At 36.0% G+C, this 72089-nt stretch overlaps 2 protein-coding genes and 2 pseudogenes across 2 annotated transcripts in view; 3 read left to right on the top strand and 1 right to left on the bottom strand.

The window, feature by feature from the left end:
* Positions 1–26102: 26102 nt before the first annotated feature.
* Positions 26103–28179, top strand: LOC149218316 (chaperone protein ClpB1-like; annotated as a pseudogene).
* A 159-nt stretch (positions 28180–28338) lies between these two features.
* LOC149218315 (chaperone protein ClpB1-like) lies at positions 28339–29960 on the top strand. Its single transcript, XM_089386530.1, has 5 exons — positions 28339–28355; positions 28525–28683; positions 28839–28993; positions 29244–29395; positions 29937–29960. The coding sequence occupies exons 1-5, from the start codon at positions 28339–28341 to the stop codon at positions 29958–29960; spliced, it is 507 nt and encodes a 168-aa protein (XP_089242656.1).
* A 2129-nt stretch (positions 29961–32089) lies between these two features.
* On the top strand, positions 32090–33762 carry LOC149218314 (chaperone protein ClpB1 pseudogene; annotated as a pseudogene).
* Positions 33763–72001: 38239 nt separating this feature from the next.
* The window catches only part of LOC149218313 (ethylene-responsive transcription factor 4-like), a 408-nt gene continuing 320 nt past the window's right edge, over positions 72002–72089 (bottom strand). The window contains exon 1 of the mRNA XM_089386529.1: positions 72002–72089. This exon is cut by the window's right edge and continues 320 nt beyond it. Within this exon, the coding sequence (XP_089242655.1) occupies positions 72002–72089 (88 nt within the window).

Genomic DNA, 72089 nt, shown 5'->3' with positions numbered 1-72089 from the left:
TGTGCGTGGTTCCAATCCTTCCCATTGATGATCGACCTTTAAACCTGTGATTCAATGACGTACATAAATAGTGAGGGAGGTTACACTGTGATGCTAGAAAATGAGGGGGGCTCCACCCCGAAACGCTTCTATCTTTGCTCCTTTGTTAACACTCCACCACCTCATGGCCCACCTTTGCGACTTGTCCCCTCGACGTTTTGGATTTAAACTCTGTACCCTGCAATCAATCCACCAACATTTGTGGGATAGACCCTCTAGCAAAGAAGCTATCTTAATGTCCTATAAACATATCTGGTGGTTCAATGTTATGTTCCACTAGAAATTCACATGGAACCACTCCTAACTTGAAATTTATCCTTGGCCCATAAATGATTTCCTCCTTGAATGACCCTGCAGAATTATGTAATGACACTCGACAGGGCATGCAATGGTTCCACCCTTGGAGTCCCACCCCATTTTTAATATATTTTTATTAGATAAAGAAAAAATACACACATGCACACATATAATAAAAGCCAAAATATAAATAAAAATAGAGATACACAAATAGTGTACTACACAGTTTTGCCTCTCTGAGGCTAAAATTAACGATTTTTACTTGGAATGTCTACTTTGTTCACAAGAATTTCATCTTTTGGGTCTTGTTATAATGCCTATGTTCTTTACGGAGGAAACTGTAACCACTTTCACCACTTCAACTTTAATCAAATAATTGGTGAACAACTTGTGATTTTCACATTTTTCCCCCATATCATGCCCAATCAAGCCATGTGTTGTAAATTGTGCTTTCATGCCACTTTGTAACATCCCCAACCCTTTGTTGGGCAATGCTACCATAACCATGCCACTTCAAAATACATGATTTATTTGTGGAAGTGAAAAATCGTAACCCTACCATGATTGTTTCTATGTGTGGATGTATCTGCTTACGACATGTATGAATCATAATTTCAAAATTTTAAAATGTAAATAAAAATTAATTAACCACATGTGTATGCATAAAATAACATAGGAAGCCATTTAACATCACATTAACCAAAAATTACAAATATATGTACACCAAATCAGCATGCACAATGGAATACAATAGTTATAATGATTATAACACAAAATCTTGAAACCACAGTTTCCACCATAAATTCATAAACCAACACAACATTAAACATGAACACTTATTTGATTGAAAAGAGAAATGTGTTGCAGTCTCTCCATGTTCCACCCAACCATAGGCTACATGGTTCATAAATCTCAACCACGGGTCAAACTCGAGCTGGGGCTACAACTCCACAAGTAACAATATAAAACCAAATGATATATACATAATAATGGACAACGTACCCTTCCAACAAGCATTTCCCCAACCACATGCTCCTACTCTCCCTGAACCTGCACCAGTGGCGCACCCTTTCTCTGCACCCTGTCATCCCTTTATGGTGCCCATGTTTCAAGGCACCTAACAACCAACCAGAAACAATCTTAGCCTAGGTTTGCAAGGTCTCATGCTCCCCTCTAGGCACCTCTCAAGTCATGAACTGAAATAACTTCTAGTCGATCCAGAACCCAAACATAGGGTTCACCAACCAGCTTCACAAAACTGAAGTCGCCAAAATAGTATAAGTCAATGAATGAGTGAATCCATAATGTCCACCATATCAAGAAGACATACACCTTTTAAATATGCATGACCTTCCTCTGCCAGTTGCACCCTCTAAAACCATATGGTCCCCATGTTTCCTTTTCCATTAACACCTAACAAAACACTATGTTGTTTATCATTCTGGAGTTGTACTACCCCCATACTCTTTACGGTGGAGTGGGCTTTGCAAACAACCCATTTTATTAATATAATATGTATAATAATTTACATCATATTTACAATTTTGACCGTGTGGCCACTTAACCAAAAATGACATATATTTGTATCTCGAAATGTTAGCTCGGAAACCTATAAACATAACTACATAGGCACAAAAGCCAATCAAAATAACTCCAACTCACCAAATTAAATAATAATATGTATCCAACTCACTAACCTAAATATCATTACAAATATTTACATGATGAATAAAAATATTACACCATGAAAAAAAATTTACATTCCAAACATATAACTTGAAAATAAAATAGGATAGAGTTTCCAAACATATAACTTGAACTGAATACCATTCCCCTACTTAAAATAAAGTAACTTGAACAGAATACTATTCCCATATTTACAATAAAGTATTTGAGATAATGTATGTGGATATATTCATTTGTGACACATTTTGGAAGGATTGTAGATTAAATTTTTAAAAATGTGTCTGTTACCACGATGTCCAATTGCTAGCATGATATCTAATTTGCAAATATAATGCTTATGATTAAATTCATAAACCTTAATAATGAAAGTAGTTCATCACAAAAAATTTAAATTATTTTTCAAGTCACATACTCAACTATTTTTCCTTAAAAATATCATGCTTGCCATGAAAATATCACGTTGAAAGGTATAAACTAAAAATAATAATATTTTTACATAGAGATGTAAAATTTATATGAATATGAATAATATTATTAGAAATTTAATCCCTTCAAATAATTAGTAGTTAGTAAATTTTATACTAATGGATAATTAAAGTAAAATTTCAGAAATCCTATTTCAAAATAAATATATTCATATATATTATTTTTTAATTAATTACGCAGTAAGGCGTTTTTACGCAATAAGGTGTTTCCCTCTGAAATCAACTATCCTAACGGCTTTCGTGTCATAGCATGTGCCATTAGATATGTTGTTAGACGATTAGGTTAAGAGGATCCGTTGATTTGAATTGGAGGACGGTTAGCTTTCCCAACCGCGCAAACTAACAGCACAAACCACTGTGGCTTTGTTGTGGGGAAAAATGCCTATGGAGGACGATACTATCCACCAAAGGTGTGACAGTGCCTTAGCAACAAATAGAGACAGCTATTCTAGTATTCTTCCTTTATGAATTAAGAATGAAGAGAGATGGGTGGACTAACCGAAGTCTTCTGTTTGTCCCTCGATCCGGTTTCTCTTCTCTTGGAGAGTTCGCAGCTACTTGCCTTCTCACTCGCCCAGCTTCAAGAGGTTTCTGCAAGATCACAAGAAGAGAACACTACACAAGACATGGATTCATATTCATAACTAGTTCAGGATTAGAAATAAACTAAACATACTAATGCAATCATACATCAAAGATACATCAGTATATAGGAGAAAACAAGATAGCTTTATTGATGAATAACAAGGTTCAGGAAGAGATACAACCTAGAGGGCTCCAATCCAGCATCTCCTTCCCAGCAAATGGAATTCCTATCTTCACCCCCTTCAAAGCATTAAGCACCCAATGATTCCAATCTCAAACCAACAACAATTCTTTGCAATCACAAAATTCCAGCCTCTAAATCTCATGGAGGCGAGATCCATATATAGATGTTTGGAGAGAGGATGAGTCAGCTTGAGATCTGACTAGTGTCCTCTCCCTCTGTCAGTTCTTGATTCCACTTGGAGGTTCTTGCTTCCACTTGGAGATTTGGAACCTCTTACTCATCATAGTCGAATTCCCTGAGGCAAGTGTCATTTTGGAAGCTTCCTGGGTTTTGACACCTTGAGAAATGAACTTGCCACATGTCCACTCTCGCTCAGCGCAGGTAGCTAGTGTTGCCTTTGACATTCAGCGCAGGTAGCCAGTGTTGACTTTGACATTCAGCGCAAACAACTAGTGGAGCCACTGAATTGATCCTGAATTGACTTGTTTTTGAGCAGTTTCTGGTGGAGAACTTCTGTGAATTGCTGTGGTTTGTTAGCCTTGTTCCTCTAGGGGTAGGAACAACATGTTTAGGGACTTTGGATCCCTTAGATTATGGACATTTTATGCTCAATGTTGTAAGGCACAAAAAAGTCTATAACAGTTACCCCCTAAAGTATGAGGTTGTTTATCGGGTGAAATGCTTTATCAGGGGGATCCGAAGTTCATCCAATGCTGGGAGGAGACCTGTAATAAGATACAATACAATACATTATTTTTCATACTGCTTTCATGATCTAGCTGAGGTGGGCATTCCCATGCTCAGCTTTATAAATTCATTTTTCTGTACATAGAACAGACAATCGTCTGATGGTAGACTGATAATTTTGATGAAATTATCATCCTTTGATTAGGATGATTATCTGCTGCAATGATGTACATGTCAATGTCTTTATCTTTCCTGAATATATATCGCAGCCCGGATGGATGAAACTAGATCTGGGGTCTTCAAACTCGTTCGATCTTCACTCTAAGTACAAGTCGATCCATGTGAGAAATGTTCTGAAGTCGAACATGGAAAGACATCGCTTGATTACCGGTCAATGAGGTAAACCGTTAACAAGCGCGAGAGGAATCACCAATAATGATAATGACCCTCAAGGTACTGCAGTACAATTCAGGTGGTGTGAATAAAGGACATGGCGTCGAACACCATGCAAAATCTTTCGGTTGAAGGTCATTGATGTATACCTGTCGTCGGAAGTGAGAAACTTGCCATTGAGGCATGCAAGCTTCAAAGTACTGAAGGGGTTGTTCCTAGATCAACTTCTTGGATAATGAGCTGATGTCGACAAGAAGCGATTCGTCAAAGGAGGGCCTTAATGAATCCCACATCAGTGACACGGAATAGAGCTAATGATTTTGATGGAGGTGAAAACGATCTGTGACATATGATTCAGGGTGGCGGTCATGAAAGGATGAAGGATAATGTACGGCAGTGGATGGGACACGGTTGACTTTTCTGAACGACTTCTCTTGAACATATGGCGACACTGATGCGATGGATCGGTAGCATTACCCCAAATATGGATGGTATGGCGAGACCGTGGTGATGTGACCGGTGAATGAAACAACCCAACCTGATTGTGGTACGGAGGAAAAGTGTCATGTTCAAGAGCGACTTGCTACCATCAAAGTTTTCTTGAGTTTCTCCCAATTTTTCCCCAGTCATTGCTGACCAGTACCTCTTTATTTTTTTCAAGCTTGAGGAGGATAACATATGCTTGTTCTATAACCTGCCCTTCGGGCAAGCCCATCGCTATGTTTTAACGAGCCTAGCGATAATGAAACTCGTTCTCGTCTAAAGACAAGTTTGTCGCTATTTAATGATTTTAACCAGTCTAACGACAAGGATAACTCGGTCCTTTTCATTTTTAGAGAGTCTAAAAAGGTACATAAACTTAACTCCAAAAGTCCTTTTTCGTCATCTAATCCCTTAAGTCCGAAAAAGTATAAAACAATACAGAAGGGATGAGTTTTCGATAGTTTTAACGAGCCGAACAAAACAAGCGCTCGATCTTTTTGTGCAATAATCCCTCAGGTCCAAAAAGATTAAAATCTAGAGGAGGGATAACACTTCTGGTCTCTTTAACGAGCTGGAAGGCCAAAACTTGGCAATCTTTTCATATTTTACAAGTCAGATGAAAAGAGCTTAAAGAAGACTCGTCTTTTGAGGAACGAGTGATAAACAGGGTTAGCAGCTGATTCCAGGTACAGGTTGGAATTTTCCAATCACGGCAGTGTCACCAGGATGGCTAGGTGAAATCACTCTTCGCAGTTGTTCCTCAAAATGGGTAAACAATCATATGGAGGTGAACGATCGGCCAATGGAAAAGTGGAGGTGACGGTGCAAACATGACCAAGGCTTTAATGGTTGATAAGGTTACATTCACAGTGGTTATTTACCGGGTAGTGGTTCATTTTTTATTTTAAAATGAGCTTAAACGCTGGTGGAAACACTTGCTCATTGCTTATGTTTATTTTTTAACGAGCATGAAGTCCGCGTTAAAACTGCTCGGATCTTGCGTTTATTTTTTAACGAGCATGAACTGTGTGCTAAAACTGCTCGATTATACCAGTCATATGATAAGAGTGTCTCATTGAGATTCTATTATTTATGGAGCTTCATCTCACGAAGCTTTGCCCCAGATCCTTTCGTTATGCAAGTTCGGAAATGACTAATCCTACGAGTTTAAAGGGTTAGACCTACAGGTTTAAAGGGAGGACCTAAAAATTTTAAAAATAAATAGCCGCCCCTTGCTTCCACTCCAAAAGGTTTGCATGCCCCCAGGTATAAAGTACAATTTCAAGGTTACCTCTACTTCATTTCCCTCAAAACATTCGTTTCACCGAGAGAGGCCTACCTCTTTCAGGTTACCCAAAGATTGTCTCGTTAATCTTTCAAACAAAACACTTCCTCGGCAATGTCTACTGAAGTAGACAAAGGTGAGCGACGTAGCCCGCCAATTCACATAACTTTGACAAAAGAATCTTATTCTAGAATAACCCTCTTCCTAGACGGACGGGGTATAGACTAGTCATATTCTCCCGCGGAAACCTACTCTATACCCAAAGTTTCCCTGCCAAAGCAGACCAGGACGCATGCCCCCTGGGTTCCAGTCATATCCTCCCAGATTACTCGCGCTCATCAGGAGGACGGACCGTGGGTTGAGACACTTCTTGCGTGAAGAGACCATTTAGTGATGGTACATGACTATTTGCGATGCGTGATCCAGGAAATGAAAGTTGGTCCACGAGCTTGACCACTCTTCCTTCATGCGGAAAACACATTACTCTAAAGAGTGAGGAGACGATGGCCCCCATGCAATATATATAGTCTCGTCCAAGGAGTAGGTTATAATCCAAGGGTCCTTGAACGACCATCACGTTCATTTGAACGGTCTTCCCTTTCAATGTTATGGGCACATTGGGGAGGATCCCTAAAGGTCGACTGGTTCCTTTATCAAAGCCTGATAGATTTATCATTTCAGGCAAAAGCGCTGGTGAACCAAGCGCTTTCCAAGCAATAGAGGAAAGGATACTCACAGATGCCCCCTCATCAATGATAGTGCCAGCCATTACCATTCTGTATATTTGAACGATAATTCTGAATGGTACGCTTGCTGGCAACCGGGGTCTGCCTAGTTGGTTCCAGTCGAACGAGACAATTAGGTTGCTTGGTGGTGGGACCAAATAGACGGCCGGGTATGACTCTGACGAAGTTCCTTCCTGCGATAAAGGAATGGGCAAATTACCACACTGTTCGTCGGAGTCTCTGTTGATGAAGAGAATTTGGACGGTGTCGTCTTTATTCTCCTTTGTGATGGTATCATTCGAAGATAGAGCCTCTGAAGGCCAAGCCGGGTCAACTGCCGCCTCAACCTTTTGACTTTCGTCAGGCATGGATCCAGACGGTTCATCTTCAATGATAGGTGCTTCGGCTGACCACCTGGGCGGGCCAGTCGGGTTCTCAACTAGTGAAGGACTTGGCAGGAGTTTTTGATATCCAGGAGGAAGTTGCACTGGTAAAACCGGGCGATCTTCCAAAACTCTTTTAGCCTCGTCTAAGAAGGGACAACGGTGGATGGCATGGTCGCCTTCACACAGTTTGCAGGGAAATCTAGCTTTCCCTCTCCGTCCTGTGACTTCACTTTCACTAGTTGACGGTGAGCAGTCAACATGGCTACCAGAGGTTGACGCTACCGAATTGTGCAAACGGGGAGACCAGTCCCTTAGTATCCGAGGGATGCAGGGACAATCTCTGTGGAAGTGGTCTCCCTTGCATATGACACATGGCGATTTAGGCCTAGTCAGTGCTGTGTGTGGATTCTTGTCAGACGACACTTGTTTGCCCCCAGTCGCTTTTGGTTCCTTCTTCTTCTTCTCTTTCTTCTTCTTTTCCTTCTTCTCCTTAGGAACTTGGTTTTTTGTTTTACCAGTTCCGTCAAGTGAAGAGGAAGGAAGAGAGGAAGAATTAGATGAAGTAGAAGGCTGGTGGGCAACTCTGGTCTGGTCTAACTGTTGACTCGACTGTTCAGGAATATTGGTGTTCTGAACGACATTGGTTGAAAAGAGCCACACCGGTAGGCCAATTGTCATTCCTGGAAGCGACAATGTGGCCATATGCGGCGCACCAACATCTCCTCAAGAGGAGAAGGGACTAGGATTTCCACCAAGGGGAATTCCTTGGTTGGTGTGCTCCATTTTTTCAACCTAAATATCAATGCAGGAATAAAGGGTGATTGTTTCATTTAAAATAAATTTTAACGACGCTTTAGACACAACTTGCTTTTTCACTTTTAAATAGTCGAGAAAAAGCTAAAGATGACTCTAGTCTCCTTCGATGTTTTAACGAGCCCGAAGTGACAAATGCTCGAATGGACTTTTTCCGTTATAGAGTCTGAAAAAGGCCAAAAGGAACTGCTCTGGAGTTCTAGGCAGAGGGTGTGCCAAACTTTTCGCAAAACCGCACAATACTTTTTAGGGTACGGGCGGTCGATCTTCCTGAATGTTGTGTTCAGTGCATTGCGATCAGTAGGGCGGCCGTCACGGCTTCCTAAGGATAAAGGTTTTATGCCTATAGGGGTCTCCCAATATATACGCGACGGTACATGGGAGCACAATCCGTACTGGCGCTATCGTCCCTCAAGAGGAATCACCCACCATCCACGAGATCGACAGTCACCAGGCTTTACGACGCCGGAACACGTCTCTAGCCTAGACCTCTATGTTGTGCGTTATGTTGCAAAGCATTGTTAAGTTCATTCAACTTATTTTAGGTTGATCTTTTTAGACGTTTACCTTTCAAGGTTCACCACGAGATGTATGATACAATTCCTAAATGCAGTCTAAAGATGATAAGCAAGCTTTATATCTTTTCAACTTTGAAAATCCTAGCTACTAAGGGAAAAGAAAGACACCATCTTTTCTCAAAGAGCAATCAGCACACTCTAATGCACTTTTCCTAAATCAAACATGCAAACTATCAAGATGCAAATGCACAATGCAGGTGTTTGTTTTCTGCTTTCTTAGTATTGATGCCTACAAAGAAAGCTTTTTGTACAACTTTGAATTTGCTTTTAAATGACGAATACAAACAAGTTTGCTTTTTCGAAATCAGAGAGGGTAGAAGAGATTACAACACTTAACGATTTTCGAAATGAATACTTGTTTCGACACTTAAAAGAGACAAACTCAAACCAAATGCAAAAGTAAATGTATAATCAACTGCAAACAGCCAATGATCTCTCTCCTAAGATCACAATCAATAGATCTGAATCAAGGGCTACAGGATGACTATTTCACTCTTGCAAAGGAAAACTGTAAGTGACGCCACAAACACATAAAAACACTCACAGTCTTTTTGTACAAAAGGAGGCAGAATTTAAGCAGAGAAAAGGAGTTATCAGACTGGTACCTATGCTGGTTACAGGCTGCAAAAATCAGAGATCAAAACAAGGCAAAACAGAGCAGAGAACCCCAGCTGCACAAGGCCAAACTGGTTCAGCGCAACCTCAACACAGAGGTTTTGACATTCAGCGCAGGTAGCCTTCACGGGACCTACGTTGAAATGCAAAATCCCTTCATAGGGTCTGCGCTGAAGAAGAAACTCTCGTTTCTCACTGGGTTCTGGGTCACAGATTGCTATTTAATATACTGTTTCAGGCCAAATAAAAGCAACAAGCAAGGTGTAATCAAAGGGATGCTTTGAGGGAGTACTAAGATCTATCACAAAGGATCATCAAATCATTTGTGAGTCCATTGTTCAGATCATAGACAAGTCCAGTCATTGGATCAAAGCAGCAACTGTCTACTTTGCATCCGGGAATAGCAGATGCAGTTCGATTGTTGTTGTCGAGTCTATGAAACAAACAATGATAGAAACAAAAATAAAATGACTAAACAGATCTCCCCAGTGGAGTCGCCAATTTGTTGTGGGGAAAAATGCCTATGCAGGACGATCCTATCCACCTAAGGTGTGACAGTGCCTTAGCAACAAACAGAGACAGCTATTCTAGTATTCTTCCTTTATGAATTAAGAATGAAGATAGATGGGTGGACTAACTGATGTCTTCCGTTTGTCCCTCGATCCGGTTTCTCTTCTCTTGGAGATTTCGCAGCTACTTGCCTTCTCGCTCACCCAGCTTCAAGAGGCTTCTGCAAGATCACAAGAAGAGAACACTACACAAGACATGGATTCATATTCATAACTAGTTCAGGATTAGAAATAAACTAAACATACTAATGCAATCATACATCAAAGATACATCAGTATATAGGAGAAAACAAGATAGCTTTATTGATGAATAACAAGGTTCAGGAAGAGATACAACCCAGAGGGCTCCAATCCAGCATCTCCTTCCCAGCAAATGGAATTCCTATCTTCACCCCCTTCAAAGCATTAAGCACCCAATGATTCCAATCTCAAACCAACAGCAATTCTTTGCAATAACAAAATTCCAGCCTCTAGATCTCATGGAGGAGAGATCCATATATAGATGTTTGGAGAGAGGATGAGTCAGCTTGAGATCTGACTAGTGTCCTCTCCCTCTGTCAGTTCTTGATTCCACTTGGAGGTTCTTGCTTCCACTTGGAGATTTGGAACCTCTTACTCATCATAGTCGAATTCCCTGAGGCAAGTGTCATTTTGGAAGCTTCCTGGGTTTTGACACCTTGAGAAATGAACTTGCCACATGTCCACTCTTGCTCAGCGCAGGTAGCTAGTGTTGCCTTTGACATTCAGCGCAGGTAGCCAGCGTTGACTTTGACATTCAGCGCAAACAGCTAGTGGAGCCACTGAATTGATCCTGAATTGACTTGTTTTTTAGCAGTTTCTGGTGGAGAACTTCTGTGAATTGCTGTGGTTTGTTAGCCTTGTTCCTCTAGGGGTAGGAACAATATGTTTAGGGACTTTGGATCCCTTAGATTATGGACATTTTATGCTCAATGCTGCAAGGCACAAAAATGTCTATAACAGGCTTGTGAGTCAAACGTGTTTATTTTTCCTAGCGTTTTGTTGGGGATAGTTAATCTGTTGCAACTGCTCTAGAGATGGCCCAGCACCACGCAGCTGGGCTTTCACCATCATTTCCAACGACAGATCTGCGACCAATTTCACTGCTCAAATTCGAGCGGAGAGCCTCGTCTAGCGTTGATGGATTTTTCTACGGCGTAGCAACGAGAGTAGCTGGCTCAAATATCTATGTTGGAAATCAGCCCTCCATGGTGCCCATTTCCCACCTGCAGAATGCAGCGCCATATGATAAGCAGCTCTGCAAATTTCCAAACTAAATTTTTCTCTGCCATTGCGCTTTCCCTCGGTTGTTTCTACTATATTATGTAACACAAATTTCATGTTATCATTATAAAGTAAGTATGTTGCAGTTGTATATTGTCAACGATATTCCTAGCTTGTTGAATTTTCTTTCTAATGCAGTGTGGAGTTATAATATAAAATGTATTGGCCTATCTTTCATTCTTCATATACTAATGAAATTTAGAATCACAACTTTTCCAATTATCTAATTGTGGATGCAGAAGTGGGTTTGTGTTTGAATAAGGAGAACGAGATAGTTGAAGCTTCTGATCGTGGAGGAACGCACCCTAACATTATTAAGGAGAACTTGTTGTGTGAGCTTGAAGAGCCCAAGAAATGTTATGGTAGTTTAGACGAATATCATGTAACAAGGATACTCTAGGAACACGACTCGATGGAATTTCAAATGCAAATTTTCTCTCATACAGTACCTAGGAAATGAATGATGTAGCAAATTTTCTCTCATACAGTACCCAGGAATTGAATGATGTAGCAGAAGGTTTGGGTTTAAGCCTCAACGATCAAGAATGGCCTGCTGAGAAATTTGACAAACCATTGGAGGGAACCCTTGTGTATCCGCCTGCCTAGGTATGATGGTCAATCATGAGAGCTCCATTTGTTTAACTACCTTATCTCAAAATATAGTTGTGCATGAAAATTATGTTTACGATATCAAATAACTAATAAAATCGACGACAGCTATAGAAAACTTTGGTAAACAGTCAAGAAGCTAATTGGGTGGATGACTCGTTTTGTCTAGATTCTCATAATGGCAGTTTCCAATATGGGGGACTGATTTGATTTAGAAGGTAAAGATATAGCTTTTTCTTTTTGATCCCCTAATTAGCTCGTATAAAATATAAACTGATTCTCAGCGGATTGAATTCACCATTACACTGATTGTTTTTTGACTTTACAACTTCCTTTTATTAGATAACCAATCTAACAGAATATATTTGATATTTGCTAATTGTTGGCAGGTTGTATTATACTTTACACAATATTCCTATGAATTTCTCCATTTTTTGGCATTAGAGAAGGCAGTTTCTGGTGCACCAAGATCGATAATAGAGAAGTGTCACACATTTATTTTTATTCACTGTAACAAAAGATTCATTAACCTAGCACCCTACGATATTGTTGTATATTTATATCTATTGAATTGAAAAAAACAAAATCGATATCTAACATTTTGTATATTAACTACAGAGTATTCCGTCTCTCGTCAATTTTGATTAAAAAAAATCATATTAGTTATGGAAGAAAATACTAGAAAATATCCAAATTAATAAATATTAGAAAGTAGACAAATTAATATCCAAGTTGGTTGAGAATCTTCCTAAAGTTTTAGAAAATACCAAAATTAATATCCAAGTTGGTAGATCCTAAAACCCTGAACCTTATTAAAATGTGTGTATCCTTTAAAACATGACTTAATTCTCCATGCTTTGTGGGTTGAATAATTGTGATTAAGTTTGATTAAAAAAATAGCATGTATTGGTGTTTTGATGTTTTGATGGTCGAAAAATAGTGAATCCTTCTTCTTGAAGTTTTAGAAAATATTAGAAAATACCCAAATTAATATCCAATCGATCTTGAAACCCTCAACCTTATTAAAATGTGTGTATCCTTTACTTTCTTTTCCTACAATGGTATTTTCTATGAACACCTCAGCTTTATTAAAATGTGGGTATCCTCTACCTTCTTTTCCTATAATGGTATTTTCTATGAATACACAGAAAGAATGACAAGAAAATACCCAAATTAATATCCAATCGATCCTAAAACCTCAACCTTATTAAAATGTGTGTATCCTTTACTTTCTTTTCCTACAATGGTATTTTTAATGAACACCTCAACTTTATTAAAATGTGGGTATCCTCTACCTTCTTTTCCTACAATGGTATTTTCTATGAACACACAGAAAGAATGACAATGGAATCTAATGATTTTTTATATGTCATGATTCTTCTTGAATTTATGCCTTACCGCGTTTCCTTTGCAACATCTAATGCAAACGCTAGTTGTACATTAAATTAATTAAACTAATAATTTTTAACTAAATGATATGTTATACAAAACTAATTAATTAAAATAAATTTTAATAAATAATAAACTAGAATGTAATGAAAACTCATTTGGTAAGATTGAGAAAATTTAAAGTAAATATGAGTATAAGATTTTCAAACCTCCAAAATATCTAACCTCTAACCTCATAACCTTGTGATGGAAAACAAAAATTTATAGTGATAATAGTTAAATCAAACTTGTGTCAAACTAAAATAGAAAAATAGAACTAACTCAAATACTTTAAAATAAAAAAATTCATTAAAAAATAAAAAAAATATATCAAATATCATATATTTATTATTAATAATATAATTATAATATAATTTTATTCTTTATCTTTCTACTTTATTTTGAATCATACTGATTTATAGACTTATTTTATTATAATAATATTTTTTTATTTTTTTTAATTATATAATCTTATTCTCCAAATTCCCACTTTATTTTGAATTATTTTAAATATTTATTTATATAACTATTTCTCAATAATAAACCTACAACCACAATTGCCACAATTGGTTTTTTATGCAGGTTTATATATCACTTTTAATAAACAACCCATATTATTTAGATTTGCGTTATTAATAATTTGTCATGAAATAACTTTACACATTTGAAAAGATGAGCAGGGGACCTTTCAAGTGAATGACAAACAATACCACTGATTGTAATACTCGTCGCTTTTAAATGACTTGAGTAGACAATAGAACCCACAACATAAATACAGATCAGATGGCGAATAGATGAAATATGTTAGTTCCAGTAGTTAGTATATATCTGGCAGACTTAATAAAAAAAAATATTAATTCAAGTGAAATAAAACTTTGTTCCGAGACAATAAATCTGTATAAACTGATAATTAAATTTTGAATGCAATTAGATAAATCACTAAATGTCCGTTTGCTAGAAAAGTCAGAAATACATGAAGACATAATCACAAAGAATAATCACAAAGAAGAATACTGTAACTTTTCCTCTCCAAAACATAAAACACTAAGGTATGAAGAACCCTGTAAATCTTCCTCTTCATGAAAACCTCAAACAGAACACTGTAACTCTTCCTCTCCAAAACATAAAACAGGAAGGTATGAAGAACCCTGTAAATCTTCCTCTTCATGAAAATCTCAAACAGAACACTATAACTCTTCCTCTCCAAAACATAAAACACTCCAAAACATAAAACACTAAGGCATGAAGAACCCTGTAAATCTTAATCTTCATGAAAACCTGAAACACAAAACACTAATGCATGATGCTAATCCTTCTGTCAAATGGAAGAATTTTTGATAAAATTCAATCCAAGAGAAAGGGTGAATGCTCATTTTCATTTTCTTCTTGTTTGGTCACTGGTTCATGAAGATTCAAATCAATAAATCTTGACATCATATTTTCCTTTGCAGAAAGAATAGAGACTGGCATGTATTTGTTTTCAACCGAAGGAGTATCCCTCAAAATTACATAATCTTGCCCCAGATTAAACTGTGAGACTTGTGGAGACCTAACCGAGATTTGGGTATCTACCACCCCCGAGGAGGAAGACGATTGGCCAACACTAGTCTGCATGTCTACAGAAAGTATATTATTTACTACCCGTACTTCCAGCCCGTCATAGCCTTTCTGTGTATTCATCATATCAGACCCCACATTCTCTTTAGATAAGGGTACCTCCATGGGCTGCGGCAGCGGCGGCTGCTGCTGCAGCGGCTGCACGAGAGTAGACCCCACATTCTCTTTAGATAACGAAGGGGCAGGAAGTATGCTACTAGGGTTGGAACTGCGCCTGTGGTTCTGGCCGGGAAAAGTGTTGGTGGTGTGGACCTGGTTGTCGACGCTGTCAGGGATCGGGAAGTTGGTTTTGGCCTTTTCTCCTTTTGAAAGCCTTGCGGCCTTATCATACGCCTTTGCTGCTTCTTCGCTCGTATGGAAGGTGCCAAGCCACCTTCGCTTCTTGATGGTTGGATCTCTGATCTCCGCCGCATATCTACCCCATGACCTTTTTCTCACTCTTCTGTAATGCACTTCTTCACTCTTTGCATTGACATTCTCGTCGCTGACACTATCGCCATTGTGATCTCCATTCGTATCAGTGGGAGCCATTAAGGAGCTTTCCCTTGAGGACGAAGCAGCAGAGACTCTGGCGAACAGAGGAGCAAAGAGAGATAGATCCATTCTATTGATAATGGTCTATTAATAAATAAAGACAGTGCGGGAGTCTGAAAGGCAGCTAATGAGGGTTGGCGGGTTCCTTAGGAAACTGCATGGTCTAGGTCTCGCGTAGCCGTGTTTGACCATCTCTCATTCAATTCATTCGCTTTCTCAGGAAGCCTTATGGGCGGGACAGACTGTTTCATGGGCGGTTGCTGTCCCCGCCCGAGTTTCTTGGCGGTGGAAATTACTTTTCGTGGTTGCAATAAATACAGAAAGGTTATTTCGATGACGCAGTCGTTTGGGACCATTGTGCAGGGGTGGAATTTGACCCGCAAATTGTACGTTAGTGGTGATGTGTTCGTGTTTAAAAACATAGCTCTCAACATTTTTCTTTGAAACTGTGAACCGATTTTTTTTAAACGGTGAAAACCCGTCGGGAGATCTGAAAACCATCCAACTTGACGGGTGGTCCGTTTTGAGATTCAGGGTTGCCACGTCTGACCAAAATTTAGCGTTTTCCGGACCTTGTAGGTTTTCTCGGTATGCTTCTGATCAATTTTATTCGAAATCTGGATTCCGTTGAAAAATATAAAAATCTAAAATAATTATTAAGTTGTTTTTTAAAATTTTAATGTGAATGTAATTAATACTTAATTATATTCAGAGTTCCTTTTATTATGGAATTGGTCATAGACATTAAGCATGCATTTTTAAATTCCTTTCGGTGGAAATGATTAAACGTAATCGTAAATTATCTTATTGAAATTATTTAGAATTTTAAATAAAAATATAAAATCTAAATTGTATTTAGAATTTGCTTTATGATAGATGTGTGGTCCCAAGTAATTAATATGCATCCATAAATTGACGTGAAAAAGGCTAAAATGGTAATCAATTAAAAATAAAATAATTAAATAACCTTTTAAAATTTATTTTAATGTGAATAAAGATGGATTATAAATAATATTTTAGTTATTTTAGTTTAATAAATATATGGAATGGTTTTTTTTATTAGAATTTTTGAAATATTATTAATTTAAATTGTTTAATCTACAGAATTTTAAAGTACTTAATTTTTTAAGATATTGAACAGGGAAAATTTTAAGAACTCCCTAAATTTATAAATATAATAAATGGGCGAATCTCCATGGTATATATGAAAAATGGAAGGCGATTTTAACAATAGTATAATATGTATATATAATATTTTGGTGAATCTCTCACCAGGCATGGCGAATATTTTACTCAATTATAAAATCTTGTAAGATTTTGGCGAGTCTTTCACTAAATAATAAAACTTTGTAAAGTCCTAGTGAATCTTAGCATAGGCTACATGCTGGTTTAATTCCCCCATTTAAATAGGCTACATTCTAGGTGAATACCATGGGTCAATACCATGTGCCATTTTTATTTTTATTAATTCTAATATTACGGTTAATAATGGTTTTTTGCATGGTATTAATAACAATCTAGTCCATGGTATTTGTCCCATAGTATTTTGGCCATAGGTTTCACCTAAATATAACCCATTTTTTGGGTGTTCGTAAATATAAGGTGACTTATGGAGTAAATATAAAAAAATGTTTTATTTGTTTACCATACCTCTCGTTTATTTATATTTTTATTAATTTACCATACCTCTTTTACAAATATGGTATTTGGCCCATAGGATTCATTTAAATAAAACCTCTTTCTTGAGCCTTCATAAATAGAACGAGGGTTATGGACTAAATATAAAAAGAGGTTTTTTTATTTACTATACGTCTAGTTTATTTATATTTTTTATTTATATTTTTATTAATTTACCATACCTCTTTTACAAATATGGTATTTGGCCCATAGGATTCATTTAAATAAAACCTCTTTCTTGAGCCTTCATAAATATAACGAGGGTTATGGACTAAATATAAAAGAGGTTTTTTTATTTACTATACGTCTAGTTTATTTATATTTTTATTTATTTACCATACCTTTTGAGTAAGTATAAAAAGACGTTTTATTTATTTACCATACCTCCACTTTACTTATATTTTTATTTGTTTACACCCTAGTAAATATAAAAAATGTTTTATTTATTTACCATACCTCTCATTTATTCATATTTTTATTAATTTACCATACCTCTTTTATAAATATGGTATTTGGCCCATAGCATTCACTTAAATAAAACCTATTCTTGAAAATGGGCGAATGGATTCACTTAAATAAAACATATTCTTGAAAATGGGCGAATGGAAGGTTGTAAATCCTAATTTCAAGGGCTAAATTTACCTTTTTTACCCTCTCCCTTAAAATAAGGTGGCCTATTTGAGGTGATTTGTAAAAATGTACTATGATACAAAATATTCGCCCACTAAAAATTTAAAACCCCTTAATTCCCCCAAAGGGCGAACATTCGCCCCTAAAATTATCCTTGATATTGAATCTATTCATACGTTTAAATAACAAGAAATCACAATTTTTTTTAAAAATTGTCAAGTTCAACCGAAAGAACATTTCATCTATATTTTCTAATTATGTTTAGAATTCCATTTGTAATAAAATTGTATTCCCAAACAATCAATGATTTAATACACATTCATTCCTTTTGAGAATTGAAATATGGTCCTAAGCAATTAATGATTCAATATACATTCATAAAAAACTCATATATATATATATATATATATATATATATATATATATATATATATATTTTGCATTTAAATATTTTTAAATTGAATGGTATATATCTCATCTAGAAAGCCTTTGCTACTTTGAATGGTCAAATCAGTTAAAACTTTGACTGTAGTATTTTTCACGGTCTAAGTGCTAATTGTACATCATTACACCATATAAAATACACTTTTTATTATTATTGTGAAGTCAATATTTTATGTTTTTTATTATTCTTTAATATAATGAGGTGGGTAATAAGCGTTTATATTCCATGCTCAATATGTTTGGGTGTGTGGCAATATGTAAAGTATATTTTACAATATTTTTACAATATAAAGCATATAATTATTTGATTTGTCGTTAGGTATTAGTACTCATTATTTAATAGTGTATTTATTATATTTTAATATTTTCTTAAAGAATAAAAAAATTGATTTTTGTTAGAAAAATAGAGGTTCATTATATTGTAATATTCAAAACACTTTAATTGTATTTGGTTCTACTAGACCTATTAATCTTCAGGACCAACTCTCTTTGGGTTTCATCATCATGTACTAGGAGGACATTAGATGGTGATCATTCAAAGTGAAGAGGCCCTTTGGTTAGGGTTGAGAAAGTGAGCAAGACACTTTTGGGGAATTGTGTGGTTAATGTTTATATGGTGCTTTTTTGGCTGGCTCACTTAGCATTTGATGATAGTTCTTTGGTTCAAGGAAACAACTCTATGTTGACTTATCTCATGGTGATGTTAAGGAGTCTAATGGTTGTATTTGTGTCTCTGGTATCAAAATTGGTAGATTGATGGTTTTATGTACAACTTTGCATGTAGCTTTGATAGTGATATTAATATCTAGAACCTTGATTATCATCTTGTTCATGACCTTGCTTCTATATTGGTCTTGTTCTATGAAACCTTGATCATGGCATTATTTTACATATCTTATGGTGGTGGAAATGGAGCACCATTTTCTCACTGCGTTTAGTTGTATTTCATGTAGTTTTTCTCTTTGTTTTCATCTATCATACTATATACTTTTATCTATCTTCACGGATTGTCTCTACATGATGGCTTCAATTGTTTGTGTAGTTGTTGAATTTAAGAATCCCTACAAAAAAAAGAATTCAATACTTATTAAGTTTTTTGTTTTCCTAAAAGGATTGAGAAAACTTAGATGGTTAAATACCTTTGCACAATGGTAATAGTTCAAGAGAAGCTAAAATAAGTCACAATGGTTAGTTCATCTAGCCGTATCCTAAATTTAAACCATGGAATTTATCTCAATTAATATCAGTATCCCTAACTAGTAAGACAACTAGGCTTAGTCATCCATTATTTGTTGTCTACTTATTGTATCTTTATAATTGTGCCCTCCTCAAACACTTTATCAATACTCTTTTGAAGATTAAGTTCAAATTTCTCTAATATCTTGTAAATTATGGTACTACAACCATGTTTAACCTTTAACTTTGATTTGCACTAATGCCTCTGACACTACATACACAACCCAAATTTATTCATATCAATAATCATTTTTCCCTTTTAAAATACAAATAATCACTTAGATGCAATATTCAATATGGTTCAATAAAGGTGTTTTGATTGATAGCTTAACTAAAGTGATGAAATTATGTGAAAATATTGTTAAGGAATAAGAGTTGTGGAGACTTACTTTGTTAGATACCAAGGATTCAAACTTCCACTGATCTACTCCATGTGCTATCCTCCTTTTAAAATGGTAATCACATAGGTTGAAATGTCCTTACATGTTAGCATGGCTAAATTTCTATATGGCTATGTGGAATTCCATAGTAGAAAATATTGATGGCTTTTTGTCACTTTTACCTATACCATAGCCTTTCATTCATTGCATGCGCAACTATTTTTTTACACTACAATACATGATCTTTGATCTTACGCAAATTTCGTATAGTAAAAGTGTTATATAAGTAACCAAAATTTTGAGTTGTCATGGGGTATTTCTTGTATATTGTTACACGAAACACCCCCCAATGATAAATGTTGGTGCTCAAATTTTATAATGAATATGTACAATTTTGTAACCAATATATGGTTGGGTTAGTGTGGTTCCCATGGGGAGAAACATATAAAAGTGTGTAAAGAGAGATCTTTGGGAGAGGGAGGGCATCTAAGACATTCTCTAAGCGAGAGAAGAGTCTAGTATCTTTGAGTTGTCTCTACAATTCTCACAAGTGTTGTAATGGAGGATGTATCTAGGGTTTTTTCATGTAAATATCTTATTTTTGTGATGAATGAATGAAGGATCTATCAAGTTGTAGATTTTATGGGTTTTTTGCATTATAATGAATTTGTTTCTTAAGTGTTTAGTATAATTTTAATGGATTTTTAATTAATCTTCATGTGAATGTTAGACATGTTAAGATCTTACTATTATGTTCAATTTATTCATATTTAAACAATATCTCAAGCTAAATGTTATATAATTTCTGTAAGAATCTCATATGAGACATTATCCATCCTTTGAATATTCAAAAGGGTCTATACCTAAAAGGAATGTGTTGACCAATGAGCTTGAACCATGGGTCTGAACCCCAGGCTAGCAACTAGTTCCATTATCAAGACCTAAACATTTGTGATATTCATTAAGGATGAGGTGATGAGGTGGAAACTATTGAGCAGGAGGAGATACAAGACTAGGTTTTAGAGAAGGAAGATGCATTCACATGACAAGAAACTATAAATTTAATAGTGGAAAATAAAAGATGGAAACAAATATATATGTATGTTGACCTTCATGAAATTTTCTTTATAGTATCTATCAATTTTCTCAAGGAGTGGTTAAAGTAAAAGGTGGTCATTAAATTTTTTAGGATGAATTCAAGAATCGATGGCTTAGAACCAAGAAATAGTCAAATACAAATAAACCTTGATAGAAAGTTGTAGCACGCCCTCCTACCCCCTTGTACCACTACAAGTTCTAGAAGGTGTTAATGATGCTTTAACCCCTTCACATACTCATCCAATTTCTTCTTCTTATCTGTTTTGGAACTAAACTTTCCACTTAGCATTTGATGATAGTTCTTTGGTTCAAGGAAAGAACTCTATGTTGACTTATCTCATGGTGATGTTAAGGAGTCTAATGGTTGTATTTGTGTTTCTGGTATCAAAATTGCTAGATTGATGGTTTTATGTACAACTTTGCATGTAGTTTTGATAGTAATTATTCTTCAACATTGTGCGTGGTTCCAATCCTTCCCATTGACGATCGACCTTTAAACCTGTGATTCAATGACGTACGTAAATAGTGAGGGAGGTTACACTGTGATGCTAGCAAATGAGGGGGGCTCCACTAGCAAGGTTTCACCCCTCCCCAGAACGCTTCTATCTTTTCTCCTTATTCCAATCATAGACAATGTTTCGCCCCTTCTGTTAACACTCCACCACCTCATGGCCCACCTTTGCAACTTATCCCCTCGACATCGTGGCTTTAAACTCTATACCCTGGCATCAATCCACCAACATTTGTGGCATAGACCCTCTAGCAAAGAAGCTATCTTAATGTCCTATAAACATATCAGGTGGTTCAATGTTATATTCCGCTAGAAATTCACATGGAACCACTCCTAACTTGAAATTTATCCTTGGCCCATAAATGATTTCCTCCTTGAATGACCCTACAGAATTATGTAATGACACTCGACAGGGCATGCAATGGTTCCACCCTTGGAATCCCACCCCATTTTTAATATATTTTTATTAGATAAAGAAAAAATACACACATGCACACATATAATAAAAAGCCAAAATATAAATAAAAATAAAGATACACAAATAGTGTACTACACACAGTTTTACCTCTCTGAGGCTAAAATTAACGATTTTTACTTGAAATGTCTACTTTGTTCACAATAATTTCATCTTTTGGCTCTTGTTAGAATGCCTATGTTCTTTACCGAGTAAACGGTAACCACTTTCACCACTTCAACTTTCATCAAATAATTGGTGAAAAACTAGTGATTTTCACATTTTTCCCCCATATCATGCCCAATCAAGCCATGTGTTGTAAATTGTGCTTTGAAGCCACTTTGTAACATCCCCAACCCTTTGTTGGGCAATGCTACCATAACCATGCCACTTCGAAATACATGATTTATTTGTGGAAGTGAAAATCGTAACCCTACCATGATTGTTTCTGTGTGTGGATGTATCCGCTTACAACATGTATGAATCATAATTTCATAATTTCATAATGTAAATAACAATTAATTAAACACACATGTACGCATAAAATAACATAGGAAGCCATTTAAAATCACATTAACCAAAAATTACAAATATATGTACACCAAATCAACATGCACAATGGAATACAATAGTTATAATGATTATAACACAAAATCTTGAAACCACAGTTTCCACCATAAATTCATAAACCAACACAACATTAAACATGAACACTTATTTGATTGAAAAGAGAAATGTGTTGTAGTCTCTCCATGTTCCACCCAACCATAGGCTACATGGTTCATAAATCTCAACCACAGGTCAAACTCGAACTGGGGCTACAACTCCACAAGTAACAATGTAAAACCAAATGATATATACATAATAATGGACAACGTACCCTTCCAACAAGCATTTCCCCAACCACATGCTCCTACTCTCCATGAACCTGCACGAGTGGCACACCCTTTCTCTGCACCCTGTCATCCCTTTATGGTGCCCATGTTTCAAGGCACCTAACAACCAACCTGAAACAATCTTAGCCTAGGTTTGCAAGGTCTCATGCTTCCCTCTAGGCACCTTTGAAGTCATGAACTAAAATAGCTTCTAGTCGATCTCAGAACCCAAATATAGGGTTCACAAACAAGCTTCACAAAACTGAGTTCACCAAAATAGGATAAGTCACTGAATGAGTGAATCCATAATGTCCACCATATCAATAAAATATACACCTTTTAAATATGCATGACCTTCCTCTCCCATGTTACATCCTCTAAAACCACATGGTCCCCAGGTGCCCTTTTCCATTAACACCTAACAAAACATTATGTTGTCTATAATTCTAGAGTTGTACTACCCCCATACTCTTTACTGTGGAGGGGGCTTCCCAAACAACCCATTTTATTAATATAATATGTATAATAATTTACATCATATTTACAATTTTGGCCCTATGGCCACTGAACCAAAAATGACATATATTTGTATCCTGAAACATTAGCTCGGAAACCTATAAACATAACTACATAGGCACACAAGACAATCAAAATAACTCCAACTCACCAAATTAAATAATCATATATATCCAACTCACTAACCTAAATATGATTACACATATTTACATGATAAATAAAAATATTACACCATGAAAAAAAATTACATTCCAAACATATAACTTGAAAATAAAATAGGATAGAGTTTCAGAACATATAACTTGAACTGAATACCATTCCCCTATTTAAAATAAAGCAACTTGAACATAATACTATTCCCATATTTACAATAAAGTATTTGAAATAATGTATGTGGATATATTCATTTGTGACACATTTTGGTAGGATTGTAGATTAGATTTTTAAAAATGTGTCCGTTACCACGAATTTTAGTCTGAATAGCTCTTGTATATCATGCCCAGTTGCTAGCATGATATCTAGATTTGCAAATATAATGCTTATGATGAAAATCATAAACAGGAAAGCAGTTCATCACATAAAATTTAAATTATCTTTCAAGTCACATACTCAACTATTTTTCCCTAAAAATATCATGTTTGCCATGAAAATATCACGTTGAAAGCTATAAATTAAAAATAATAATATTTTTACATAGAGATGTAAAATTTATATGAATATGAATAATATTATTAGAAATTTAATCCCTTCAAATAATTAGTAGTTAGTAAATTTTATACTAATAGATAATTAAAATAAAATTTCAGAAATCCTATTTCAAAATAAATATCTTTATATATATTATTTTTTAATTAATTGTACATTAAATTAATTAAACTAATAATTTTTAACTAAATAAGTTATACAAAACTAATTAATTAAAATAAATTTTAATAAATAATAAATTAGAATGTAATAGAAACTCATTTGGTAAGATCGAGAAAATTTAAAGTAAATATGAATATAAAATTTTCAAACCTCCAAAATATCTAACCTGTAACCTCATAACCTTGTGATGGAAAAAAAAAGTTATAATGATAATAGTTAAATCAAACTTGTGTCAAACTAAAATAAAACTAACTCATTTGTCAAATACTTTAAAATAAAAAATTCATTAAAAAATATATCAAATATCAAATATTTATTATTAATAATATTATTATAATATAATTTTATTCTTTACATTTCTACTTTATTTTGAATCATATTAATTTATAGACTTATTTTATTATAATAATATTTTTTTATTTTTTTTATTACATAGTCTTATTCTCCAAATTCCCACTTTATTTTGAATTATTTTAAATATTTATTTATATAACTATTTCTCAATAATAAACCTACAACCACAGGTGCCACAATTAGTTTTTTATACATGTTTATATATCACTTTTAATAAACAACGCATATTATTTAGATTTGACGTTATTAATAATTTGTCATGGAATAAATTTACACATTTGAAAAGATGAGCAGGGGACCTTTCAAGTGAATGACAAACAATACCACTGATTGTAAGACTCGTTGCTTTTAAATGACTTGAGTAGACAATAGAACCCACAACATAAATACAGATCAGATGGCGAATAGATGAAATATGTTAGTTCTAGTAAATAGTATATATCTGGCAGATTTAATAAAAAAAAATATTAACTCAAGTGAAATAAAACTTTGTTCCGAGACAATAAATCTGTATAAACTGATAATTAAATTTTGAATGCAATTAGATAAATCAGTAAATGTCCGTTTGCTAAAAAAGCCAGAAATACATGAAGACATAATCACAAAGAAGAATACTGTAACTTTTCCTCTCCAAAACATGAAACACGAAGGTATGAAGAACCCTGTAAATCTTCCTCTTCATGAAAACCTCAAACAGAACACTGTAACTCTTCCTCTCCAAAACATAAAACACTAAGGCATGAAGAACCCTGTAAATCTTAATCTTCATGAAAACCTGAAACACAAAACACTAATGCATGATGCTAATCCTTCTGTCAAATGGAAGAATTTTTGATAAAATTCAATCCAAGAGAGAGGGTGAATGCTCATTTTCATTTTCTTCTTCTTTGGTCACTGGTTCATAAAGATTCAAATCAATAAATCTTGACATCATATTTTCCTTTGCAGAAAGAATAGAGACTGGCATGTATTTGTTTTCAACCAAAGGAGTATCCCTCAAAAATACATAATCTTGCCCCAGATTAAACTGTGAGACTTGTGGAGGCCTAACAGAGATTTGGGTATCTACCACCCCCGAGGAGGAAGACGATTGGCCAACACTAGTCTGCATGTCTACACAAAGTATATTATTTACTACGCGTACTTCCAGCCCGTCATAGCCTTTCTGTGTATTCATCATATCAGACCCCACATTCTCTTTAGATAACTGTACCTCCATGGGCTGCGGCAGCGGCGGCTGCACGAGAGTAGACCCCACATTCTCTTTAGATAAGGAAGGGGCAGGAAGTATGCTACTAGGGTTGGAACTGCGCCTCTGGTTCTGGGCGCAGACAGTGTTGGTGGTGTGGACCTGGTTGTCGACGCTGTCAGGGATCGGGAAGTTGGTTTTGGCCTTTTCTCCTTTTAAAAGCCTTGTGGTCTTATCATACGCCTTTGCTGCTTCTTCGCTCGTATCGAAGGTGCCAAGCCACCTTCGCTTCTTGATGGTTGGATCTCTGATCTCGGCCGCATATCTACCCCATGACCTTTTTCTCACTCCTCTGTAATGCACTTCTTCACTCGTTGCATTGACATTCTCGTCGCTGACACTATCGCCATTGTGATCTCCATTCGTATCAGTGGGAGCCATTAAGGAGCTTTCCCGTGAGGACGAAGCAGCAGAGACTCTCGCGAACAGAGGAGCAAAGAGAGATAGATCCATTCTATTGATAATGGTCTATTAATAAATAAAGACAGAGCGGGAGTCTGAAAGGCAGCTAATGAGGGTTGGCGGGTTCCTTAGGAAACTGCATGGTCTAGGTCTCGCGTAGCCGTGTTTGACCATCTCTCATACAATTCATTCGCTTTCTCAGGAAGCCTTATCGGCGGGACAGACTGTTTCATGGGCGGTCGCTGTCCCCGCCCGAGTTTCTTGGCGGTGGAAATTACTTTTCGTGGTTGCAATAAATACAGAAAGGTTATTTCGATGACGGCAGTCCGGTTTTAGACCATTGTGCAAGGATGGAATTTGACCCCAAAATTGTACGTTAGTGGTGATGTGCCCGTGTTTAAAAACTTAGCTCTCAGGATTTTTCTTTGAAACTGTGAAAGCGATTTTTTTTTAAACGGTGAAAACGGGTCGGGAGATCTGCAAACCATCCAACTTGACGGGTGGTCCGTTTTGAGATTCAAGGTTGCCACGTCTGACCAAAATTTAGCGTTTTCCGGACCTTGTAGGTTTTCTCGGTACGCTTTTGATCAATTTTATTCAAAATCTAGGTTCCATTGAAAAATATAAAAATCTAAAATAATTATTAAGTAGTTTTTAAAATTTTAATGTGAATGTAATTAATACTTAATTATATTCAGAGTTCCTTTTATTATGGAATTGTGGTCATAAACATTAAGCATGCATTTATAAATTCATTTCCGTGGAAAAGTTAAAACGATAAAACGTAATCGTAAATTATCTTATTTAAATTATTTAGAATTTAAATAAAAATATAAAATCTAAATTACATTTAGAATTTGCTTTATGATAGATTCGTGCTTCCAAGTAATTAATATGCATCCATAAATTGAGGTGAAAAAAGCTAAAATGTAATAGATTAAAAATAAAATAATTAAATAACCTTTTAAAATTTTAATGTGAATAAAGATTGATTATTAGGCTGATAGGCCTTCTTTTGAAAGAGACTTTCGTCGTCCCTTTCATTCTAAGGTTGACACCTAGCATTTTTTTTTCATCTTGCAGTTTCGCATTTCTTAATGCCCTTGTATGCGCTGTCCAACAACCTGCGTGTGGTGCGGTGGATTGTGGAACCTTTGCCCAACAACCTGCGTGTGGTGCGGTGAACGTTGTTGGACAAGATGAGGCGGTTCAAGCAGTTGCGGAAGCTGTGTTAAGATCGTGGGCTGGACTTGAAAGACCTCAACAACGGACTGGATCTTTCCTATTCTTGGGGCCTACTGGAGTTGGCAAAACAGAACTTGCAAAGGTTCTTGCAGCTCAATTGTTTGATGATGAAAATCAGCTGGTCCGTATTGATATGTCTAAATATATGGAGCAACATCCAGTTGCAAGGCTCATAGGTGCTACTCCTGGGTATGTGAACAGCTAGATGTTTCTAATTGAGTATAATTGATAGCCAGACACTCAATTGGTTGACAACAAGACGCCTTTTCTACACTTTGCTTCAAATGCTTGATGATGGTAGACTTACGGATGGCCAAGGTCGCACTGTTAGTTTCTCAAACAGAGTCATTCTCATGACATCCAACCTTGGAGCAGAGCACTTGCTTGCTGCATTGTCTGGCCACACAACAGTAAAAACCGCAAGAGAGAATGTCATGCCACACAACAGCAAAAACCGCAAGAGAGAATGTCATGCAAGAAGTATGCACACGCATTCCTGGACTCTGTGTATGCATCTTTTTCATATAATTTTATCACGAAGTTGGCTGCGATGCTTTGACATGCCTTTGAATATTGTTGTAGGTTAGAAGACATTTCAGGCCAGAGTTATTGAATAGACTTGATGAGATAGTTGTATTTGATCCTCTTTCTCATGACGAGCTCAAGAAAGTTGCTAGACTACAGATGAAAGATGTAGCAATTCGTCCTGCAGAGAGAGGTGTTTCTTTAGGGTTTACAGATGCCGCTCTGGATCTTGTTGTTCACCAAGCCTATGATCCTTGGGTAATAACATTGAAATATGTTTATTATGGCTGTTGTTTCCATTTACATTAATCTGTAAGTGAGAAGTTTAAAGAACTGTCAAATAGCAATTGCAACCTTACCATACAGATAAAATGTCTGGCTTTCCAAGTAAAGATCAGCTGAATTTATCGACTTGAGGATGGACCTTACATTGGGAGATGTTTATGTATGCTGTTGTAAGTCATATGCATTAATTCGACAGTGAAAAACACTTGCAGATGGGCACTTGGATGCTAATCGTATAAGCTGTGCACAAATTTCACCACCTCCATTTTGAAGCAGTTAACTTAACAAGAATGGTAATAAATATGATGTTTGTTGTGGCCATTGATATCATCTACATTGATGTGTTTTTTAACTGTACAAGTTATTCGCATGTTTCGTTACTTAAAGGTAATCTGAAATTGGCTTGTATTTAGTCAACCTTCATCTTACAGAATCAGTGGCTACCGGTGAGTCATCTCTCATATTGAATTTATTAGGTTTTTTCTATTCTTGGGGCCTACTGGAGTTGGCAAAACGGAACTTGCAAAGGCTCTTGCAGCTCAATTGTTTGATGATGAAAATCAGCTGGTCCGTATTGATATGTCTGAATATATGGAGCAACATTCAGTTGCAAGGCTCATAGGTGCTCCTCCTGGGTATGTGAACAGTTAGATGTTTCTAATTGAGATTAGTTGATAGCCAGACACTCAATTGGTTGACAGCAAGACGCCCTTTTTTGTATAGTTGTATTTATATTTTTGCTCGATTTGTTGTTGTAATGTACTAAAATGATTTGATGTTGTAATGGCAGTTATGTGGGTTATGAAGAAGGGGGGCAACTGACAGAAGCAGTAAGGAGAAGACCCTATAGTGTTGTTCTTTTTGATGAAGTTGAGAAAGCACACACTTCAGTCCTCAACACTTTGCTTCAAATGCTTGATGATGGTAGACTTACGGATGGCCAAGGTCGCATTGTTAGTTTCTCAAACAGAGTCATTATCATTGCTTGCTGCATTGTCTGGCCACACAATAGTAAAAACCGCAAGAGAGAATGTCATGCAAGAAGCATGCACACGCATTCCTGGACTCTGTGTATGCATCTTTTTCATGTAATTTTATCACGAAGTTGGTTGCGGTGCTTTGAAATGCCTTTGAATATTGTTGTACGTTAGAAGACATTTCAGGCCAGAGTTATTGAATAGACTGGATGAGATAGTTGTATTTGATCCTGTTTCACATGATGAGCTCAAGAAAGTTGCTAGACTACAGATGAAAGATGTAGCAGTTCGTCTTGCAGAGAGGTGTGTTGCTTTAGGGTTTACAGATGCCGCTCTGGATCTTGTTGTTCACGAAGCCTATGATCCTATAGTAATCACTTTGTTTCTTGTTTTATTCAGTCTAACTTGCCAGGGGATGTGCCCCCTACCCTAATAACACTGCGTATCCTTCACGAGTCCTCCCTTTCCCTATTGCAGGGGACATGACCCACTCCTTGGACACATGTCTCCACATCGTAGGAGATGTTGTGGGAGGGTTCCCTGACTAAATTGGACTTACCTCCCTTTGAAACAATCTAGAATTGTGATTTATATGTCCTATTCTGATGCCTGGTATTTTTCATTCATAATGTTTGCTCGGTGTTCTTCATGTACAATGATTTTATTCAAGGTCTGATTTCTATTTTCCATGCCTTGTCATATAAACCTGTGTGGAAAGTTATTCTAGGAGTTTGATGTTTTGCAGAGTTTTGGTTGTGGTAGCCAACAGTGAATATTAAAAGCGCAGTGAATATTAAAAGCGCAGGACTTTTCAGTTTACAATTTCATTTTCTCAGATTTTCAATGGTCTGTCATATATTTTGCATGAACCTGTCTAGGGAGTAATTTGAGTTTGATATTTTTGCTGGCAGTTGGTTGTGGTGGCCAACGGTTGATCTTTAAGAGCTGTGAACTCTTCAGTTTACAGAGTTGCTTTCTAAGATTTTCAATTTTCTCAATTTCCACACGTCAATATGATGGAATTAGTCCTTGGCATGGAGCCTAAATACACTCCCAATAAAAATAAAGTTAAAAGTCTTACAACACTATCTGAATATATTGAAAGAAAAGATAAAGAACATGTCAAATATATTGATACAACTATCTTAATATATTGAAACAGAAGGTAATGATCATGTCAAAATGCCCAAGTTGTTGCAATCACTAACATAATAAGATAAAGAGTTGCGCCATGACGAATAAATTGTAACTACAGTTTTGTGAACAATCTTGCTTGTAATAATTATTTTTTTCATACAATTCAAAATAATTTGTTTCAAATTTACCAGCATGTACATAGAGAGAGTGTTGATGTTAGCATATAGCATGTACATAGAGAGAGTGTTGATGTTAGCATATTTCAAAACAATGGAAGCAATGTTGCCTTATCTCAAAATAACCCATTTAGGTGCAATCCTAAAATTAAAGCACTAAAATGATATCAATAAAATGATCTTTCCTTTGTACATAGGTCATAACAACCGATGTTTGCCTCAGGTTATGTCATATGTCATATTTTAGTTGGATCACAATATTACATATAATTAATTAAAAAACTTTGATACATAGGTCATAACAACCCATGTTTGCCTCAGGTTATGTCATATTTTAGTTGGATCACAACATTACATATCATTAATTAAAAAACTTCATAATACCGCTTAATAGCACAATTTGACAGAGTGACCTGTAGTGCTTTCTTGGCTTTAGATACCAGGAGCCAGGAAGACCTTGCCTCAGTAAAGATAAACGCTCTCAAATAACAGTTGAATAGTCACATGAGAAAAAACCTGCAACACATCCAAGAAAAACGTTTACAATATAAATTAAGAGCTTAATTCAGCGAAATTGGATAAAATTATTTAGATGGTGATAGCATACAACTTTTCCTTTGAGACTGACTCTCAGTGTACCATGAAATTACAATATTGTAATAGTACATGAATTACAACAATTTATTTGATGGGAGCTATAGCAAGTGCAGGGATGCATAAACAGTTTGTTCCACTCGCTTCTGGTTATGCGCATAGAAGAGTATAGCAGTAATTGACTTCATTACGCCAAAAGTAATCACTAAAACAAAAATCGAAGGCTCATTTCCTCTTAAACATATTAAAGTTATCCCTCAAAGAGGCCTGGTAATTTGATAGTGAATGTCAGAATCTACGTTCTTGAGCTTCAACACTTCAGCTTCTCATCCAAGAAGAATATATTATGACACCTCCATCTTTTGATATTTGAACCCCCATTTATACACTTCCCAGTCCAAACCATTTCAATATAGAATATTATGTGCCCTATGTTGTGCAGACACCGGCATTCACCAGTTCCTATATTTGAGCTTTGTGGAAACACGATATATAAAAGCATGAAATTTTCCATGGAGGAGGTTATGAAGGAGACCAAATTCAGACACACTAAGAATAAAGCCTCCTATTGTACAGTTCAACAAGAATGAAATCCCTAATGACAATTTCAAACCCCAAATTCTTGAACTAAATTTCCCTCTCAGTTCTCCCTAAATCCAGAACATAACATAAACTGTCTAATTCCTAGCATGGCTAAAAACACCTAGGACAGCTACTCATCTCGAAACAAATATCTCATGAAGCTTCTTAATCTGAATTTTAAGTGGAAACATCCCTTTCTAGAAGGCCTCATAACATCTTAGTAGTCGTCCATCTCCCAGTCAGAGTTGACCAACCAACATCCTGCACAACCTCTTTAACCTTAAAATGCATGTTGTTCAATTCATGAAGCAGGGCAGAGGAGGACCATGTCACCTTTCTCTTGTCAATCAATTGAAAAATTTGGCCTGCAAATCAAGTATTGAAGGAGCCCAGGAGAGATGATGCATGGTCAAATGCAGAATGAACCCACCTCAGTTTAACCAGCAGTGCAGGTGCAAGAAACCCACATAAAAATAGCAACAACATTGCTTCCATATACATGGCAGCCGAAATTGCAGTTCTCTAGCCTAGATCTTTACTGCCCTTGTCTGTCGAGATCTTTGTCTTTCTTCATTATGGCTTCAGTCCTCAACACTTTGCTTCAAATGCTTGATGATGGTAGACTTACGGATGGCCAAGGTCGCACTGTTAGTTTCTCAAACAGAGTCATTATCATGACATCCAACCTTGGAGCAGAGCACTTGCTTGCTGCATTATCTGGCCACACAACAGTAAAAATCATAAGAGAGAATGTCATGCAAGAAGTATGCACACGCATTCCTGGACTCTGTGTATGCATCTTTTTCATATAATTTTATCACGAAGTTGGCCGCGGTGCTTTGACATGCCTTTGAATATTGTTGCAGGTTAGAAGACATTTCAGGCCAGAGTTATTGAATAGACTTGATGAGATAGTTGTATTTGATCCTCTTTCTCATGATGAGCTCAAGAAAGTTGCTAGACTACAGACGAAAGATGTAGCAATTCGTCTTGTAGAGAGAGGTGTTGATTTAGGGTTTACAGATGCTGCTCTGGATCTTGTTGTTCACGAAGCCTATGATCCTGTAAGTAATCACTTTGTTTCTTGTTGTATTCAGTCTAACTTGCCAGGGGATGTGCCCCCTACCCTAATAAACTTGACACTGCATCTCCTTCACAAGTCCTCCCTTTCCCTATTGCAGGGGACATGACCCACTCCTTGGACACATGTCTCCACATCATAGGAGATGTTGTGGGAGGGTTCCCTGACTAAATTGGACTTACCTCCCTTTGAAACAATCTAGAATTGCGATTTATATGTTCTATTCTGATGCCTGGTATTTTTCATTCATAATGTTTGCTGGGTGTTCTTCATGTACAATGATTTTATTCAAGGTCTGATTTCTATTTTCCATGCCCTGTCATATAAACTTGTGTGGAAAGTTATTCTAGGAGTTTGATGTTTTGCAGATTTTTGGTTGTGGTGGCCAACAGTGAATATTAAAAGCGCAGGACTTTTCAGTTTACAATTTCATTTTCTCATATTTTCAATGGTCTGTCATATATTTTGCATGAACATGTCTAGGGAGTAATTTTAGTCTGATATTTTTGTTGGCAGTTGGTTGTGGTGGCCAACGGTTGATCTTTAAGAGCTGTGAACTCTTCAGTTTACAGAGTTGCTTTCTGAGATTTTCAATTTTCACATTCAGTTTCATATTTTCTAATTTTCACATGATTTTCTTCCTTCTGTATGGATCCCATCGACATAAATTTCAGTTCTGTTCTTTAAATTTTAACATTTTCCTCCCGCACTTGAACTTTTAAAGTGGGGTGCTGCCTGTCTCTGCGTACTCGGGGAACTTAGTTCAAAGTATATAGTAAAGGGATGTTTTTGGTGAGTTTGCTGATTAATATAAATTAATGCATTGTTTACTTGTTAATACTAGTGAAGCAGACAGGATCATTATTAGCCTTTGTGGTTTGTGGGCAATTTAGGTCAAAATTTGTGAGTAAAATGCAAGACTAGTTGGGGATTCTCATTTAAGACCTCCAAATTGATAACGTGGTAACCTGGTACTTGCAGGTTTATGGTGCTCGCCCCTTGCAACGATGGTTGAAAAGTAAAGTTCTCACTCTGCTATCTTGGATGCTCATCAGTGGGGAGATTGATGAGAACAGTAAAGTATACATTGATGCAGTGCCTGAGCACCAACTCCCAGAGTTTGCTCCAGATACATCCTCAATAATTTCATCTATCACTGCGAGTTGATGATGATTTGGTATCAAACAATAGTCTAGATTTTAAATCTACTTCTCTGAGCTTCATAATTTTTCTTACTGCTTGCTTCTGTAAACCTTTTGCTTTGCAAATTCCAGTTGGGATCCATAATAAATATAGTTAAAGTCTATAAGCACTTTTTAAGGCATTTCGGCGCCCCTCAGTAACTAATTTAATCATTTGCACATCTCTTGAGCTAGCTCACTGAAAATACATATAACGATCATGTTTCAAAAAGAAATAGATGGACCTACACGTAAGCAGAGAAGCAAACGGTTCCGGCTCCTCCAGTGGTAACCAAAAGGAAAACTTTACAAATGGGTGAAATTCATTGCCACCTGTAGCATGTAGTATAAAGGAGGACAAATGAACTTTTGCCGGGTTGTTGGAGATTCAGAGGCTTCAGAAAAGGCCTGTAGCCTAATGGCATGTAGCAATCTAGCATTGCAGAGTGTTTGAATCAGATAACAGCCCAAAACCAAAGATATCATCCACAAATGAGATGCAATTAGGGGATCAAGGCTTCAATCAGACATGATGTTATGAAAATTCAATGTCAATACAAACTGGACCAATAGACAGATTTTTTTAATCGTTGACATAAGACAATTTGAATTAACATGATCCATAGAAAGATCATTAAGTTTTAAAAAACTTAGATGACCTTACACTTATGCAGAGCAGCAAAGGTTCCTTCTCCTCTAGTAGTTATCAAAAAGGAAACAGATGGCTAAAATTTCTTAACGCCTTTATCTTTTTGTAGAGAGAAGGACAATGAAATTATGCCTATTCAATGTAGGTTTCGATAAAAGGCCCGTATCAATCCAGCATTCCAGTGTTTCAATGAGATAATATGCCATAATCAAAGAGAAGATCCACAAGGAGAGACGGTTAAGAAATCATGGCTTCAACTAGACACAATGTTGTGAAAAGTCAAAGACGATAATGGACCCTTGGGCTGAGATTTATTTTTATAGTTGACATAAGACAATTTGAATTAATATGATCCATAGAAAGATCATTAATTTTCAGAAATGGTTCACATAAGCAGATAACCAAAAGTTCCTTCTCTTCCAGTGGCTACCGAGAAGGAAAACTATAGAGAACTCTGAAATTTCTTACCAACTGCACCCTTTTGTAGAAGAGGGAACATATGCAATTGTGTATGTTTGATGGAGGCTTCAAAAAAGGCCTGTATTAATCTAGTTGCATTGTCTAACCTATCCAATGGAATTTGTAACTACACTAGACTAGACAATCCTTGGAAACAAATATATAAAGAAGACTAAGTTGATATCTCACGACACAAAAACTTGACATTATTCTGTGGTTGATCTCTATCGGATGAGTTTATGGTTACACTCCATTGGCTGACATTGGAATGATGGCCATCTTAATTACACTTCATTGGCTCACTGAAGAGTAAAATATGTAAACAACTTAATAGTGATTATTGATGAGAGGATGAGATTTACTGTTTTGTTCTTTATGTTATCTGCAAAACATAAAACACATATAGTTGAATAGAAAATATTGATTGTGAATCAAAACAAGTTCTAATTGATCTAATAAAATTGAAACTTGAATGGCCACTGTAAACGCATGTGATAACAAACTCTACTTATGATAACAATAGTGTTTGACAATAGATTTCTAATTAGCAACTTTGTATTTTCTTTCAATTAATACAATTGTGTCTCTTCTTGTGGTCACTCGTTTTAATGACCCATTGGTGCTCATTAGAGCTGAAAATTTTCTTGTCCTTGCCTTTGGAGCAATTGCATGTATGTGGAAGGAAAAGCAAGTACGATATCGCTATTGATTTGCTAGACCATTGTTATGTACTTTTTCAGGTCTGAAGATGTGTAACTTGTGGTTTAGCTTGATACATTCTCTTGTATACCACTTTAACTTTTTCAATATCATAAGTCCAATAGCGATTTAAGTGTATGTCTGCATGGCAGAACTGCATTGGGCTTGAACTTTTATAAAACATTACATTGTATTTAAAGAAATATGATGTCCAAATAGCATAGAACTCCAAACATCAAATCTCTTTGCTCCTTGTAGGCTTCAACGAATATCTCTTTTAGAGAAATTCAACAACTCTAATTTAATAATCCTATCGGCCTCTCTTTGTACCTTTTGGGACAATTGCTAGTAAATAATATTTTAGTTATTTTAGTTTAATAAATATATGGAATGGTTTTTTTTTTTTTTTTTAATTTTGTAGAAATTTTGAAGTATTATTAGTTTAAATGGTTTAATCTACAAAATTTTAAAGTGTTTAATTTTTTTAAGATGTTGAATCTATTCATATATTTAAATAACAAGAAATCACAATTTTATTAAAAATTGTAAAGTTCAACAAAAAGAACATTTCATCTATATTTTTTAATTATGTTTAGAATTCCATTTATAATAAAATTGTATTCCCAAATAATCACTGATTTAATACACATTCATTCCTTTTGGAATTGAAATTTGGTCCTAAGCAATTAAGGACTCAATATGCATCCATAAAAAAACTCAAATATATATATTTGCATTTAAATATTTTTAAATTGAATGGTATATATCTCATCTAGAAAGCCTTTGCTACTTTGAATGGTCAAATCAGTTAAAACTTTGATTGTAGTATTTTTCACAGTCTAAGTGCTAATTGTACATCATTACACCATATAAAATACACTTTTTATTATTATTGTGAAGGCAATGTTTTATGTTTTTTTTGATTTGTCATTGGGTGTTAGTACTATTATTTAATAGTGTATTTATTATATTTTAATATTTTTTTAAAGAGTAAAAAATTAATTTTTGTTAGAAAAATAGAAGTTAATTATATTGTAATATTCAAAACACTTTAATTGGAGATGGTTCTACTAGACTTATTAATCTTCAAGACCAACCCTCTTTGGGTTTCATCATAATGTAGTAGGAGGACATTAGATGGTGATCATTCAAAGTGAAGAGGAAGAGGCGCTTTGGTTAGGGTTGAGAAACTAAGCAAGATAGATTGAAGGTTTTATGTACAACTTTGCATGTAGCTTTGATAGTGATATTAATATCTAGAACCTTGATTATCATCTTGTTCATGACCTTGCTTCTATAATGGTATTGTTCTATGAAACCTTGATCATGGCATTATTTTACATATCTTATGGTGGTGGAGATGGAGCACCATTTTCTCATTGCCTTTAGTTGTATTTCATGTAGTTTTTCTCTTTGTTTTCATCTATCATACTATATAATTTTATCTATCTTCATGGATTGTCTCTACATGATGGCTTCAATTGTTTGTGTAGTTGTTGAATTTAAGAAACCCTACAAAAAAAAGAATTCAATACTTATTAAGTTTTTGGTTTTCCTAAAAGGATTGAGAAAACTCAGATTGGTTAAATACCTTTGCACAATGGTAATAGCTCAAGAGAAGCTAAAATAAGTCACAATGGTTAGCTTATCTAGCCGTTTCTTAAATTTAAACCATGGAATTTATCTCAATTAATATCAATATCCCTAAGTAGTAAGACAACTAGGCTTAGTCATCCATTATTTGTTGTCTACTTATTGTATATTTATAATTGTGCCCTCCTCAAACACTTTATCAATACTCTTTTGAAGATTAAGTTCAAATTTCTCTAATATCTTGTAAATTAGGGTATTACAACCATATTTAACCTTTAACTTTGATTTTCACTAATGCCTCTGACACTACATACACAACCCACATTTATTCATATAAATAATCATTTTTTCCCTTTTAAAATACAAATAATCACTTATATGCAATATTCAATATGGTTCAATAAAGGTGTTTTAATTCATAGCTTAACTAAAGTGATGAAATTATGTGAAAATATTTTTAAGGAATGAGAGCTGTGGAGACTTACTTTGTCAGATACCAAGGATTCAAACTTCCACTGATCTACTCCATGTGCTATCCTCCTTTTAAAATGGTAATCACGTAGGTTGAAATGTCCTTACATGTTAGCATGGCTAAATTTCTATATGGTTATGTGGAATTCCATAGTAGAAAATATTGATGGCTTTTTGTCACTTTTACCTATACCATAGCCTTTCATTCATTGCATGCCCAACTATTTTTTTACACTACAATACATGATCTTTCATCTTACGCAAATTTCATATAGTAAAAGTGTTATATAAGTAAGCAAAATTTTGAGTTTTCATGGGGTATTTCTTGTATATTGTTACATGAAACACCCCCCAATGATAAATGTTGGTGCTCAAATTTTATAATGAATATGTACAATTTTGTAACCAATATATGGTTGGGTTAGTGTGGTTCCCATGGGGAGAAACTTATAAAAGTGTGTAAAGAGAGATCTTTGCAAGAGGGAGGGCATCTAAAACATTCTCTAAGCAAGAGAAGAGTCTAGTATCTTTGAGTTGTCTCTACCAATATCACAAGTGTTGTAATAAAGGATGTATCTCATGTTTTTTCATGTAAATATCTTATTTTTGTGATGAAAGAATGAATGATCTATCAAGTTTTAGATTTTATGGGTTTTTCACATTATAATGAATTTGTTTCTTACATGTTTAGTATAATTTTAATGGATCTTTAATTAATCTTCATATAATGTTAGACATGTTAAGATCTTACTATTATGTTCAATTTATTCATATTTAGATAATATCTCAAGCTAAATGTTATATAATTTCTGTAAGAATCTCATATGAGACATTATCCATCCTTTGGATATTCAAAAGGATCTATACCTAAAAGGCATGTGTTGACCAATGAGCTTGAACCATGGGTCTGAACCCCAGGCTAGCAACTAGTTCCATTATCAAGACCTAAACATTTGTGATATTCATTAAGGATGAGGTGATGAGGTGGAAACTATTGAGCATGAGAAGATACAAGACTAGGTTTTAGAGAAGGAAGATGCATTCACATGACAAGAAGCTATAAATTTAATAGTGGAAAATAAAAGATGGAAACAAATATATATGTATGTTGACCTTCATGAAATTTTCTTTATAGTATCTATCAATTTTCTTAAGGAGTGGTTAAAATAAAAGGTGGTCATTAAATTTTTTAGGATGAATTCAAGAATCGATGGCTTAGAACCAATAAATAGTCAAATACAAATGAACCTTGATAGAAATTTGTAGCACGCCCTCCTACCCCCTTGTACCACTACAAGTTGTAGAAGGTGTTATTGATGCTTTAACCCATTCACATACTCATCCAATTTCTTCTTCTTATCTATTTTGGAACCAAACTTGTCACTTAATTCATTTTAAATTAGATAATGAGTAGTAATTGAGGTAAGGGTAGCATTTTCTTACTCCACTATGCACAAAACAAGAATTATGAATTCTGTAATACTAATCAACCTTCTAATTTCTAAAACAAAAACTGATAATAATGATGTTGGGTCTTTTTACCATGTCATTAGGTAAAAATTTAGTAATATTTCTTATACTTTATGAATGACTTAGTATTTAAACTTGCAATAATAGTAATTTGATTTTGTATCCCATAATAATGGTTGGTGAAAATTATCTCACCCACATCCCATTTACCAACATCAACATCAACATCGACCTCCACCTCATCGATGTACTATGTCGAGATGACAATTTTTATCCTCAATTTTTTTTTACACACATGGGTCTTGTTCTTGCTAATCCAACATAATGAATGGAATTCACAATGTAACCTTTATGGCCAAGGTTCTCATTGACCTTTTCCACATAGGAGAATAAAATGCAACACACGATAATTCTCTCTATATGTCATATAATGCAATTGTTGAATCATCCATGTATGGTAATTGGACTTCAAGATATGCATTAAATACATGTGCTTCCCATCACTTGGAGGCACCAATTATTGATGGAAGAGAAGTTATTATACTTATGTCAACTAACTCCTCGAATCTCACAGGGAAGGTAAGATAATGGGACAAGTTTCCATCATTTTATGTCCTAAGTATTGGTGATGGATTAAAATAGAGTTTACAAGTGTTTCTAACACAAGTGTATTTCTTTACACTGAATATGAAACATAAATTAAAAATAAAGAAAACATGTAAAGAAATATGATAAAAAATTTGTAAAAAATATAGAAATAAACATTGTACACAATAATATCATTAAATAAAATTAAAAATTATACTTAAAAGTAGTAGAAAATTGATCAGTATTTTGAAGTCTTATGACCAAAAAAATTGTAGATCCTCAGCTATAATTTAATTTTATATAAATTAGGAGAATAAATTTTAGATAAATATGAAACATTCTGTGAGAAAAATGTTAGGTCCCTATACTACTAGTGTAACCCCCTATTGCAAATAGTGCAACCCCCTATTGTTATTAGTGCAAACCCCTTATTATATATATTATTGTGCCCGTGTAGTCTCCATATTGTTATTATTGTGCCCCATAGAAGCCCACTATTGTTATTGTTGTGCCCTTACATTATTATTGTTATGTCAGCTTTGATTATATTATGACCCCATAGACTCTTATATGTAGAAAGGTGGTCTTGTCATTTGTATCATCCAAGAATTGTTCATTTGTGTAATGTAAAGGAGGTTTCCCCCTCGAAGAGGCTTATTTCTAAGGCATTGATCTATATTTTCTATCTTTTTGTGGGTTGGTTTCATAACATTTGGTATTAGAGCTTTGGATTCTAGGGTTTTGCTTCTCCAAACAGGTCATCGTGGCATTTTCGCTATAACGTTTTCGCTACGAAGTTTCAAAAGAAAAAGTAGAAACCCATTTGAGCCAAAATCATTCAATCTCGAGTATGCATTTTAGATCTTGTCTCGATATATTTTTAGAGATATGATCTGAGGAAGTTAGGGTTTTTGAAAGCTCCAAAATTCCATGTCAAATAGGTCATCGTGGAATTTTTGCTATAATTTTGTTTCTACGAACGTTCAGACTCTGAAATTAAAACCCATTTGAGCTGAAATCATGGTGAAGCACAGACCCAAATTTTAGATCTTGTAATGTTATATTTTTAGATATATGATATAAGTTAGTGTTTTTGCAGACTCCCGAATTACATTCCAAATAGGTGACCTTGGGAAAAGCTTCATAATGTTCTCTTTGAGCATCATATTGAAATTTCATAAGAAGTTACAGAAAGAGGATAGACTGTAGTTTTCTGTGTATCTTTGTCAGATCCGAAGGTCGAAACAGTGACACGTGGCATGTCGTACACATTTTCTCTACAGAAAAATTATATAATCATGTCATCATGGGAGGTTGGGAATAACTCTTTCTTGGAGAATCCAATTTTGATTAAACTAGTAGAATTGGAAAGAGGACACAGAGTGTTGCCACAAGGCGCAATTTTAGACATGGGAGATCCAAAATTACAGAGATACAATAGATTCAATATTGAGCTTCTACGAAGTGAAAAAGGTGTGTAGTCTTTTTAAAATTTTGGAAAAATTAGGTTGAAATTCAAAGGGCATAGTGAAGCATGATTATCATTAATTGATTCCTCGAAGAAAGAAAATGGAAGTACCTAGTAAGCAACTTGAAATCTCTAACATGACTCATGAAGACAAGGAAGAAATGAAACATGATATATCAAAATTACGAGACCAAATGCAACAAATTTCACTCTCACAAAAGGTAACAGAAGCTAAGATGAATGGCGTGGAAGCTAATATGAATGGCGTACAAGTTAAGATGGATGGCTTGGAAGCTAAGATGGATGGCATGGAAGCTAAGATGGATGAAATGAATGCTAAGATGGAATATTTGAAGAAAGGTTTGAGAAATTTGCTACAAGAAAGACTTCCTAATAGTGAAAGGGTAGTAGAGGAAACTCATAATGAGAACAAAAGAAGTGTTAATCATGATTCAAAGAATGATAACATTGAAGATTCAAAGAAATACATGGAAGGTTTGAAGGAAGGTTTGACAAAGTTGTACAAGAAAGGATTCTTAATGGCAGAAAGGTAGTAGAGGAAACTCATGATGAGAACAAAAGAAATGTTAATCATGATTTCATAGACTCTAACATTGGAACAAAGACCCACCATGTTCCAAATATCAATATGAGGAAGTTTCATGGAAAGGATCCTGTAACATGGATACTACAGATGGAGCAATATTTCGATCTCCATAATGTGAAAAACACACAAAAGGTACACATTGCAAATTTATATTTGGAAACAAATCGTTTGTATGGTATCGATGTCTTTTCTCTCGTAAAAAATTTTGCACTTGGGCATTTTTTATGGAAGAAATGATAGCACATTATGAGGATACAAAAGGCAACACTTTTTTTAGCCAATTGATAAACCTCAAATAAAAGGATTCAATGATGGAGCAGAGTAAGGACTTCCAAAAATTGAATATAAGGGTAAAAGATATTCCATAAGAGCATATGATTGATGTGTTAATATGGACTTTAAAGGATAACAGCCAACATGAGGTTCTCATTTGGGAACTCAATTCATTAGAGAAGGAATTCAGGTTGGCAAGAAAAATGGGAAGAAAAATTATGGCAACAAGGAAGCTACCACTGAAAACTATAAAGATGGAAGTGTTGTTGGCCCTAGCCTTCCACAACCTACAAGGTTGACACCACAATAATTGGAAGAAAAAAAGAGAAAAAGGGCTTTGTTACAGTTGTGATAGAAAATACACTAAAGGTCATAATTGTTCTCAGAAAAAATTAATTTACTTAGATTGTGAAGAGAATGAAGAAAAGGAACAAGAAACATCAAAAGAAAAGGATATACACCAGGAACAAACTTTAAAGAAGGAAGAAATGAATCCGACCGTATCTTGTAATGCATTGGCTAGAATTACCAGTCCTCAAAATATCAAGATAGAAGGACATATCAAGAAGAAAAAGGTAATAGTGTTGATTGATTCAGTCAGTACCCATAATTTTATTCATTGTAAGATAGTCAAGGAATTGAATTTCTTCCTATATCCAGCACCAAAGTGTCAAGTGATGGTTGCAAGTGGAGGAACCATAAATTGCTCCAGAAAGTGCCATAATATCAAGCTATCCATGGGAGAATATGTATTGAATATCCTAATGCTTTCCTTTCCAATGGGTGTTGTTGATGTTGTATTAGGAGTCTAATGGCTACAATCCTTAGTACAATAGTTTTTAATTTTCAAGAACATTTCATGAAATTTTCTTTAGAAGGAAAGGAAGTTGAATTAAGGGGTATCACAGGGAAACCGGGAAAGATAATCAAAAAAAGGGAATGAAAAATCTTCTAAAGAAAGAACAAAGAGGCGTAATTTCACATTTATGTTCGCTAGAGGTTCCCACATCGAAATCATCTATTTCTCCAAATATCCAAAAAGTCTTGGAAAAACATTCCAAGGTATTTGAGACTCCCAAAGGCCACCCACTTACTTGTGATCATGCTCATGCTATTCATTTGATTCCAAGAAGTGTTCCTCCAAAAATCAGGCTGACAAATATCCATATGCCCAAAGGAGTGAAATTGAATGTATGGTTGCATAAACACTAGAGGTTGGTATAATTATCCGACCAAATTCAATAAATATGAATGAAAGAATGACGAAGTAGGGTGGGAACTCATTCAAAAGTTGCAGAAGATCCCAGTTCAAACAATATTGCCAAAACTTGACAAGGAAGGAAAAATCATATTGGAACTTGAAGCAGTCACAGAACCGAGAAATCGACAGCTATGAAATAAATCAATTTCAGAGTATCTCATCAAGTGGAAGAACTTACCTGCTGAAGATTCCACATGGATGGATGATAATTTTATACAGAAGCATACATAACTACTTAAGTGTTGAGGACAACACTTTTTGAAGGAGAGGGGCATGCATGTTAGGTCCCTATACTACTAGGGTAACCCCTATTGTTATTAGTGCAACCCCCTTATTATATTGGTGTGCCCATGTAGTCTCCATATTGTTATTATTGTGCCCCATAGAATCCCACTATTGTTATTGTTATGTCGGCTCTGATTATATTATGACCCCTTAGACTCCTATATATTGAAAGGAGGTCTTGTCATTTGTATCATCCAAGAATTGTTCATTTGTGTAATGTAAAGGAGGTTTCCCCCTCGAAGTGGCTTATTTCTAAGGTGTTGATCTATCTTTTATATATTTTTGTGAGCTTGTTTCATAACAAAAAATGCATGATAAATGGGTATAAAAAGTCCCAATTTTATTAAGAAATATGCCTATGAGTATAGTGGATGACAATGGTAGGTTACTATGAAGAATCTTTGGGAAAACTAAATTTTGGAGTATCTACAATGTAACATAGATCATATACAAATATTTTGGAAAGTCATAAATTATAATAACAAATTTCAAACACCCTCAAGCAATCTGATCTAACTTCATACAACCTAGTTTCTCTGCAATATTGATGACTATTATCACTGGTTAATGACAAACTAGACCTTATATCAACAAATAAATTGCAGGAAATTAAGGTTACCTAAAAAAAGTACTCAAAGGTTGAGTGGAGTTGCCTTCAAACATTGTATCCCCTTAAAATATAGTCTACCAACACCTTTGGCTTAGCTTCTTAAAATTCACAGAAAAAATTAAATCAGAATGAATGAATGAAAATTGGAAATTATTTAATGCATACCATGGAAAATTTTAGGGGAAAATGTTCGCCCTTTGGAAAAATTAAGGGGTTTTAAATTTTTAGTGGGCGAATATTTTGTATCATACTACATTTTTACAAATCACCTCAAATAGCCCACCTTATTTTAAGGGGGAGGGTAAAAAAGGCAAATTTAGCCCTTGAAATTATTCGCCCTAATTTTCAAGAATAGGTTTTATTTAAATGAATCCTATGGGCCAAATACCATATTTATAAAAGAGGTATGGTAAATTAATAAAAATGTAAATAAATGAGAGGTATGGTAAATAAATAAAACATTTTTTATATTTACTCCATAAGTCACCTTATATACATGCAAGGGTGTAAACAAATAAAAATATAAGTAAAGTGGAAGTATGGTAAATAAATAAAACGTCTTTTTATACTTACTCAAAAGGTATGGTAAATAAATAAAAATATAAATAAACTAGACTTATGGTAAATAAGTAAAAGCTATTTTTATATTTAGTCCATAACACTCATTCTATTTATAAAGGCCCAAAAAAGAGGTTTTATTTAAGTGAATCCTATGGGCCAAATACCATATTTGTAAAAGAGGTATGGTAAATTAATAAAAATATAAATAAACGATAGGTAAGGTAAAGAAATAAAACATTTTTTATATTTACTCCATAAGTCACCTTATATTTACGAACACTCAAAAAATGAGTTATATTTAGGTGAAACCTATGGGAAAAATACTATGGGACAAATACCATGGCGTAGATTATTATTAATACCATGCAAAAAAACATTATTAACCCTAGTATTAGTATTAATAAAAATAAAAATGGCACATGTATTGACCCATGGTATTCACTAAAATGGCACATGGTATTGACCCATGGTATTCACTAAAATGGCACATGGTATTGACCCATGGTATTCACCTGGAATTTAGCCTATTTAAATGGGGGAATTAAACCAGCATAGATCCATCTTTACTCTGGATCTAAATGGATGTTGTAATTTAATGTATTTTAAACATTTTAGCTTGGTTAAAATAAAAAATAAAATAAAAATCAACTATTAATTTTATTAATTTTTATAAATTACTAATAGTAATTTTTAAGCTTTAGGTTTATGATAACCCATGGTATCGACTCATGGTAATACCATGGTATTCATGTCAGCATATACTATTTAAAGGGGAAACTCTATCATCTTAGATCCATCTTAATTCTGGGTCTACCAAGTGCTAAGAGGGATACATAGATGGGTAGATGTGGAGTTAAGATGGATATAGATTGGTTTTTATGATAATGAAGATATTAATAGACTTAGGAAATTATATTGTAAAAACATCTTAAGATGAATGGTTAAAGAATAGACATTGGACAAGTATATTTGTATACTTCTGTTTTAAATTGAAACAAATCCAGGGCTAAAAGGAATGGATTGATTGCACTAGTCATCCTTCTATAAATTTCCAACATAGGTTGGAGTAAACAGATTGATTGCACTAGTCATCCTTCTATAACTTTCCAACACAGGCTGGAGTAAACAGATTGTAATTTAGGTAATTTTTCTAACTGCAAACACGAACATACTTGTGTATTGGAAGGGTGGTTACGAGGTCCCTAGAAGTGATGAATTTGAATTTTTATTGGTTTTATATATAGTATTTGTGTATTGGCAGGGTGGTTATGAGGTCCCTAGAAGTGATGAATTTGAATTTTTCTTGGTTTCATATATAGTATTAGGTTTTTTCTCATGTTTTCTGTGAATGACCCGGGTGAATTTTATCCTACACCCACTAGGTTATCGATATGTAATGTCGGTAATTTTGATTTCAAAAGATACTTTAAAGAAATGCAATGATTTCATTTGTGTATTCAATAAACACAAAATTCTAATGGAATTCTACATTTGCGGTTTACCTATACAGATTCCATGGAGAAGTATTAGTGGTGTGACACCAATTGTCCTCAAGCAGAGGCTTTAGTTTTACTCTTTTCTAGAATCACATACTTTCTTCCAAGAAAGTATTCAATTATGGTTTAAAGAGAGACATAGTATTCAATTATGGGTTAAAGAGATCCACACTGAATGAACTATCGGCCTTATCTTCACTTAGTTTAAGTCTATTCACTTAGAGATGTTGCACGTGCCCCCACTTCAAGAGCATAGTAAAGTCATGTAGAACTTAGAGAAGCTATCTTTAAGCTTTTACTGAAGATTAGAAAAATTTATGGGTTTAATAAAACCAAGTCGAGCATTAAGCTTCCAATAATGCTAGATTTTAACCTAGAGAACTTTTGTGATTTGGAGGAGATGCCCCCTTGTATTTGTGACACATCTTCAGTTGTGAATTGGACTATTACTAACTATCATTTCCTTTGAAACTTACCTGATGACTTGGGGAACCTCAACTCTTTAATAATGTTAAGGAATGAAGGAAAGTACATTATGCTACGTTCTCTTATGCTTTTCAAGTTTTTCTTGGATATATACAACGTTTCAGGTAGGAAAGTACATTTTGTTAATGAAAATTTGTCTTCATAGAAAGGCCCAATTTCAAATCCTAATGCTTTCAAAAAACATTGTATAACTGTAATGTTTCTAAAATGAAAGCATATTTTTTCAATTTAAGTATCATGATCCCATATTCCAACTTATTTTTCAGTAACCCATTAGGCTTTGTAGCTTTGAATAATTCCATGTCTTTTGATAAGATCCTCTTCCAAGTTTGAACGCATTTTCCTTTTGGCAATAACCACATACAATGCCTTGATTTTGTTATTGAGAAAATAGAGGTTGTGAAACAAGCCTATGCCATACAAGGACTTGATTCGTTGATTATGTATCAATTATGGCTATTGATGTAACAATGTCTTGATTTTGTTTCTTGAAAATAGAGGTTATGCTTTACTATTTCATTGAATTTCTTACAATCTTTCCATAAGTATTGATTTGTAATCTCAGTCACTGAGGGATGACAACAATGAAAAAGGTAATATTGCATGTTTTGAAGTTCCCCTCTTACTAAATATATAAATATATCACCAAAATTTAACTGTTAGTTAAAGGAATTGTATTTGATTTGTAAACAATTCATTGCTTGATTTATAGATTTTGATTTTTTCCCTTTTTTATTTTTTTCTCAGATTTGGTATGAGATATCTTCCAAGATTTGGGTTCTCTAGTTTCCCCACCATAACTACGAGGTTTAGATGCTATCATTAAATACTCTTCGAATGTTACAAATTTTCCAGTAAGTGTGCTATGAAACATTGTTGTTGCTTTTCCATGGTGTTAATGTAAATAAGCACTGCAACTAGTGCAATTATTTAGATTAAGTGCTGAAATCTAGGTGGTCTTGTAATGATGGAGTGATTGCTTTCTAGCTACTAAGGCCATATGCATTTTTATCTCTTATTTTTTCTTGAGATATTCAAATTCAGAATAAGAATTGAGGTCTCGTTTCCACTGTAGATTGCAGTAAATTTCTTGAACATAATATATAGTAGATTATCTTTTACTAATCAACTGTGGATGTGATCCCTCGCAGGAAAGGAAATTCAAAGTGACTTTGATTTCACATTGAGTTGGCAAAACATCCACACATGAAAGGAGATTCAAAGTGACACTGATTTCACACTAATTTGTCAAAATGGAGGCAAGAGAAAAAGAAACTTTGTATTCAACAATGCTCTTAATTTCATATGTACATGCACAAACATATTAGTAGAAAATATTGAAGGGTTGCCTAAGTAATATATTCCATTCCACTACATTCTTTACAACTTGTAAATAAATAAATCAGAACAATTCATTACACTACTTGTTATTCTTTATTAATCACTGGTTAAGATTTTGATTATTGAACTGGCTAAGATTTTTCTTCCTTTTGTGAAATTGTGTGTTCTATAATGCTTCTTTTTCATTCATTATGTATAGCATATAAAGTGTGTCTAAAGGAGTAGGAAGATTGGAAAGTTTTGTGATCCTTGAACTATGTTACAAGGCAGAAAACCAATGGGGCAGGGTAGGTGCATCCCCACAAAGGGGTCACAAATACCAAAGTTGGTATTGGCTAGTGCCTTGAGCTAGAAAACTTCCTTTACCCTTGTATTAATAGTGAATCTGGAGAGGATTCTAATATTATCTATATAAGATTTATATCAGTTAAGATTGATGAATAAAATTCATGAGACACGAGCTAGGATGTCCTTGTAAGGTGGTTGTTGATTATTGGAAGCTATGATGTCCATTATGTCAGGCCAGGTGATCGCACTCCCTTGATCATGAGCACGATTGTGATTAAGATGGAAGACTTCATAGTGTAGATTGATTGTTTAGTAGTGATAGTTAGTGGGCTCATTCACAAAAGCTTCTATTTCACTAATCCTTTTTATAGAGTTGTCAGATTCAATTTCCAAAGGTTTTAATTACACTATAGAGTTGAGTTCTGAAAGAGTTTTGATTCACAGTGTTAAGTATAGCAGCTATGACACTTGAATGAAGACAAGCATAGTAGAGGTATCAGACTCTCTATAAGCTTACCTGCATATTATAAGGGACTTGGTTGGCTTTTTCATAATTTTATAAACAAGTTCCATGTTGTGGAAATGTGAAAAAAAAAACAGTGATATTGCCACAATGTGGCTCTTGTCATATATGGTTTTATACTTTTTCAAAAAATTCTCTAAGATTTCACAATGCTAAGATTCACTAGGACTTTACAAAGTTTTATTATTTAGTGAATGAATCACCAAGATATTACAAGATTTTATAATTGAGTAAAATATTCGCCATTCCTGGTGAGAGATTCGCCAAAAAAGTATATATACATATTATATTATTGATAAAATTGCCTTCCGTTTTTCCTATATACCATGGAGATTCGCCCATTTATTATACATATAAATTTGGGGGGGTTCTTAAAATTTTCCCTGATGCATACCTCTCCTCATAGTCTTCTCTCACTCCTTCATAGACTCCATCCTCTTTTAAAGATCTTCAAATTATTTTGGGAATTTAAACTACTTAACAAATTTTCTCGGATCTATTTCCAAATAAATGTTGATTAGAATGTGGGGAGGGGGTTTTTGAAGGAATACACTAATATAAATTTAACTTTTCATTGTTATGTTTTACATTCTTATTTTGGTACTGTTAGGATATTCAAACACATAGGAAATAATTAAGTATAACTTGGTCTAGTGTATAGTTAGATAAAATGTGTCTCTTCCGTATGTAGTTTTTGTAACTTACAATCCAATGGCCATGATATGTTCTAGACATGAAGTGATCTGATGGTTCATTCTCTCATCAGTATTACTGTTGGCATATGGGGGCCTGACCCAGGTTCAAAGTTATTTAGCCAAAAAAATCCCTACACTATTGGCCCTTTCGGCATCAGCCCACACAGCACAGACTGAAGTCTCACCCGAAGCAATATGGGGGGATGCTGGAGCCAAGTTTCTGCACCCTTGAGATGGTTTTGATTTCGGTTTATTCCAACTAGACCTTACCTTCGTGCAGGTTGCTTCACACTCTGTTCTAACCTTCAGTATCTTTGTGATCTATTACCATTGGCTTTCGTGTAGCCCTAACCAGGGTTTGAGATGCTTTCGTGCCACTAGGGCAGCAAACTATGATGTTTCCCAAACTACGCCCAGCATCTTACTTACCTTATTAACAAATCTTAAATATCTTCATGTAAACAAATATTCCAACTTGCATTCACTTAACCAATATAATTATACACATTCGCGCATTATATAAGCATTATAAGTGAAATTCATACCCAATATAACAAATGCATAAAATAGGAAATAAAGACGTAGAATTGATAGAAACTTCTCTTTATTAATACTTCCAGATGATTACAGACTCTACTCGCCCTGCACACTTAGCTGCAAGGGTCCACACACTTAGTTGCAGACTATTAAGCTTCTACACACTCAGTTGTAGAGCCTCTTCCTACGCTACGACCCAAAAGTAGACTTTACACTTCAGAACTGTCTCACATATATCATCATTATTCCATCTATTTATTATTTTGTTATCAAACTACTTAGTGCTTTGCTCTATTTATACAATCCCATGGTCTGCGAACCATGGGTAGATCTTATACAGCTGACATTACATTATCAAAATAAGGGTAGAAAACCCTATGACTCTTTAATGACTACGTGCTCCGAACCCACAAAATGAAGAGTTTTTACATTGGAATTACAAAATCGGACCAAAATTTGGGTTCTAAGCCCCAAAAACTGCCCTTGGGGGATCTCGTGCCCAACAGCCCCCCAACACAAACATCGTGACTCGCCCTCGAGTCACTCTATAGGTGCGGAGATCTTAGCGTGAAGACCTCCGAGCTCTGATTGGATAGCTGCAAGTTCGGCAGTGCACTGAGCGACTGCTTGCTAAACTTCCTCTATGCATTTTTCAATGACCTCTATTGCTAAACTCCTGCCCTGAATCCTCTCCTGAGTTGCTTGCAGTTGTGTTAGCTTTGCTTTAATGGAGGTTGTAATTGTATAAGCCTCATCGATCCAAGGCTATAGACGCACTTTCAAAACTGCCTCTTTATGCCAAGTGGCATCAACCTACTCATTAAGTGCCTTTGCCTACTGCATCCTTGCAAGCCTCTGTGTAAGGAAACGGCTTGTACCATCCCTATTACCTCATCATATCTCTGTTGTAGCTCACATGCCTTTGTCTCTAGGCACTCTATGTTCAATTCCTCCGGCAGGGTGGTTAGGACCTCGAATGATTGTTCGAATAGCCTCATGCAGTCTGTCACTGCACTATCAACCACCGTCATTTTTGTTGTGACTGTGGTGGTATGTTGTTCTTTGACCTCCCACGAAGTTGAAGGTTGAGCCTTCAACTACAATTCTGGTATTTACAGGGTCAACTCCAGCTAAACCCTAGCCATTTCTGCTCTTGCGTCATGTACCCTTGTGGCTAACTTTCGAACACGCTCCTGCACCGGTTACTCTACTTGAATGGCCAACTCCGAGACCATCTGGCAGGCTTCCTCCACAACCTGCACTATCTATTTGTTCTGCTCCACTGCCTCATTGTGCTACATGCTCAACTACTCAATGTTGATGCATTGCTCGCTCATTACCTATATAGCGTGACTCTCCCTAGCCCAGAGTTCTGCTGTGGTTCCATCCTCCAAGAGATAGAGCGTCTCCCAAGGGAGCACAACCATGTTTAATCTGACCCATTTCAATCTGTTGACCATAGGCCTATCAGCCTCATTTTCTGTAATGAGTGCTCCATCTGGTAGCACTATTGTGTTGGTCACCCTGGTGCGCAACATTTCCTCAATAGCTAAAGTGTTGATTGTGAGGCTGGTGGATACTGTGCCAATCTATGTAGTGTGCACCTATAACTCTTGTATTTTTGTTTGGAGAGCCCCCAATACCAATTGGTGTAGGTTTTAACCCCATACAAAAATTACTTGCATACGAATTCTAAAACACAGAAAATAAACAATGTGAGAGCATAACACATAAAACACATATACACAGAGATTTTCCCTTGGATCCCAAAACCAGGACTACCAGCTTGATTTTTCATTATGTTCCTTTCAATGTTACAATACATATTTATAGATGTCGAAGCATCCAATACCATGGACTAAAAACCATCGCGTCCAAAACCATGGACCGAAAACCATCGCGTCCAAAACCATGGACTGAAAACCATCACATCCAAAACCATAGGTAGGTCCGCCCAACCTAATATAGGGTCCAAAAAGAAAATTTCTCAGGGCGCTTCCCTGGACCCCGTAAAGGGGGGATACCACCCCCCCTCTAACCCCCCGATTAACTACGTAAGCTAGTCGTGGAAAGAATATAACACAACCCAACATTCTCCCACTTGTTGTTTTCTTTACACAGGGGGCCATAAGAGAGCTTATTCATTTATCCAGCCCTACAATTCCCATTGTTTCTCTACACCAAGAGAACTTCTCAGAGATCACAAATTTTGTCAATGCATCTGTAGTATTCTTCAAAGTGTCCACCTTTACCAACAACACCTTGTTTTCTTCTATCATATCCCTCACAAAGCGATACTGAACATCAATGTGCTTTGTGTTTGAATGGTAAGCAGAGTTCTTTGACAAGAAAGTTGAACTTTAGCTATCAGAGTCTATCCTTATAGCTCCTTTTACTAACCCCATACTTGAACACAATCTCTGCAACCAAACTACTTCCTTGCGTGCATGAGTGACTGCCATGTATTTTGCCTCTGTAGTTGATAGTGCCACTATAGATTGTTTCTTACTCATCAAACTGGCTACACCTCCAAATAAGTTAAACACATACCCACTTGTAGATATTCTCTGATCCAGATCTCCAACCCAGTCTACATCAACAAAGCCACGAATATCCAAAACTCTGTCCAATCTTGGTCTTCCTTGGTAGCAAGAACCATAATCACTAGTGCCACGCAAATACCTGAAGACCCACTTCACTTTTGTCCAATGGTCCTTCCCTAGTTTTGACATAAGCCTACTCAATACTCTCATTGCATGCATAATGTCGGGTCTAGTATAGACCATTGCATACATCAGGCTATCGACTGCACTTGCATATGGAACACGGGACATGTCGTCTTCCTCTTCTTGTGTCTTGGGACACTATTCAGCAGATAACTTTACACCTACAGGAATAGGAACCTTCATCGGTTTACTATGCTACATATTAAACCTCTTCATTATTGTCTCGACATAGTTCCTCTGGTTTAACCAGTGCTTCCTCTTTGCCTAATCTCTTTTAATTTCTATGCCCAAAATATAGTTTGCGGCACCAAGATCTTTCATGTCAAATTTGGAGGAAAATTGGGTCTTCAAATCCTAGATAATTTCTTTGTCATTTCCAACCAACAACATATCACCCACATGTAGGTTTTAATCCTACACAGAAATTACCTACATACGAATTCTAAAAAATAGAAAATAAAAAATGGGACAGCATAACACATAAAAGACATATACGCAGAGATTTTCCCTTGGATCCCAAAACCGGGACTGCCAGCTTGATTTTTGATTATGTTCCTTTCAATGTTACAATACATATTTATACATGCCGAAGCATCCAATACCATGGAACAAAAACCATCGCATCCAAAACCATGGACCGAAAACCATCGCATCCAAAACCATGTACAAAACCATGCACAAAACAATAGGTGGGTGCGCCCAACCTAACATAGTGTCCAAAACCAAAATTTGTTGGGGCGCTGCCCCAGACCCCATAGAGTGGAGTTTCTTGCACCCCTAAAACCCCTTGTGACCCCCTCGCTATGCAATTAGCACAACAAAGGGGGGCCTCCACCCCCCCTCTAACCCTTAGGTTAACTACATGGGCTAGTCATGGTAAGAATATAACACAACCCAAAATTCTCCCACTTGTTGTTTTCTTTCCACAGGGGGCCACAAGAGATCTTAGTCATTTATCTAGCTCGACAACACCCATTGTTTCTCTACACCAAGAGAACTTCTCAGAGCTCACAGATTTTGTCAATGCATCTGTAGTATTCTTCAAATTGTCCACCTTTACCATCAACACCTTTTTGTCTTCTATCATATCCATCACAAAGTGATACTGAACATCAATTTTCTTTGTCTTTGAATGATATGCAGGTTTCTTTGCAAAGAAAATTGCACTTTGGCCGTCACAGTCTATCCTTATAGCTCCCTATACTAACCCCATACTTGAACACAATCTCTGCAACCAAACGGCTTCCTTGCTTGCATGAGTGGCTGCCATGTATTCTGCCTCTGTAGTTGATAGTGCCACTACAGATTGTTTTTTACTCATCCAACTGACTGCACCTCCAAATAGGTTAAACATATACCCACTTCTAGATCTTCTCTGGTCTAGATCTCCAGCCGAGTTTGCATCAACAAAGCCACAAATATCCAACACTTTGTCTAATCCTGGTCTTCCTTGGTAGCACAAACCATAGTCACTAGTGCCACACAAATACTTGAAAACCCACTTCACTGCTATCCAATGCTCCTTTCCTAGTTTTGACAAAAACTTGCTCAATACTCCCATTACATGTGCAATGACTAGTCTGGTATAGACCATTGCATACATCAGGCTACCGACTGCACTTGCATATGGAACACAGGACATGTCCTCTTCCTCTTCTTTTGTCTTTGGACACTGTTCAACAGATAACTTTACACCTACAGGAATAGGAACCTTCACTGGTTTACTATGATGCATATTAAACCTCTGTAGTATTGTCTCAACATACTTGTAAATTTTCTGTTTCCCACCCCGGTTTTCAGTTTCACCTTATTTCTCCCATGTAGTTAAATGCCCATTCCCATAGCCATACATTTAACAGACTGAAAAAATAAATATTGCTGAAAACACAAATTCTGGAAATTTTTCAGAGTGCTGGAAATTGCAGAAATAAAAAATCAGCAATTAAAACAGCCATTAAAACACATTTAAACTCAGTGATTTTTGGTCAACTTGACCCTGGAAAAACCCCCTACAACTCTTGGGGAAAACCAGTTTGAGAGCTCTTATTTATTTCTGGAAAATGCCTTTTACAGAGAAAAATTTTCAGCAAAAAAATCAGCAAAACAGAAATTTTTCCAGCAAGCAAAACTTATCTGTTTTCAGCCCAAACGACAATCTGAAAAATGCTGGAAGAGCTGTACGGACCGTACGGATGTACGGACTGTACGGACGTACGGATGTACGGACCGTACGGACTGTACGGACGACCGTACGGACTTGTACGGACAGCCCTCGGAAAAAGTGCAGAAAATCGCCTCCTCGATATTCGTGCTGAAAAATAATTTTTCCACTATTTTGCTCACAAAAACTGCCTTTTTCTGCTTGTTCTTTATGCTGTTCGGATTTGCTGAAGTGCTGCCTTGGTGTGTGTGCCAAACTGCTGCCTCTTTCTCCTCCTTGTCCAGAAATCTCCCTTGCTCTCTTGCTCTCCTTCTCCCAATCTGCTCATGAAAGAATGAATGATCTTTTCCTCCTTTTCCTCCCTTAACCCAACCCTAAATGACTTTTGGGTGATCCCTAAATCCAATGGCTGAAATAGATTTAGATCAATGGCTGAGATTAAATGCTCATTTAAATCTCACTTTCTATTTTTTAATTCACCCCACTTTAATAAAGACCCACTTAGTCATTTATTTCCAAAGTCACTTTTCCTTTCTAATTTTTCATTGACTTTATAAAGTCACTTTAAAATTAGACTTAGTAACTTTATCACTTAAAGTCACTTTCAAATTAGATTTAACTTTATAAAAATTATAAAGTTACTTTAGGAGAAAAATTAAATTCTTTTGGACACTTTTCCCTAGGCCAAAGATCAAAGCCTTAGGGAACCACCTGTCCTCCGGTACCAAATTTCAACACTCCCTCTTACCGAGGAAGGTGTTCCTCACCACACCCATCTTGTCTCTGAAGTAAACATGCTTGCCCCGTGGTAAGGCTTTGGTAAGAATATCTGCAACCTGCTCATCAGTGGAAATATACTCAAGCTTCACAGCTCCCTTCTGAACATAGTCTCTGATGAAATGATATCTGATCCCGATATGCTTTGACCTGTCATGAAATACTGGATTCTCCGTGAGTTTAATGCAACTCTGATTATCACAGTAAATCACTGAAGGTCTCAAAGGCTGACCAAATAAGCCAAACAACATCTTGCGAAGCCAGATGGCCTCACAACTAGCTAGACTGGCTGCCATATACTCTGCTTCCGCTGAACTCAGTGCTACTGACTGCTGCTTCCGGCTGAACCATGACACTACTGCTGAACCCAACCCAAAACAACACCCTGAAGTGCTCTTCCTATCAGAAGCACAACCTGCCCAATCAGAATCGGTGTATCCTGCCAATCTCACTCCATCTCCCTGCCTGTAGTCCAGACCATAATCCACTGTCCCCTGCAAGTACCGCAAAATGTGTTTTGCAGCCACCCAGTGAACCTTCCTAGGCTCACACATAAACTGACTCATCGTGTTGACTGCAAAACAGATATCTGGTCTGGTGTTGACCAAATACATCAAGGAACCAATCAGCTGCCTGTATAATGTGGGATCCACCAACTCGGAATCCGAAGCATGAAGCTTCTTCCAGTTGGTGATCATCGGTGTCGACATGGGTCTACAATCCTCCATGTGGAATCTGCTAAGGATGTCCACAATATACTTCCCCTGCCCCAAGAAGAAATGCCCCTCCTCCTGCCACACCTCCAAACCCAAAAAGTAATGCATCAAGCCGATGTCCTTCATCTCAAACTCCGCCGCAAGATCTCTCTTGCAGTGCTCTATGAGTCTCTATGTACCTGTAATGATCAAGTCATCCACATACAGCACCAGAATGAGAGGCTCCTCACCAATCACAATAAAGTAAAGGTTCGGATCTGCCTCACTCCTTGTGAAACCCATCCCCTGCAAGTATGCATCTATCCTGGAGTACCAAGCTCTGGGAGCTTGCTTCAGGCCATAAAGGGCCTTCTTCAATCTGCACACATGGGACTCCTTCCCATGCACCTCAAAGCCCTGTGGCTGCTCAATGTACACCTCCTCCTGTATGAAGCCATTGAGAAATGCGGTCTTCACATCCATCTGGTGGATCTTCCAACCCATCTCTGCTGCTATCGATATAATGGAGCGTATCGAAGTATATCGAGCCACGGGAGCGAAGGTCTCCTCATAATCAACTCCCTCTACCTGGGAGAACCCTCTAGCCACAAACCTCGCTTTGAATTTCTCAATGCTGCCATCTGCAGCATGCTTTACCTTGTAAAGCCATCTGGAAGTAACCACGGATTTGCCCTCAGGCCTTGGCACCACCTCCCAAACATCATTCTTCATGATAGAAGAATACTCCTCCTGCATGGCCTCTCTCCAGACCTGCTGGCTAGCTGCCTCCTCATAGCTAGAAGGCTCAGAGTCAAGGATGCTGGTAACCATCGCCATATAGCTACAAAATCTCTCAGGTGGTCTACTCTCTCTGACCGGCCTCTTCGGCTCAGCAACAGATGTGGCATCTCTCAAGGTGTCCTGAAGCCACTTGGGCTTCCTCTTCCCTGAGCATGCTTCTCCCATAGGAGAATGAAACTCCTCCTCCTCATCCCCATCAGTAGCCTGAACTCCTGACTGTCTGTCTGCTGTCCTCCTGCCTGCACCTGAACCTATAGAAGCTGAGGTACCGTGTGAACTATCCATCAGTGGACTCCCTAGTGAACTGCTCTGTGAACTGCTCTGCATGCTGCCCGAAGCACCACCCCTCTGGCTCGGCGAGCCACTGCTCACTGATGGACCTGACATCCTCATAGATGTACCTCCGGATCCTCCTGATCCCTGCCCACTGGATCCCTGCGACTGACTCAACTGCTGCTGAGGGTCTGGCTGATCCAGATACTCTAACTCCCGTGACCTCCTAAAGGCCCTGTCCTCCTCGAACTTCACATCCCGTCTGACAACAACTTTCCTCTGTGCAGGAATGTAAATCCGAAAGGCCTTTGAGGTCTCACTGCAGCCCACAAAGATACCCTTCTCTGCGGTGGGCTCTAGTTTGGTCCTCTCCTCCTTGGGTATATAGGAGTATGTAATGCATCCAAAGATATGAAGATGACCAAGATCAGGCTTCTTCCCAGAGAAAGCCTCCTCCGGAGTCATGTGCCCCAAGGCACGATGCGGACTCCTGTTCTGCAAGTAAACAGCTGTGTTGCAGGCCTCTGCCCACAAGAACAATGGCAACCCCTGATCATATAACATGGCTTTGGCAGCCCCTATGATGGATCTGTTCTTCCTCTCCGCAACCCCGTTCTGCTGGGGGTTGTAAGGAACAGTGAACTCCCTCCTAATGCCTGCCTCCGCACAATAGTCAACAAACTCTCCAAGGGTGTACTCTCCTCCATTGTCCGACCTCAGGGACTTGATCTTTCGACCTGTCTGAGTCTCCACAAGAGCTCTGAACTCCTGAAACCGCTTGAAGACCTCACTCTTGGTCTTCAAGAAATAAATCCAGGTCCTCCTGGAGTGATCATCAATGAATAAGACATAGTACTCATATCCACTCAAGGAAACATGAGACATCCGACCGCTCACATCGGAATGAATCAAATCAAGTATCCCCGTCGCTCTGCTGTCACTGCTGGGAAAAGGGGATTTGGCAAACTTGCCCATCGCACAACCTCTGCAAGTATCGAAGTGATCAGTACTGAAATCTGGCACACCTGTGGTGATCTCCCGCAATGTCCTCAAGGCTCCATGATACATGTGTCCCATCCTGCGGTGCCAAATCTCACACAGCTCAGAACTGCTAGCTCTGCTGTCGGTACTACAGCTCAATGCCAAAGGGGGCTGGAATGCAAACTTGTACACCTTTGCATGGCGTACACCTATCACTCTAGCTGAATCAGCTGGAGAGCCCCTGGGATACATCAACACCTGTCCTTCCCTGAACAGTACCTCATATCCTCTGTCCTCCAAAGCTGAGACGGATATGAGGTTCTTCCTCATCCCTGGCACATAAAGAACCTCTGACACCTTCAAGGGAGGTTTGGACTCCCTCTGAAATGTCACTGTCCCCACCCCGACTGCTCTAACAACTCTGTCATCACCGAGTACTACCTCAATATCAGTGCCACTCTCTGAAAGCTCTGAGAAGTACTCCCGGACTCCTGTCATGTGACGTGAAGCCCCACTGTCCACATACCAGATACCTGTAGATGCTCCGCTAATCAAGGGAAAAGCCTGCTCCCTCTGAACCTGTGTGGCAGGTGATCCTGCACTAGAGGACTCACATGTAGTGAACGCAAACTCCCGGTCAAAACGACCTGCAAAGTCCTCAATCTCAGCTGACGCTGCCACATCCTGGGTCTTCCCCTTCTTCTTCTTCTTCTCCGGACACACAACTGCATAGTGTCCCATCTTCTGACAATTCCAACACTTCACTTTGGAATAGTCCTTTTGTGAGTTACCATGTTTACCTTTACCTTTGCCTTTGCCTCCACCACCGCTTGTGGAAGCCTACTTCTTCCCTTTGCCTTTCTTGCCTCCTGCCATCAGTGCTACGTCCTCATCCTGCTCAACTGGCTTGGCTGCCCCAAGCTGTCCTTTCCTGATCTCTGTCTGAATACAATCATCCCAAAACCTCTCCCATGTGGGAAGGGTCTCACGTGCACAAACCCCATCAGCAAAGTTCAACCATGAACGGGGGAGGCCATTCACTGCAATACGCACCAACTCAGTGGATGGAATGGCCTCTCCAATCGCTGCCAACTCATCTCTCACATTGGTAATCTTTGTGAGATATCCAGCTGCACTATCATTCCCCATCTTAATGTTCTTCAGCTTCTCCTTCAGGACCATCTTCCGGTTCTCATTGGTACTCTGGTAGAGATTGGACAATGCTGTCCACATCTCATGGGCATTGCTCTTTCCTCTCACATGAGGAATGCAATGGTCTTTGATTCCGTCTAGAATCAGCCTCTTACCCTTGTTGTTCTTTTTATTATAAGCTGCCAACTGAGTAGCATCAGTAGGCACAACAACAGGGTGCTGTGCTGTATGCACCATGATATCCCAGACTTCTGCCTCCTCAAAGATACTCTGCATTCTCTCCTTCCAAACGCTGTAATTTGTATGCCCATCCAACCTATCCTCCACCCTCAATCCCAATGACATCTTGCTGTCCTAAAACTGAAAAATAGCACTGCTGTGGTAAAGATAAACCTGATGTTTATGAAAAATCAGCTTGCTGGAATTTTCTGAGTGAAAAAAATCAGCAGCTGTATTTTTTCTCTTTTGCTGTCCCAAACTGCCCTTCAGCACTCAAGCTCTGATACCATGTAAATTTTCTGTTTCCCACCCCGGTTTTCAGTTTCACCTTATTTCTCCCATGTAGTTAAATGCCCATTCCCATAGCCATACATTTAACAGACTGAAAAAATAAATATTGCTGAAAACACAAATTCTGGAAATTTTTCAGAGTGCTGGAAATTGCAGAAATAAAAAATCAGCAATTAAAACAGCCATTAAAACACATTTAAACTCAGTGATTTTTGGTCAACTTGACCCTGGAAAAACCCCCTACAACTCTTGGGGAAAACCAGTTTGAGAGCTCTTATTTATTTCTGGAAAATGCCTTTTACAGAGAAAATTTTTCAGCAAAAAAATCAGCAAAACAGAAATTTTTCCAGCAAGCAAAACTTATCTGTTTTCAGCCCAAACGACAATCTGAAAAATGCTGGAAGAGCTGTACGGACCGTACGGATGTACGGACTGTACGGACGTACGGATGTACGGGCCGTACGGACTGTACGGACTGTACGGACGGCCGTACGGACTTGTACGGACAGCCCTCGGAAAAAGTGCAGAAAATCGCCTCCTCGATATTCGTGCTGAAAAATAATTTTTCCACTATTTTGCTCACAAAAACTGCCTTTTTCTGCTTGTTCTTTATGCTGTTCGGATTTGCTGAAGTGCTGCCTTGGTGTGTGTGCCAAACTGCTGCCTCTTTCTCCTCCTTGTCCAGAAATCTCCCTTGCTCTCTTGCTCTCCTTCTCCCAATCTGCTCATGAAAGAATGAATGATCTTTTCCTCCTTTTCCTCCCTTAACCCAACCCTAAATGACTTTTGGGTGATCCCTAAATCCAATGGCTGAAATAGATTTAGATCAATGGCTGAGATTAAATGCTCATTTAAATCTCACTTTCTATTTTTTAATTCACCCCACTTTAATAAAGACCCACTTAGTCATTTATTTCCAAAGTCACTTTTCCTTTCTAATTTTTCATTGACTTTATAAAGTCACTTTAAAATTAGACTTAGTAACTTTATCACTTAAAGTCACTTTCAAATTAGATTTAACTTTATAAAAATTATAAAGTTACTTTAGGAGAAAAATTAAATTCTTTTGGACACTTTTCCCTAGGCCAAAGATCAAAGCCTTAGGGAACCACCTGTCCTCCGGTACCAAATTTCAACAATACTTCCTCTAGTTTAACCAGAGCTTCCTTTTTTCCCGGTCTCTCTTAATTTCCATGCCCAAAATATAGTTTGCAGCACCAAGATATTTCATGTTGAATTTGGAGGGCAATCGGGTCTTCAAATCTTGGATAATTTCTTTGTCATTTCCTACCAGCAACATGTCATCCACATACAAAACCAGATAAATAACACGGTCACCAATTAATTTAAAATACACACAATGATCTGCTTTGCTTTTGGTGAAGCCAAGTCCCTGTATAAATGTATCAAATTTCTGATACCACATCCTTTGTGACTGTTTTAACCCATACAGAGAATTTTGTAACTTGCATACCAGTTCTTTCCTACCCTTCACCACAAAACCTTTAGGTTGCTTCATGCAGAAGTAACAACAAACCTTCGGGGTCCTCAATAATTCTGTTGTTGCTTATATCATCTTTAATCTTATCAAAAGTTTTTCCATTTCTTCAGCACCACCAAATATAGTCTCACTACTACTCAAGTTTTGTTGTTTATAACTTCATGAATCAAGAACATTCATCTGTAGTAATTTCATTCATACAGTTTCATTCTTACATCAAGGTCTTCATTATGATTGTCATAATATGCCCTCGCTCACAATTGGAGAGATATACCCTTTCTTCTATCTAGGCTCCCTCACAACTTGGAGAGATCAACAACTTCATAACATCAGATAAACTTCATTCTTTCAATGGTTCAAGGTCATCTTGATCATCATCATTCTTATATCTTCCTTCATCATTATCATCTTCAACTTATGAATATCTCGAAGATTATGTACCTGCAATCTTCAACAAGTGCAACCAAATACAAATACACATAAGCATGAAGTTCACTATATCAAAATCATGTCATTATAATGGAAGCATAAAAACATTCAAAGCTTATACATTAAATACCTAAACCTAGTTAGTTTTGTAATCAGTCAGAGTCACATCTTTTACATACTAGACTTTAACTTCTTTCTAAGGTTTTTTCATAAACCCTAGACGCCAGCTTTAAGACACAAAACCTTAAATATCATCAATTTAATCAAATCATAGTATTATACATTTAAGGTTTCAAAAATAAAAATATTCTTTTAGAACTACATGTCACACTCTACTAAGGTTTGTTTCAAACCCCTATATTTTTATCATCAAACCTATATCACTAATTTAAAACAATATCATCATGTCCTAAAATATTAATCTCTACCAGGGTTTTGTTATGTGCCCTAGATTTCATCAATTTTCAAGATAACATACTTGTATATACATATCTAGGGTTTCATTATCATGTACTAGCATCTCATATTAATATCCATTCCTACTAGGTAAATCCAAAACGCAAACATCAATACATAAAAGTTACAACAATTTTAATCAGTCTAGGGTTTTGATTATACAACGAATATACACCTATGGTTTTATTCTTAGGATCTTATTTTAGTTATTACAAGGGTTTTGTTCATAAACTATAATTCACCAAACCCTAAAGATCTATGGTTTCATTACATGACTTAGACATTAACTATAGACCCTAAAGGACTAGGGTTTCACCATAACAATACCAAAACCTTAATTTTCAAAAGAATAGGATTTCATCATATGTTATAGACAAACGCTAAGAAGATGAGGGCTTCATTATTAACATTGACATACCCTTAGTATAGGGTTTTACATTTAACCCTAAAAATTATGGTTTCACAAGTGTTAAAGGCCATTTTGTCACACTAGCCCAAAAGGCCTAAAACCATATCAATCAACATCCAAGAAAACTTTGTCATAATCCCTTTACAAATCCATAAACATCATTTCTCAAAAAAGTCTAAGTTTCTAGGTCTATATGCTAAAAAACCACCATTTTAGTCCCATTTCACTCTGCCTTCTTGTCCACCAGCGTTGGGTGCAAGTTTCATAACTAAGCACCAATGTTGATCAATTGATTCTAGAATTTCAAGAAAATTAAAAAATATTTTCAAATCTTCTCCTTCCAAAAGCCTCTAAGGTGGTTTTAACCATTTACCATGGATATAGATATTGAATTCCTATATGATCCTACTCTAGTGATATTATCTCTTATCCCTTGAGCTTATCCTCCTTCATAAGTGGATCCCAAACCTATATTGGTAAATTATAAACTATCATGTTCACCCAATAAATTTACTTCCTCCAATGGAGTCTGGGTTGTATTTTTGAGATTGATAATGCCCTCATGTTGTCAATTTGAGCTTAAGGAATGATCATCCATTTACATTAGTGTCGTGTGTGAAGGTTTTATTTGTGGCAAGGAAAGACAAGTCAATTTTGAATACATCTACAAAGTCAGTGTCTATTTATGGTTGTAACTCTCTCCTTTAGTTATTAATGCAAAAATAATCCATTTTTCCTATACTCGTGTTATTCTTATGCTCTTGTATTTCAATGCCATGTTGACTCATTGAATAAATATATTGGATTATGCTATGTGGATATTATAGTTCCTTTTCTTGTTTTAGTCATTGTTGTGGGTTGAATTTATAGTAGGTGGAGTTAGGATTGGGGCTTACAAGCGAAGAGAAGAGGACTTACAACAAATTCTAGGTAGGTCTATTTTCTATATTCCAATCTCTTTAAGGAAAACATTAATTGTTTTTTCCCTATGTTATTCTAGATTAGACCACTAGATCTAGGGAATTCATTTTGTCTGCAGAAGTGAAAATTTTGTATAACAACAAGAAGTATCAAAATGATAGTATAACAAGGATAGATTCAATCCAATTATTAATCACCCAAACAAGAATATTTTAAGATTCAAAATCATATACATAACAATGTCAGTAATGTAAAGAAAATTTCAAAAGAGAAATACATTTTATATGAAGAGAACCTTGTAATAAAACTTGTAGTTTAAGACATACCTTGAATTGTTCTTTAACAAACCTTGTAGGACATCAATTATTGAAGTGCTTACTTCGAAACATAACTTCTTCCAGGCTTCAAGTTTCTCCTTAACCTTTGAATATTGTACAGTCTTTCCTACCAAGGAAAATATAAAAGGTTATTAGCATATAATACAAAAAAATCTTGATATGGGAGGGAAACAAAACATAAAAGAGGAAACAAGGAATAAAATACTTATATTTTGGTAAAATGGTGAAGGCTCCTTGTTAATCAAATCATTTTGATGGATACCTATAATTTATAAAAATAATTCAAAAATATTCTAACAAGACATGTTAGACAAACAAACTCTAGAAATCAAAACATAAAGTAAAAACGATACAAGACTAAGAAGAATGTGTAATAGAGGACTTAGTAGTATAAATATTTGACTTTTGATTATTCAGTTTTGTTCTTCTTAGGTGGAGCTTCGTTGGTAATATTTGCTTCTTCCCCATCTCTATTCTTATTCCTTGGATTCTCAGGACATTGTTTTTTAATGACACATCTTATGAAAATTGTAGCATTAAATCTTGGATAGGTAAACTTTATTCTTTGGTCATTTCAACTTCGTCATTGTTAACTTCTTCTTGTTATGAGAAAAATAGGCATTAGAGGTGTTTTATTCTTCATCCTCTTTATTCTTTACTAATGATATCCGGGCTTCTTCTTGACTGTGTGCATTCCACATTTGTTTGAATGTTGGAGTATCCCTTCCAACTGTTAATTCCTTATGCAAAAGCACTCCAAGATTTTGGTAGACCTAAAAGAGTATCAATTACTAGTTCTTTTTCTGGTACAACCTCATCTATTGCTTGAAGTTCATCTCTTATTCTAGATATCCTTACAAAGTACGATGATAAAATATTGTCTGTTTTCATCCTTATTTTCCTTAGTTCATTCTTGCGGCTTGATATTTGACCAATGTTCTTGATGGTGAATAATTTGGAGAGAGCCTGATACATTTCTTGAGCACAGTCTATGTTGGATCTATATGGAATTATGTTTTCCTTTACTCCATCTAAGATTAGATTCATGGCCAAGATTTTGGTTTCGATGAAATTATCCTTCTCTACTTCATCTGTAGGCTTCTCGAATTTTCCTTGAACAAGGTCCAGAACTTTGTGCTTTGTGAGGATTAGATCTATCTTCTTCTTCCATTCCCTATAGTTGGAGGCTCCTTATAGTTTGTTTTCTGACTACATTGAGTTTTTCATATTGTTATCTTATACTCCTTGTGACCTTTCTTGAAACCCTACAATTGTATCTCTACTTTCAATAGATCTTCAGCCTCTCGTTTCCTTCTTCCTCACCTTAGCTATGATACCATGTTAGAAAATCGGAAAGGCAAAAATATTTTCTTATGTTGATAATTTCTTGTGATATCTTTGTGTTCATATTAAGTTTCTTATTTTCTTCTTTTAGCTTTGTTTCATCAAGAAATTATCAAAACAAAAACAAAAACATCAAGACACCAGATGTAGCACTTTGCAAGGGGTAAAACCCCTCTATAGGAGAGAATCCAATCAAATTATTCCACTAGAAAATTCAAGTTGAGAAAGACCAAGACCCTACTACAAAATACCTTCCTCATCCACCAAGTTAGCCTTCCAATACGATTAAAAAAAAAATAGTAGTCTCTTCTTGTCGAGCAACTTCAGCCAAGAAACAACATAGAATTTCTGTGCCCAACAAATCCAAAATTTTGACCCAGTAATATTACTACAACTTTGTCCATTTTAGTAACTTCACGCGTGTCAAAGAGAGAGAGATAATTTTGACTTCTTGCGCTTGATATATACCACCTTTTCCTTCACTAACCCTTTCCACCTTCTTCTTTGAATTTCACACATTTTACTACCCCCAACAACTGCATATCGAACATGGTGGGTGAGTTCTCCAAATCAGGTCGAGTTGCTACATTTATATAGGCAATTTTGTCCCTCACTTAGGCCAATTTGTCCAATTTGAGGCTGACTTGGCAGAGGAGGCCTAATTGACCTATTTTACATTAAAATAAATTTATTTCTTAAGTAACAATTCTCAAGGAGTGTCTATTACATGATGACATGGACAAGGACACTTAACATAAACCCTATAAGCCTACAATGGAGGATTTGACCTAAAAAGCATTGACCCAAACATGAAACCCATGATTTAATAAGTCAATTTCTTTAATAATAATTCATTTTTCTTTCTTTTGACAAATACATTGACATCACGACTCAAGTACAATTATGAATACCGACAGTAATTATTCTTCAACATTGTGCGTGGTTCCAATCCTTCCCATTGACGATTTGCCTTTAAACCTGTGATTCAATGACGTACATAAATAGTGAGGGAGGTTACACTGTGATGTTAGAAAATTAGGGGGGCTCCACTAGCAAGGTTTCACCCCTCCCGGAACGCTTCTATCTTTTCTCCTTATTTCAATCATAGACAATGTTTCGCCCCTTCTGTTAACACTCCACCACCTCACGGCCCACCTTTGCGACTTGTCCCCTCGACGTCGTGGCTTTCAACTCTGTACCCTGGCATCAATCCACCAACATTTGTGGCATAGACCCTCTAGCAAAGAAGCTATGTTAATGTCCTATAACCATATCTGGTGGTTCAATGTTAGGTTCTGCTTGAAATTCACATGGAACCACTCCTAACTTGAAACTAATCCTTGGCCCATAAATGAGTTCCTCCTTGAATGACCCTGCAGAATTATGTAATGACACTCGATAGGGCATGCAATGGTTCCACCCTTGGAATCCCACCCCATTTTTAATATATTTTTATTATATAAAGAAAAAATACACACATGAACACATATAATAAAAAGCCAAAATATAAATAAAAATAGAGATACACAAATAGTGTACTACACAGTTTTACCTCTCCGAGGCTAAAATTAATGATTTTTACTTGAAATGTCTACTTTGTTCACAATAATTTCATCTTTTGGGTCTTGTTAGAATGCCTATGTTCTTTACCGAGTAAACTTTAACCACTTTCACCACTTCAACTTTCATCAAATAATTGGTGAACAACTTGTGATTTTCACATTTTTCCCCCATATCATGCCCAATCAAGCCATGTGTTGTAAATTGTGCTTTGATACCACTTTGTAACATCCCCAACCCTTTGTTGGGCAATGCTACCATAACCATGCCACTTCGAAATACATGATTTATTTGTGGAAGTGAGAAATCGTAACCCTACCATGATTGTTTCTATGTGTGGATGTATCCGCTTACGACATGTATGAATCATAATTTCAAAATTTCATAATGTAAATAACAATTAATTAAACACACACGTATGCATAAAATAACATAGGAAGTCATTTAACATCACATTAACCAAAAATTAGAAATATTTGTACACCAAATCAACATGCACAATGGAATACAATAGTTATAATGATTATAACACAAAATCTTGAAACCACAATTTCCACCATAAATTCATATACCAACACAACATTAAACATGAACACTTATTTGATTGAAAAGAGAAATGTGTTGCAGTCTCTCCATGTTCCACCCAACCATAGGCTACATGGTTCATAAATCTCAACCACGGGTCAAACTCAAGCTAGGGCTACAACTCCACCAGTGGCACACCCTTTCTCTACACCCTCTCATCCCTTTATGGTGCCCATGTTTCAAGGCACCTAACAACCAACCAGAAACAATCTTAGCCTAGGTTTGCAAGGTCTCATGCTTCCCTCTAGGCACCTTTGAAGTAATGAACTAAAATAGCTTCTAGTCGATCCAGAACCCAAATATAGGGTTCACCAACAAGCTTCACAAAACTGAGTTCACCAAAATAGGATAAGTTAATGAATGATTGAATCCATAATGTCCACCATATCAATAAACTATACACCTTTTAAATATGCATGACCTTCCTCTGCCATGTTACATCCTCTAAAACCACATGGTCCCCAGGTGCCCTTTTCGATTAACACCTAACAAAACATTATGTTGTCTATCATTCTGGAGTTGTACTACCCCCATAGTCTTTACCGTGGAGTGGGCTTCCCAAACAACCCATTTTATTAATATAATATGTAAAATAATTTACATCATATTTACAATTTTGGCCCTGTGGCCACTGAACCAAAAATGACATATATTTGTATCCTGAAATATTAGCTCGGAAACCTATAAACATAACTACATAGGCACACAAGCCAAGCAAAATAACTCCAACTCACCAAATTAAATAATCATATGTATCCAACTCACTAACATAAATATCATTACACATATTTACATGATAAATAAAAATATTACACCATGAAAAAAAAAAATTACATTCCAAACATATAACTTTTAAATAAAATATGATAGAGTTTCTGAACATATAACTTGAACTGAATACCATTCCCCTATTTAAAATGAAGCAACTTGAACAAAATACTATTCCCATATTTACAATAAAGTATTTGAGATAATCTATGTGGATATATTCATTTGTGACACATTTTGGTAGGATTGTAGATTAGATTTTTAAAAATGTGTCTGTTACCACTAATTTTAGTCTCAATAACTCTTGTATATCATGTCCAATTGCTAGCATGATATCAAGATTTGCAAATATAATGCTTATGATTAAATTCATAAACCCTAATAAGGAAAGCAGTTCTTCACATAAAATTTAAATTATCTTTCAAGTCACATACTCAACTATTTTTCCCTAAAAATATCATGCTTGCCATGAAAATATCACGCTGAAAGCTATAGATTAAAAATAATAATATTTTTACATAGAGATGTAAAATTTATATGAATGTGAATAATATTATTAGAAATTTAATCCCTTCAAATAATTACTAGTTAGTAAATTCTATACTAATGGATAATTAAAGTAAAATTTCAGAAATCCTATTTCAAAATAAATATCTTCATATATATTATTTTTTAATTAATTGTACATTAAATTAATTAAACTAATAATTTTTAACTAAATGATATGTTATACAAAACTAATTAATTAAAATAAATTTTAATAAATAATAAACTAGAATGTAATGGAAACTCATTTGGTAAGATTGAGAAAATTTAAATGATGATGATGATGATGATGATGATGATGATGATGACGGTTAACGTCCGCTAAGACCAAATAATGGTCTATCGGACCTAAAGAAACAAATTATCTATTTTGATTTAAGATTGTATTCCTATGCTCAAAAAACTTGGAGAGAAGCCTCTCGAGGTCACTATAATTTTGACATTGTAAAAGGCTAGGAAGGTGAGTATTGTAACAAAGATTGTGAAACTCAGATCTAATGTGGTTATACGCGGGGCACTCTAAGAGGAAGTGGTTTTCATCCTCGATGTTCCTATTCTCACATATATGGTAGATCCTTTCCATCCATGGCGTTTTAGGAACATCCCAACGACCTGTTTCACTATGGAGCTCATGAGAATTCGTTCTAATCTTTGCTATATTAATTTTCTTCTTTGAGCTAGTTAAAATAGAGAGATACTTTTGATCTTCTAGGGTGGGGTTCATGACCTTCTTATAATAACTTAATTGTCTTTTAGCCGCTAAGTCTTTCTCACATCACATTTTTTCTTTGAACTTAGAAGTAACAATATCTTTAATGTTATTTATGTTTTGCAATGCATCATTTTCGTTGATCTCCCAATAGTTTACCCATGCCCTTGTGTCTTTATGCCACCCTCGATTGAGCCTTAGGCGGTTTTGGCTAGAATTTAAAGCTAGCTATCGTCTATGTTACTGATTTTGTGCTTGTACAACAGAAACCTAAGCATAGCTAGGCTCTCAATAGTGGAAAGACCTGCTTCTATAAGGAGAATATGATAGGGTGTATTACTTTTAATTGTTAGCCTCTCTCATAAAACAATAATAAATCCAAAAATAAATAAATTAATTAAATATTCCAAGTTAGGAATTTGTGCCTAACTCTTGGGTTGTTCCTCTAAGATAGGAGTTAGTTTAGGTAACTCCTATATTGGTGTGTGTCTCGTGAGAAATTATCTCAACCAAAGGAGAAATTATCTCAACCAAAAGTGTCTAAGATAGCACGCACTATCTTGAGAACACTATTAGCCTTTTCCACCATTCTTTGGTGTATGGTTTATTATGTGTGCATTATATATTTTTCTGAGTTAATTTCATTTTCAATATGTGGTATCAAAGCCATGGTGATATTTGTGAAATCCATTAATTTTCAGGTTATAAGTTATAAAACGCTTCTGGATTTGCTCAATCTTTCTCCATGATTATCTGGAGATGCTGCAACCCCAAAACTCAAAGCCATATAAGATAACAGCGAATAAAGTTTCATAGAGGAACTTCTTTTTATCCCACATTACAAGGTTTGCTATTTTACAATTATTGTCAAGACCAAAGTAAGCTTTCCACCCCCCATTAATCCTTTTCTCAATGCTATGGTTCCAGCTTGTGATGAATATCAATTCCTAGGTACTTGTAAGAATACACTTCCTTCGAGTTAGTTATTATTTTCATACATAAAATTAGCGTAAGTGTCCTTGGATTTGATTATCATAAATATAAGATTTTCAAACCTCCAAAATATCTAACCTGTAACCTCATAACCTTGTGATGGAAAAAAAAGGTTTTAGTGATAATAGTTAAATCAAACTTATGTCAAACTAAAATAGAACGAACCCATTTGTCAAATACTTTAAAATAAAAAATTCATTAAAAAATAAAAAATATATCAAATATCAAATATTTATTACTAGTAATATTATTATAATATAATTTTATTCTTTACCTTTCTACTTTATTTTGAATCATACTAATTTATAGACTTATTTTATTATAATAATATATATATATATATTTTATTATATAATCTTATTATCCAAATTCCCACTTTATTTTGAATTATTTTAAATATTTATTTATATAACTATTTCTCAATAATAAACCTACAACCACAATTGCCACAATTAGTTTTTATACATGTTTATATATCACTTTTAATAAACAACACATATTATTTAGATTTGACGTTATTAATAATTTTTCATGGAATAATGTCCGCTTGCCAGAGAAGTCAGAAATACATGAAGACATAATCACAAAGAAGAATACTGTAACTTTTCCTCTCCAAAACATAAAACACTAAGGTATGAAGAACCCTGTAAATCTTCCTCTTCATGAAAACCTCAAAACCTCAAACAGAACACTGTAACTCTTCCTCTCCAAAACATAAAACACTAAGGCATGAAGAACCCTGTAAATCTTAATCTTCATGAAAACCTGAAACACAAAACACTAATGCATGATGCTAATCCTTCTGTCAAATGGAAGAATTTTTTATAAAATTCAATCCAAGAGAGAGGGTGAATGCTCATTTTCATTTTCTTCTCCTTTGGTCACTGGTTCATAAAGATTCAAATCAATAAATCTTGACATCATATTTTCCTTTGCAGAAAGAATAGAGACTGGCATGTATTTGTTTTCAACCAAAGGAGTATCCCTCAAAAATACATAATCTTGCCCCAAATTAAACTGTGAGACTTGTGGAGGCCTAACAGAGATTTGGGTATCTACCACCCCCGAGGAGGAAGACGATTGGCCAACACTAGTCTGCATGTCTACACAAAGTATATTATTTACTACGCGTACTTCCAGCCCGTCATAGCCTTTCTGTGTATTCATCGTATCAGACCCCACATTCTCTTTAGATAACTATACCTCCATGGGCTGCGGCAACGGCGGCTGCTACTGCTGCAGCGGCTGCACGAGAGTAGACCCCACATTCTCTTTAGATAAGGAAGGGGCAGGAAGTATGCTACTAGGGTTGGAACTG

The sequence above is a fragment of the Pinus tabuliformis genome, chromosome Q (genome assembly GCF_031772625.1).
Source record: "Pinus tabuliformis cultivar Carrire ecotype Pingquan chromosome Q, CPIR1, whole genome shotgun sequence".
NCBI lineage: Eukaryota > Viridiplantae > Streptophyta > Pinopsida > Pinales > Pinaceae > Pinus > Pinus tabuliformis.
This window is presented reverse-complemented; position numbering and strand designations above follow the sequence as displayed.

What these genes read in the sequence shown, in the direction of transcription:
- LOC149218315 (XM_089386530.1), top strand. An exon ending in TAGACTTACGGATGGCCAAG is followed by an intron (nt 28,994 to 29,243) that starts GTCGCATTGTTA and finishes TGGATGAGATAG; the next exon opens with TTGTATTTGATCCTGTTTCA. An exon ending in ACGAAGCCTATGATCCTATA is followed by an intron (nt 29,396 to 29,936) that starts GTAATCACTTTG and finishes TTTTGCTGGCAG; the next exon opens with TTGGTTGTGGTGGCCAACGG.